At 42.5% G+C, this 72,089-nt stretch overlaps 1 protein-coding gene across 1 annotated transcript; it reads right to left on the bottom strand.

Annotated features, from left to right (window-relative positions):
- Window positions 1-40,044: 40,044 nt before the first annotated feature.
- On the bottom strand, window positions 40,045-55,796 carry LOC139648053 (Krueppel-like factor 7; the record flags this gene model as incomplete). Its single annotated transcript, XM_071524102.1, has 3 exons — window positions 40,045-40,126; window positions 47,544-47,667; window positions 55,145-55,796. Coding segments are annotated over 3 exons (828 nt in total), but the record flags the coding sequence as incomplete, so codon positions are not given.
- Between the last annotated feature and the right edge of the window lie 16,293 nt (window positions 55,797-72,089).

Raw genomic sequence — 72,089 nt, 5'->3', positions numbered from 1 at the left:
GTTTCTCATTTCCCCCGAGCGGAGCAGGTACACAAGACTGAGTACATGCAGGGGAGGAGTGGGAGGCGGGCGGAGGCGAGGGACAGAGCCCCCACCAGGGCTATTTTTATGAAGCACATAATAAAGATATGGAGATGAAGCATCCATACGGTATCAGAGGACCTTCTGCTCTCCAGTCTGGCCCACCAGCCTCTTTGCTCCTCGCGCTTCTTCTCTGCGGCTCCCTCGCTTCCTTGGAGGATAGAGAGAACAGGCTGAGATGAATGAGAGTAATAACCCCGCTGTCAGGAGAGAGAGGGAGAGAGAGAGAGAGAGAGAGAGAGAGAAAGAGAGAGGGAGCAGTGGACGGGGCGGGGTGGGGGGGGGTTCATGATGGTGTAAACAGCAGAGCGAAAGCTTGCAGGTCTGCGGTTCTATTTTTACTAAAGCACAGGGAGAGGGAAGGGGAAGGAGGAGGAGAAAGAGGGATGGAGGGAGGGAAGAGGAAGTGGCATGGAAATGCAAGTGCTACATTATGCATGGCCCCACTGGAGGAGCGTGGACAGCGGCTGGGACGCCTGTCACAAGCTAGACACACACACACACACACACGCATAAACACACACACACACACACAACTGACACTGTAATAACTGTTGGATAACGTAATAACTTGTCAAAATGTAATACAATGTCTTTCTAAATGAGTTCAGTTGCCAAGTTTTGTAATCACATCTTCAGATTTTGTTATAATTCAAAAAAGTTTTACCTTTTATAATGTAATAATTGCTGGTTATTGTAATAATGTATTTTATTATCAGGGAAAATTAGGTTTTATCACATCTTTGACCCATTTTTGTGGGGAACTGTATTACATTTTGACAAGTTATTACATTATCTTTTGCCACAATGCATGCACACAGTCACACGCATACTATATACACATATAGAAGTACTCATGCATGTAATTATAAGCATAAGGGTAGTGTCTCTCTCAAATATAAACATACAAACCTACCATCCTTTTCCAAATCTGCCAGACAAAAAGCATTTTTTTCTGTTATAGGACCTAAAGGGACGACTTGTTCACCAGGATCTTATCCTGTTTAATTCAATTACACTCAAACCATCCAGAATCCCGACATGAATCAGAGTGACCATACTCGACGTGTGTGTGTGTCTACATGAGCATATTGCTCTGGAATCTCTATTCAATATTTGTGAAGGAAAATAAATGAAAGTCTTCCTTCCTCCCTCTTCCAGGGAGCAGACTGTGGTTGCTGATGCCTCGGAAAAAAAATCATTCCTGGCAGATAAACCATGTTGTCCCACATCCTTCATTCCACCGCCATGCTAGTGATCTCACCACTGTCCATTTCAATGTCCTATTCAGTGGCTGCTCACTTGGAAACATGGACAGGCATCACTAGCCAGCCACCGTCTTCAGGCAAACAGCCCAGGCAGCAGTGGAGGAGCCCTTGACTCGGTGGCACCAAACTCCGTCATGCCATGAGGCAGCTGTCCATTAGATCAGTCAGCCAGTCAGCCAGATCTTCCCCCACTATTGTTCCCTGCTAATTTATATCGATGCCAGTGTGGTAATTTGATTATGCACTATGGTTATAACTGACCCAGAAGTGAATATTTGAGAGGTTGTGAGGGCCTCAGTACAGAGCTGTGTGGTACTGTCAATCCCTGGCAGAGTATTAGAGAACCACTAATGGGTTGGTGCCAATCTGGCCTTCGGTGCTGTTTGTAAAATCGAGTCAAATTTATTTATAAGCTACTACTTCTCATAAAATACAGCCCCTCCAGGAATTTGCCGTTTTGCGATCTTAATAATTAATGCAAATTTAACCAATCCGGGCAATATTTGCATGAACTTGCAATTTTGCAAATTTCTGCAATTTTTGTGCATGAAAGAAGTTCAAGAAGTTTCAAGAAGCTGAGTGCACTTTTTTTTTAATTTAACCTGCTTTATTATAGTGTCCATTAATCCTAATCATAATTAATTTAATAGTCTTTGGTCTGTCTCAGAGTTCACCTCAAACAAAAATGAGTACTTTTTAAATGAAATTATACTTATTTTATGAATACTACATTCCAAGTATAGTATTTTCCTTTGTTGTAACTTTAAAGGATGAGTATTAATAAGTATTTCCAGTACAGTGACATGCATTATGTTTATTACAACAACAAGTGATTATATATGACACTTTCTTAATGGGAGGTAGGTATACAAATTTCACTTAGGTACCATTTTAAAACAGTTACTCAGAAAGTGTTTTACAGACCAACTAATATACATGATAAAATAAACAGGATGATAAATAGGGGAACCAGGAATGGAGGTGAACTATATACTTAAAAACTGTTTTTCTCTCCTGTTGTGTGTGTGTGCGTGTGTGTGTGTGTGTATATACATACATGTGTATGTGTCTGTACCACACCTACATTTCAATATTTGTTTCTGACCGTGAACTGCTTCCCCTCGGGTCGTATATACCTCCCGTATCTCACATCATGTTTATGGATTTATTCATGTGCGCATTTGATGCTCCGATAGCTCGCCGTGTGTTTGTACCATTGTCCTGTATGAGTGTGTGTTTGTCTGAACGCGTGTGTGTGTTTATGGACGCCATATTATTTACATGGATGAGTGACCTTGACAGGGTGGTGTCACTCATGTCACGCTCAGCAAAGCCCTGTGAGGATTGTTTTTCTGTACTATTTACCTTTCTACCCTCCACCCATTCTTTCTCCAAACAGACAGGAATATCACATCTTACATGCTGAAGCCTTGTTCTAGTCCTTTATTCACTCTGATCTAAGCATGTGCCTCTCATTTTCTCTCCTTGCCTTTTCTCTGTTGCTCTCCTAAAAATGAATATTCAATCAATATTTGATACATATAAGATCCAATACATCATTGTTGTCATGTGAAAACCTTGTACCTCTAATTTTAGCGATGTTTTAATTACATGCATGATCTTCTCTTTCAAAACCCACTGGATCAACTCACAAATGCATGGTGGTCAATATGAAAACAAGCCTGTTTTCACCCAACAGCAACAATATACTACAAACAGCATATTTGCGGCAATGTACTGAGTTGGTTTGCTGGATGTATTCCCTGTAAACATCTAATGGAAGCTGAAACCCTACACGGTTTACCTTTGTGGTAAAAATAGGTTGTGCCTAGCATGCGTGATGCAAAGGTATTAAATATACATTAGGGTGCCATGACAACGAATAAAATACAGTACAGACTCAGCGTGACAGCCTACAGAAACAGACAGACTGTAAATAACCGATGTGGCCATACAGTCTGCTGGGCTGTGTCATTTTCCATCCTTATGATTATGAGGAGTATGGATTTGGCTGAGCTGTGTCTTCAATGTAAAGCGACAATGTACATTCAATACCTAAGTGTAAAAAGATGGGAAAAGTGAGAGATTTTGGAGGATTTTTGGGAGATTGTCCTATGTGATGACAACATAGGATTCCATTGGCTCCGGTGCTCCATGCTAACACTTTAGCTACACTACGTTGAGTGATCATAGGCCACTACCATTACCCAAAATAATAAGACAGACCTTTAAGTAATAATAAAAAAAGTTGGTAGTGTTTTTTATTATATGACCTGTAAATTCATAACTAAAAAAAAAGGAAAGAAAAATATCATTAACTGAATATAGCTGATGTAGCCAGGTTTATTTTTGGACCTATTTCAGGTGAGCAATCATGTATTCATCCACAGCGCAGTGACTTTTAGCTGTAAACAGTCTCCCATCTCCCACCATGTTCACTTTCTGTAGAAACAGGGAAAGTAGTCCCTGGTAGTGACACAAAGTATGTTATTTTATATCCTATTTTACCAATCTCCTACACAAAACTGCCAGGGTTAGGGTTAGCTACTTAACTTGGCTGCCTATCATTTAAAGTTGCTTACCATTTAGTTTTAGAGCTGCTACAAGTTCTCATTTTCTCACTTTTGACATAATGCTAGTCGCCTCCTATCACTCAAAACATAGTCTGCTGAAGTGTTAGCATGGAGCACCAGAGCCAGTGATCTACCAGGGACACGTGGATGATTTTAGTGTCCGTGTTCTCATCACTTAACAGGGAAGAGGACGACGGGACTCACTAAGTCCCAGGTACCTATCTCACGCCATTTAGGCAGGACTTGTTGCTGAGTGGGTGTGCTCAACCAGAACAGAATGTTCAGTGAAAGGTCAGTGAGCATTCACATCCATGTCATCGACTCAACACAAGTGCTTTACTAGCGCTAATGGGACCCACAACTTCAATACTGTTTTACAAAGTTCAGTGCTTTGATCAACTGTTTTGTTGATTTACACTCAGCCAAAGCCTATAATGGCAACTGACTTGTTCCCTGACTAACATAAGTGAATTTATTAGACATATTGTCGTACAATACTAAGTGTGTGTGCTCTCACAGTGTATAACTTACCCAAATATGCTAGATCCAATGTATCACTCCTCTGTATAACTCATGAGAATGAAATGCCTGTACTTTGTGCTTGGTATTCTAACCTCATACTTTTTCTCATATTGAATTGCATATCAGATCCTAATATCTGTCTTAATTTCATTCCTAATTAAGAATGAAATACCTGCACTCTGCACTTAGTATTCCAAGTTTATACCTTCATCACATGTCTAATTAAGTCCTCCAAGAAGTTGACCCTGCTGGAAATGTATTGTTTTGGAAATTGTTTTTCAGATTTATTTTAGAAACTTCATCAAGCTGCATACACAACTGATAAGGTATCTGGATGGGGAGTGGAAATGAGGTGGAAAAAAAACTCACAAAAACATATAAGGTTTTAAAATGCATTTACAGATGGTGCCGACTAGTGCCTAACAGGGTAAAGTTCACAACAGAAAATTGAAATCAAGCAAAGGCAATTGCATTGAAATATGTTTTCAGGTGAAAGTAAAGGATGGTTTCCAACAGTTAGGAGCCCTAACCATGAAAGCCCTGTCACCCTTGGTGTTGTGGGTGTCACAGTTGGGACTGATACAAGAACCTTGCCTGATGATCTCAGGACACATCTGTATCTTGGGAGAGAGAATCTCAGAAATTTAGGCAGCTGCCGGCCAAAATCTCAAATCAATTATGAACTCAATGGGATGCAGGTGAAGGGAGGCTAAGATGGGTTTGATATGGTCTCGTCTTAGTTACAATTAAAAGCCTGCTAGCAACATTCTGAACTGACTGCAGGTGTGAGAAAGCCTAATGGCTTGGAGAGCATAGGAGTTACAGTCGCCAATGCATGAAGAAATGCAAGCATCAGGTCAGAGACAGATTGAAACACCTGGGAATTTGGATCTTATGTGCAATTAGAAATGCGATGAAGGTATGAACTCAGAATACCGAGCGCAGAGTGCAGGTATTTCATTCTTCTGTACAGTTATGCATGCAGAGGAGCGATGGACTGAAGCACCTGGGAAATTAAGACAGGTATTTGGATCAAATCTGCAATTCAATAACAGAAAATGTATGAAGTTAGAATACCAAGCACAAAGAACAGGCATTTCATCCTTACAGGTTATACAGAGGAGTGATGCATTGAAGCACAGACATTAGGACAGTAATGTGATGTAATGAGGATGGGACTTACTGGGATTTAGTGAGTCCCACGGGACAATCTCCCCAAAATGTGGTGTATTCCTTTCAACTAAATGCATCCTGAACATGAGAGTGCTGCATAAATGTGACAGTCAGGCCTTCACTGCTAACAGCAGCCAGATGGGTAGATGATAGAGAGACAAACAGGCAGCCCATCAGTCAGCCAGCAAGCCATCCAGTCAGATATGACCTACACAACAGTCCCTGTACATGATGACTAGCTGTAATTAAAGGACCATACCAGTGTTTTTGCATGTGTTAGCCCATTTACCACAAATTCATGTATACTTTACATTAGATATACATACTTTTTTCTATTTTTGAATGCATTTTTCCTACCTTCCAGGTAGCCATTTATATTTTTCAGATTTATCGATGGCACATGAATACAACATTCCTCTCTGTCGCACTCAGAAACCCACACAACTGAATGTACATCTCCGCCGGAAAATAGTCCCTGAAGAAAAGATTGTTTTAGGAACAAAATTCAAACATCCATGACTTCTTTTTTTTTGCATATAGTACAGAGACAGTACAGTAACGTACAAAACAAAACAAAACAACATCCATGACTTCTAAACCTGAGCACGAATGTTAGCCAGAGCAACAGAGAATTTTAAGATAGGTTTATCGCCTGAATGTTTGAAAAAAAAAAATACATACAAAAATAATACCCTCCACGCTTAGAGCAGATCATATAACACAAATGCATTAGAAAGATAATACAGTGTCATTGGCTGACTTCCCTATGGTGAAATAAATATTTTGCACAATGCAGTGGATGATGATAGTATGGAAGCTTTCCTTTTGTGAGGAGCGATAAAAGCCCAACAATGGTAGCATGGTAGAACCTGCTGAAGTGCTGTGGCAACTGGCTTTGTTTACATGAGGATTTTTACACTCTAAAATATTGATTTCATACAAAGCCTGACAGTATGTGACACATATGCATACGTTTTATGGGTATATTGAGGCTATCAAAGTTGTAACTTAATGTATTATTAACTTATAGTTTAAGATACAATGATTTAATGTTCCAGAGAGCGTATTTTTTTTAATCTACCACTCAAACTCAAATATGTGTGAATAGACCTAAAACTGAAATGGTCAAATAAATTTCAGATTGTATATCAAAGATACAATTTCTATAACAATTTTCATTATGACTGATTTAGGTCCATTTGTACTTTTCATGGTTTACTTGTATAGAATTGTATCAATTATATGGCTTATTTTGAAGATACCTATAAAAAGGACAGTTTGCCCTCAAATGAGAATTGAATTACAAATATTAATGTGACATGTTTATTTTATGAACTATTACATTTAACTTCATCATATTGACGGATGAGTTGCTGTTGGATGGGGGATTTAAGCAGCATGCCAGACTACCATCACCTGTAACACATGTAATCTCACATCACACAGATTAACTGATGTCTAATCCTCACCTTCTCCATTTCCATTCAGACACTGAGTCATACAGTATGATCCCATTTAATGCTAGCGTTAATCCCTGTCAACCACAGTTAACCACAATTGTGAATAGATAGACCGATTAGCATGAGTAGAAGCCGCAGCGTAGCGATGACTCTTTGTTTCTCTCTCTACTCAGATAATTCACTTTTATAGACAGTGGGGATGCGAGAAGTGTCAGGAATGACAACAGGGGGAACAGCAGTGGAGATACAGGAGGAGAGTTTGGTCTGAGGAAGTAGACAAACAGCTTCCTGAAGGAGAATCTTTATTCTGTGAAAATCCAAAACCAGCAGCATCTGCAGCAGCGATCTGGACATGCTTTGTGGGATACACAGAAACATGCTACTCTGTTTGCAAATGTGTCTGGAAGTTGGATACACTGTAATGGAGTAGTAGTGCTGCAGTGTACAGGCTACTGCTCATGGTAATCATTCTGTTAAGGAGTGTGGTTTCCCTGTAAGCACCTAGAGCTGCTTTTAAGAGGTAGATTTGATGAATCCTCTACTCCTGCCTCCAGTCCATTATATGATGATCTGGATAGTTTGTGATGTTTTCCTCAGCACTATTATATTCCTGGACCATCTAAACATAGGAGTGGACATACGTTTTCAATCCTATCATGGTCAGTTCAGCAGATACATAGCAAAAGCGGAGGACAGAAAAATGTCCGTCACGGCCAATCGGTGCCATTTTTGCAATGGCTCCAATTCTGAAATTGTTCTGAAATGTATACCAATTTTGGTGCTTTTATGCAAATATGAACAATTCACATTCTTCTCACCTGGGCTGGTGCATTAAACCTCCGGCTAGCTGCGGTGTCGGCCAGCAGCCTCTCCACTCCAACTCCCAGTATGCTTTCCACCCCTGTCCAGTCACCCATTCACCTCCACGCAGCACAGCTCACCTCTATTCGACCCTGGGACCCGGGCCTGCAGACCAGCACTCCATAGGAGAGACAGAGGGATTGGGAGGGGAGAGAGAGAGAGATAAATGGAGAGAAGTGTCTAATCTATCTGCAGTGGCTGGGCTGGCAGACAGGATGCTGCCATAACATCCTTAATCTGACTGGCAAGGCCTGATGCTGATCTGACAGCTCCTGCTGATCTGCTGTGGAGAGGAGGCCATAGATAGGAGGCTGTACACACATACATACACACACACACACACACACACACACATACACACACACACACACACACACACACACTTGTACTCACAGGCAGTCACACATGTAATGCACACACAGGGTGGGAATTACAGGGAGTCCAGGGGCAGCTGAGCTCCCCCGAAAGCAATAAAAGTGTAAATTCTAGGGGGGAAGGGTCATAAAAAATATACTAAACCACCATTCTCTTATTTATTTCCAATATAATTTGTACTGAGTGATTACTGTAATATTGCAACAAGATAAAATTGAACTGCAAAAAGGAACACAGTGGGTCAATCTCTTTCCCTAGAAAGTGAGCTGGATCAGATGTCTGGTCTGATACGTGTGTGTGTTCATCTGTCTAACTGCTTACATACACAGCTGAGCAACGTTTAGAGCGAGCCCAGTTGACTGTCACACTTCAGTTTATCACTAAAGCAATGGTGTGTGTGTGTGTGTGTGTGTGTGTTCGTGTGTGTGCGTGTGTGTGTGTGTGTGTGTGTGTGTGTGTGTGTGTGAGTGGGTGTGCATGTGTGTGCACCCTTGCCATGTAGTAGAGGTGATATTCTTTGATGTAGACGTGCAGCACTGTTTGTGTGTGTGTGTGTGTGTGTATTTAATTGGCATGTAGTGAGTATTATTCTCAGTATGTGTCTCAATGGTGTTGTGATTGACCCCTGATGTATCGCATATACATATTGTTTATTGTATATATTATATAGTATTGTATATTGTGTATTGTGTATTGTGTATAGTATCATATTATTGTATTGTAGTATTGTATATAGTAAATTTACAAATAATGACCCCACTATTCCTTTTCTTTATAATTCAAACCCTGGGCACACACACACACACACACACACACACACACACACACACACACAGACAGACACACACACAGACACACACACACACACACTAACTGGGTCACCACAGGGTCCAATTCTGACTCCTCTTTCCCTGCGTCATCATTCCTGTCTCAGGGACTCAGCTTTTGTGTCTCATTCTTTGGTCTTGCTGTTATTCTTCCCTCTCTGTTGGTTTCAGTGCGTCATTAAAAGGATGACGATTCTCTAACTGTTTTCTCCAAGTCACATTAGACAACAGTTTGCTGAAGCCAAAATTTGTCTATAAATCAAGTGGCCAAAACCGCTGCGTCAAATTAATTTGGTAATACTATATCTCTAGTGCATTATAAGGGCAGTTATAAGGCATTTTAACACACTCATAATGGCACTATGCTTATAAGAACACATAACGCCTAGTGATGCATTATATCAGCATTAAAATTTACATTATAAAACTTATGAGCAGCTTATGAATGTTTATGACATATCATATTAACTAATAAATATTTATAACATAATTGAACTAATAATTTTGAGTGCCGATAAATTGCAAATTTACAGTACCTGCTAGTACATAAAAATATTTTTTTTTTTACTTTTTATTGTATCTGACTGTTGACACCAACCTAGCAATGACATGAAAAATGTTTTTTTGTGGAAAAAAAAGGTAAAATCAGCAGCTTGATAGCCATGAACTTGTTCTGTAAACATATCAGATTTGATTTCTGAATATATTACATTTGATCAAAAATAATACCTGAGTTGTCCCGCTTCTCAAGACTCAGTGTGTGTCCATGTTAATGCGTGTGGTGTGGTGGTGTGGGAGTGGGAGATCGCTGGGTGCTAGAGCTCCATGTGAACAGACAGCGGTGTTGTGTGTGACAGTCCCAGGTGACTTCCCATGGCGCCTTGCAACACGCCATGGGAATAGTCTTCCTGGCATGGTGTGTGGAAGAGGGAGGGGCAAGAGGTGACACCACACTTGAAGTGGTGCTCACAAGGCACCACAAGGCATCATAAGCAACTGTATACTTAATGACATGAAAATAACTAAATGTAGTTTTGTCCTGTTTGTCTGATGATTATATTGCACGAAAACATTATAGATGCTTCTAATGGGATTATAATCTACTATCACAATGTGCTCCGACTAAAGTGTTACCAGGCTTTTACAGGGGAGGGGCTTCATTAAAAGGACTGTTTAGTGTGTTTGTCTCATACACACATAACACACAACACACACAGTGTTGCATAAAGACACACACACAAATACACAAACCTCAGTGATGCATAATCAGTACTGACAATCCCATGGCCCTCTGCCCCTCACTTTGTGCTGTATGCGTGTGTGTGTGTGTGTGTGTGTGTGTGTGTGTCAGTGTGACTGGAATAGCAGGTGACTTGTTTTGGTGCTGAGCCCCATATGCGGTATGTAGAGGGGAATACTTATGTGTGTGTGTGTGTGCGTGTGTTTCTCTGTGTGTGTTTGTCTAGCTAATCATGTGTGGCTGAGTGCACTCAACAACAACACCCCATCACCAGACAGACAGGCCGGCCGGCAGGGACCCCTGTCCACCATCTGTGTGTGCGTGTGTGTGTGTCTTTCACACACATACACACACACACACACACACACACACACACACACACATGCTGGTGGCAGCGATGGCCTGGTCTCCACCTGTCCCCTTGTCATTACCCAGGAGGTGATGGAGGAAAACAGAGAGCGAGGGATGAGAGGAGGAGGAGGAGGTGGAGGAGCAAGAGGAAGAGGGGGAAAAGGTGCAGGGGGAGAAAATAGGAGGGGAGAAAGACTAAGAGAGAGAGAGAGAGAGAGAGAGAGGGAGGGAGAGAGAGAGAGGGGGGGGGGGAGCAGGTAAGGGTTAGGGTTGGAGACAGAGTTGGAGGTAAAGAGCACAGAATGAGAGAGAGACATTGACAGACAGCAGAGGAGAGAGAGAGGGAGAGAGAGGGAGGGGGGGGGTGATGATGTGATAGACAGATGCAGAAAGACAGATGAAGGATAGGTAGATTGAGATGAGGAAGAGGATGGAGACAGCAAAGGAGGAGGGATAAAGGGAGGGAAAACCAGAGAAGAAGAAAGAGAGGTGAGTGGAAAGTTGAGTGAAGTAGTTGGGACAAAAAATATATGATATATTTTATATCATCAGCCCAAGTACTACGGCACTAAAACTAGGCACTTACCAGGTAAATAAATAAGAATAATAAATTACCAAGTAATTACAATTGTAGCTAAGTAGGTAAATACTTACCTACAACTGGATTTCTTAAAAAAATACATGGTATTACTTCAGTTCAAGTAACTACATTGTAGTTGCCACTGGTTTAAGACGGTAACAGGTCAAGTTTAATAGCATAATTCCTAGGGAAGTAGACTACACCTACTTTCCTATAAATTAGCTTATCTAAGTAATAGTAAAAGTAACAGTAATTGTTAATCTTGATCTACAAATTTTTTTTCCTTTTCCCATTACATTAACACAACATTGTACTGTGTATATTCTGCAACAGTACTAAGAAAAATGTTCCAATGTGATCAGTCAGTAAACTGAAACTGGACTGTAAAACTGTTTGTTTCCCTGGTGTTACTGGGTTCTTACCATATCCTTTAGGTTGGTACTTTTGCAGAACATACATGCTACTAATCATAAAGGATATGGTAAGAACCTGGCAATACCATGGAAACAGACTATGCTTTCATTTACGTTCAAGGATCAGCTTACTATTTTGCTTTGCTCCATTACCAGCAAATTGGTTTTGCTTCATATCTGCTGAACTAACCATGATAAGATTATAAAAAATATGGCTACACCTGTGTTTTGATGACCAAGGACTACAGAAGTACTATGGAAAACAACATAACGAGAAATACCAGAGAAATACTATGAAATTGCAATTTTAAAAGAATATATGACAATCAGCCACATGGGGAAATGTCAATGGAGGACGGAAAAATGGAAATTCTGAAAAGGTTCATGGCATCAAAATGTACATGTCTACCAATTTTTGGTGCTTTTACACAAACCAAAATAATTTGGCCTATGTCTGACCTATTTGGCCTGGACTATGAAGAATTGAGATTTACATAATCACTTAGAATTGAAGTGAGCCAACCTTGACTCCTGTGCAGCAGACAGTCGCCCAGCACTGCTGTCCTATGCTGTGTGTTTGTCTTGAGTTTGTGTTGGTGCTGCAGCTTGGTGATGGCAGGAGTCATGCAGGGTTAAACCTACTTTACAAAGTCCTGGCAAGCTCAGATGTGCACGCACACACACACACACACACACACACACACACACACACACACACACACACACAATCACAAATCCCCAGCACCCTCCCGTCCCTCCGGCTCAGCCCAATTCAGATGTCATGTGTGTATTCTCCCTGGATCAAAGGGAGGTCACGTTAATTAGCCAATTTCACACTCCTCTGCCAGCATATACACAACACACACACACACACACACACACACACACACACACACACACACACCGTTGTCCCTCTCTGCTCCTCTGTCACACAGACATGTTAATCACTGACGCCTTCTACAGCAGTGGGAGCCAATCAGTGCTTATGGATAGTTGATGGTGATCCTGGGTCACAGTGAAGACAAGTCCTGCGCTGAAGGAAGGAGGCCAGAGAAATCGACCTGCTGCTCTGCTGTGATTGTGTGACTTTAGAATCTGAAAGCCAAAGTCTCCGTAACACATGGACAGAGTGTAACCATGACGACTGCAGCTGAGAACTTTGCTCTTATGATATTATGATTTCAGCTTGACCACCATGCATTTTCATCCAATGCAAAATGCATCCAACCCATAGAGGAGCATGTAATCCTTCAGTTGAAGTTAAAACATAAAAATCACTCAAATTGGAGTTATGAGGTTTTCCGACAATAATAAAACATCATATTTTTTCATATTTTTGCAATATTGTTCAGATCGTAAATAATCTGCATTAATTTCTAAGACCTGCTGTCTCTGTTTGCACATGTGCATATGAAAGGCTCTGGAGACTTTGGCCATCTGTGTGTCTATGTGCGTTTCTTGTGTCTCTGCATGATCAACACCTGGTAACCCCCCCCTCCCACACACACGCACACACACACACACACACACACACACACACACCAGATGCAGGGCCAGGGCAAGAAGCCACACTTTCAACTCTTTCGCTGGAGAAGCCTCCTGGACAGTGCAGACAGTATTATGAACAAGTGAGCATGCATGAACACACACACACACACACACACACACACACACACACACACACACACACACACACACACCAAGGAGACAAACACTTGTCTGCATGCACACTAGGGTCCGATCATTCTGTTTTTTAAGGCCTTCTGCCCAAATAATTTCATTCTAAAAAATTACATTATCACATCCAGGGTGTTTGAAACTTGACATTGAGTAAATCAGTAAAACAGCAACACCAAAACCACTGGTCATTGACACCCTGGCTTACATAACAATATCCTGAAGCTTCTAGGTACACACACACACACACACACACACACACACACACACACACACACACACACACACACACACACACACACACACATACACACACACAGGCTTCCACACGCCCCAGCTGTCTGGAAACAACACAGACAAACTTCTTGAGGGATTTGGCTGCAGCCTGGATTTAGCCTTATGTAATACATGATGATATTAATACCAGGCCCTCATCTATCAGACAAGGTGTGAAGCGAGGTCGTGACGCGTGTGCATTGTTCTCCACCGGCTCTTCCAGTAAGCACTGTCAGAAAATAAGGTGAGCCAGCCTCATAATATCCACGTGCCTTGAGGTGACATTTGACAACACACAGGCTTGATCCAAAACAATTCCAAAAAGTTGTTTTTCTTACAATATCTTCCTTCTCTTTCTTCCCCATGATCAGTTGTTCAGTCCTTCCCACAAATCTGAAAGGCTTACGTAATTAGATGCACAGTGAGTTTATTTTGCCAGGAACAAGCGATACACACAGACTTTGACTTGGTGAAGTTGCAGACACACTGACAGTGATATATTTACACATATTAACTAACACACATAAAACAAAGACATACAGGTCTTCATTAATAGCAGGAATAGGCAGTGACAGACAGTCAGTAGGTTATATAAAATAAATCTTTATTATATGATTACATTAAATGATATATATGATTTTTATTGCCACTCAGCATGGAATTTGTTGATTTAATTGACTAACACCTTTATCTTTAATGCACATGCATTTTTACATACACATATACAGTAATAGGTTTGTGGCAGCTAGTGCTAAACTGATATATGGGGCAGATAGTGACAATTCATTGAACAAAAATCAGATATCAACCAGTCACTGTCGTCCACCTCTAATATGATGGATATGATGCAGTTTGATTGATTACATATTTATTGTAGAATTGATCAATACTACTCCAGCTGATTATGATAAACCTGGGTTAACCTGAATTGATTCTTAGATCTCGTCTTATATCACAGTGCTGTTGGTCTGGAATGTTGGAGCTTATCAAACCAGATCCCAGGACTGGCTCGTTCTTCAAATTCCTAAGATTAATTCAGACATAGGAAAGATAGAGTTTAGATTTTGTGCCCTTCATACTTGGAATGAACTGCAAAGCATTTTAGAAGATTGATTTAATTGTAAATGTCATGAATTTTGAATGCAAATGTTTTGACTAATATTTTCATTTCATTTTTATTTCCTTATTTATTTATTTGTTCTCACAACATTTCTTTGATTTTTGTGTTCTACCTTTTGTTACCTTGGCACCATTGCAAATGTGTCCCCAGGGATTAAATAAAGGTTTGAAATGAATGAATAATTGTAATGGGAAATTTTGATTGAATTCCACACAAGCATGCATGAACATGTTTCATTTCATTCTGTATTTAAATGGAGAGTTTTAGTGTGCCATGATCTAAATGCTGTTTCAGAGGCTTTTCCACCCTGACAAGGATACAATCCTGGGATGAAACACTGAATACTTTTGGGATGAAAATGGTCAAATTGAAAGATATTGAATCCAAAAATATTGGAATCAGACTCAATAATCCATACTGGCAGCACACTGTCAGGTGTCAGTGGAGCTGCTGCCTTGCTAAAAGGCACTACAGTATATAAATACACAGTAATGTCTTGATATGATGCAGCGGCTGCAGATCAATGAAGGGAAGCGAGACCACGGCATGTAAAATAATCCTCCCTGAGAAAGAATGCAACCCAGACCTCCTCTCTCTCTCTATCTCTCCCTCTCCTACCCATCCTCCCTTTCTTTTCTACGCCTCCTCCGTCTGTCCCTCTCCCTTTCCTGGTATTCAGGGTCATAACTGTTACACTCTCCATTCCTACATCATTCCTCACCTCTTGTATCTTTCCTTTCCCTACCTCCCACTCACACTGTGTCATTTTTGTTCTCCCCCTCCCTCCCTCCCTCCATCCTTTTGATCAGTCCTACAGAAAGTAAGACAATACTCACAGTAATTTCACCTTTCTGCCACCCTCCTCCCCCTTTGCCCTTTGCTTCCCCTGCTTTGTATTGAATCAGGCAGATATGATTAGCTCCCCAGGCTTAGTGTAGGTCTTAAGAGGTCCTTGTCTCTCCGATTAATACATTCCTCAAACAGCTGCACTAATATTGACATCTCTGGCAAGGGAATGAATGGAGTTTTCCTCTGAAATAAATCAATACATATCTGATATAAGCCTGGGCCCTGATAAGGTGTGTAACGCAGCCTGCAGCATATACGCTTTTCATTAGGATTAGACTGATGATATTGACCTTTTATTAAAAATGGGATATCAGCCAGTCAGAGTCATCCACCTCCAATGTGATGGATATGATGCAGTTTGATTGATTACATATTTATCGTAGAATTGATTGTCTATGGGAAGCCCTTGACCTGAATTGATTCTAACGCAACGTTTAGATCATCTTCCACACAATGTTTATTCTTATTATCCCGAGTTTCAATGGAGGGTTTTAGTGTCCCGTGATGCTGTTTCAGAGGCTTTTCCAACCTGCCAAGAATGAAATAATGGGGGAGAATAATAACTATCAGCCGCTTCAATCTAAAAATATTGGTGTTGGTATGGGACACGAGTCTAACCCCTCCTTCTCATAACATCTAAAGATTAAGCCCCGCTACTGAATTCCAGGCATGCTCCCTCATTGATCCTATCTGCCCCGCTCCGCGCCGCGCTCTGCTCACTCATGTTTGTGTGTTAAATTGACTATAAATTGATGGCACTGGTCTGTAACACGAGGTTCAGAGGTCGAACCTCCGGGTTCCCTAAACAGCCTCGAGCCGCCGTCGCTCCCTTTGACCCGCCGACCTTGAGGAGAGAGAGAGAGAGAGGGAAGAGAGAGAGAGAGAGAGAGAGAGAGAGAGGAGAACAAAGGAGATTGTGAAGAGACTGGGAAGAAAGAAAAAAAGATCTGCTGTGGGACATGAGATCACACACACGCACACGCACACGCACACACACACACACACACATACACACACACACACACACACACACACACACACACACACTTTAAGACTATGACTTCATTTTCATAACTAATAGTGATTATTTTAATGTGATTCTTCCATTCTGGCCCTGCATTATCAAACCATGAGATCATCCTTGACTTGTGCACTCGTTAACTGATTTTAAAATTGATGAAACATATAGGATCGATCAATATACACAGCTTCATAACCAATCCATATTCCTTTTAAACCATGGTAGGTACTGGCAGAGCAGGGCAGGGAATCAGGACTCAGGACAAGGTTATAGAGCTCCAGGAGTATCAGACTGGTAATTACTGAGGCAATTAGATCACACACACACACACACACACACACACACACACACACACACACACACATACACACATACACACATATACACACACACACACACAAACACATTCACACACACCGCTGACATCTCCAGGCAACTGGAGCCACAGCAGCTAGCAGCTAATTGGATCATTGTCTGCGAAGGAGAGAGGAGGAACGAGGGATGAGGAAAGAAAAAGAGAGGGAAGAGAAGACAAGTGGGTGAGACTAATGAGAGGCCAGCAGCAGCTCAGAAGACTGGACAAGGTGAAATTCACCAGGGATAATTGTTTTAGATTCATCTGTGTGCTGCCGTTCCATCCTACTGTTTATATCATTTATACTTCATATTTCTGTTCAGAATTCGATGAACACACTTAAGTGAAATGAGAATATGGACTGAACACTGATGTCCCACTAAATAATGTAGGATCTTAAACATCATTCAACTGGGTTTAACCTCAGAGCATCTTTAAAATAAGTTGAGTATGGTTTACCAGAACAATAGTATTTCCTAAGCAAATACCCAAATACATTAGAGAACCAAAATATTTGATTCAAGTAGAAGTACTGTTGCTTTACTGAAATGTAGTAGAATTACTAATGTAAAAATCTATTCCAGTGAGAACTGAACAGAAACATTTTTACATTGCACTCCCTCAATGCATAGGTTTGGTGACATTTAACAAAACTTATGTGATTGGTTTGGATAAAAATACATGTTTCTCTTTTCATTTAGTGAGTGGGTGTTGGTGTGGGTGTGAGTCAGTGTGGCACATGCTCAGTGCCTGCAATATTTCACAGCAGCCAAGGTGAATTCAAATGTCAACTATATTTACATTGGGAACAGAGACTATTACAATATGCATGAAAAACGTGGACATTTATGAAATCACTGTATGTTATTTTTTCTGCATTGATGAATACAATCAAATAACCTGAGTGGCTAATACACAGCCTAATAAGCACAAAACTAAGTCTCTAAAACTGAATAAGCTAATAGTAATAGCCTGCGGTTCCTACATGCTGATCAGTGTGTTGCAGTGGGAAATCAACTGCAGCCCAAAAGTGAGTTTAATTCAACAGATTAACAAAATGCATCATCTGTATCTTACAATACTATGAAACATAAACCTTCTTTTTAAACATGAAATCAAAACATTTGTAGCTTGTTGAGATACAGTAACTGCTTTATTATATGCCAACCTGGGCACAAGCAATTTTAACAAACAGCCTCACGAGCCATAAAGTTTTGGAGGCTCTTTTGTTGAACACTTATGAATTTCTTTTTGCTGGTAAAATGTGAAGCTGCTCAGCAAACTCGGTTTCACTGCGGTTTCCTCATTTCAGCCACTTCAGGCTGCTGTTACCATGAGAGAGATTTCTCATCTTTCTCACTTTCACACTTGGACTCGGTTTCATGGCTCTACGAAATTAATAAGTCAAATAATAATAAGTCAATCTGTTTCTAACTGTATACAGCCTACACACACACAGAGTGTTGTGAGACCAGGGGCAATAAAGGGACTGAACCCCTACTTCCAACGTCTATGCATGCGGCTGTGGAAATTTTCAATTTTACAAGGAAAAATGACAGAGGTCTGGACCTCGATGTCCTCATGTGTGACTACAGCCATGATAACAAGGAACAAGAGAGGAAGGAAGGATGGGAAGAAGAAAGAAGAGGAAAAGAAATATGAAAAAAAAAAATGTGGGAAACACTGACACCCAGCTCTGTACTAAACCAGTCTATACAATTTCCTGAATGGGTGACAGACGGTTTTTTTGGTGCTGACAGGCGAACAAAATTGTTGCGCTTTATTGTTGCGCTGCTGAGTGGAAAAGGCAAGTTCAGCGTGTGTGTGCATGTGTGCGTATGTCTGTGTGTGTGTGTGTGTGTGTGTGTGTGCGTGTCTATTGTATGGAAGGTTTAGTCAGAGGAGGAATGACTCATATAGAGACTCTAGTGAGACAATGAGGGCAGCTAGTGGATATCGCTCTGTGTGTGTGTGTGTGCGTGTGTGTGTGTGTGTGTGTGTGTGTGTGTGTGTGTGTGTGTGTGTGTGTGTATGTACATGTGTGGGTATAGTGTGTGCCAGTGTTGATTGAGGGAATGTCACAGAGCAATGAGAGGGAACCAGGCCAACTGCCACGAGAGCGCTGGCGGTCAATTTGGACGGACTGTCACAGCAGCTCTCCTCTCACACACACACACACACACACACACACACATACACACACACACACACACACTGGCTGTCCCCTCATTCCCCTATTGCTCTCCAAGTGCTCTCAGCAAACTGCGTGGATGAGAGCGAGAGAGTGTGCATGCGTGTGAGTGTGTGTTCACTGGCCTATATTTGACATCGGTAGCCTCGTAGCCAGACTGTAATGACGCCCCGCTGGCCTCCATGTTGAATAGAAACACTGACACTTTGTGAGCTCTGTGGATGGGAAGCAGCAATAAGCAGCGACAGGACCAAAGCTTCTGCTGTCACCGCTGGACACAGCAAGGACAAGCTGACAGCAGAGACACAGCAACTTAACATGGAGGGGAGATATAGGAAAATCAGGGCTTTTTTAAAGTAATAATCAGCTACATTTTCATACAAATAAGTGTCTGTTTTGCTTTACTTTCTATTGTCGATTTATTAAATACAACATATATCCAGTTCATGAAAGCTTTTACATTTGCTGTTCTAAACAATAAAAAATAAATAGAAGAAGAACTGGGTAGTTAGCATGAGCAGTGATAGCCACCATGGCTCAACAGACATAGAAAAGAGCGCCACCTACAGAAACTCAAACTGCATCAACAGAAAATCCAAGGAGAAAGACGTCACAGTGCTGGACACACTGTTTGATTGACAGGTGATCTCTGAGAAGTGCAGTGCAGAAACACCACAGCAATGAGCGCTAAGCAACAAAGATGGAGACAAAATAAAAAAAAATAAAAAAAGAGGATCTCACAGATTAGCGGTTTAACTTTTGCAAACAAAAGAAGAGTGCCTTTGCTTCTGTTTTTTCAAGTATTCTTTTACCCTTGACTTCACTGAGCACCATTTTCTCCAACAGACTTTAATGGTTTGGTGAAGCATAAAGCAAGGACACACTCTGGTATCCCCAGCCAACCTGCATACTACAAAGTGACTGGGCTGAGAACAGACACCGCTGTCTAATGCACTGTAGACACTGCTGCACCGGTAGCCCAGATGCTAGAGAGGCATTCTTGTGGCTGAAAGGTTGCCGGTTCGAATCCCTGCGAGTAGGGAAAGTGAAGGTGTAACACTCTTGCTTCCCTCAACAACTATCACTGAGGTTCCCTTTGAGCAAGGCTTAGGACTTTAAGCTTTGATTCAGAGGTGGCACATGTAAGTCATGCGCCTACATCCTTCGGCCAAGGCAAATGCTATGGCCGACACATTCCCTTTAAGAGAGGCACTTACCTTTAATTTTGAGAAACTGCAAATTCTACAGGCCTGAAGAGAAACATGGCGTAGATCAAAAAGGCCTAAAGGTTGTGCCATATTTCTAATTGTATGACGGCCCTTTATTAATTTCTCCAGAGCAGACATCGTGTGGTAGAAAAGAAAATATGTTGCAAGTCAGAGATGCCGGAGATGTCAGGAACACTCAGTTGACTTTTCCCTGGATAAATAGAGTTGTAAATCTACTTCTTTTTCAGCAGACCTCTGGAGTGCATTTTTGTCAATGGGCAAGGTCTTTCATGCTCCATCCCAACAGCACTGCTACTGAAAAGGGTGACGGGAAAAAGAAGAGCACATTATAGTATTGCTTCATTATTATTCATGTTGGAATAAATACAGTGAAAAAAATGCGGTCATGAAGCGCACATGTGGATGTGTTGTCGTCTTTTGTTGGTGTGCTCTTTTGTTCCAATTCTATCAGGGCAGATCCTTGAACAATGACCTGAGACCTTGACTCAGAGGAAGCAGGTTGTGTGTGTGTGTGTGTGAGTGTGTGTGTGTGTGTGTGTGTGAGTGTGTGTGTGTGTGTGTGTGCGTGTGTGTGTTAGTTCAAGCCTTCCTCTTCCTTTTCCTCATCCTCAGTGGGCTACTACAGGATGCACCAGGTGCGGAAAACACAAAAGGAAGCTCAAACACACACACACACACACACACACACACACACACACACACACACACACGCACAGCATGTGTGTACAGTATGGCAGCATATACACAAGGGTAGATTCTGAATGAATTCTCTGGCAGGCGTTTTTTCCTCCGGATGCTTCTCTCTCTCTCTCTCTCTCTCTCTCTCTCTCTCTCTCTCTCTGTCTTGCTCTTCTGTCTCTTTTTCTTCCACTCACTTTCTTCAGAGATGGTTTATTATTTATTATGAAATATTTTTGATTGTGTTTTTTTTTCTGTCTGCATTAAATGTGCTGCTGCTACAAGGGCCAGCTTATAAAATACATTACTGAACTCAAGAGAACTTACCTGGACAAATAACGGTCTCACACACACACACACACACACCCACACACACACGCACATATCTGATAAGAGGAAAGGAAAACATTAGATGACAGACAAGACAGTGGGCCATGGGAGAGCTGTCTCTCCTCCAGGAGGTTGGAGGGTTTGTGGGTGGAGGAGGACAAAGGCTTATTGTTCTGCACTAAACACTCAGGGAAGGAGCTTTTGTTGAGCCATCTTCCTGCAAGGTGAAATCGGCCCCTCGGCAGCCCTGTCCTGGGTTTACTCCTTTTATACCGGCCTTGTTTCATGTTTTATGATTACACACTTAAGGCAGGGAAACAAAGGGCCCGAGACTTGCAGCTCTGTGTAAATTGCACGGGACAGGGGGAACGCATGGTGCTCTTTCAAGTCGCTTATCAAAGGGAAGAGCAGCATTAGAAACCTGCATTTGAGGAGAGTTGATAGACTTTGCTGGCTTCTTGAATGACCTGATGAAGTGAAGTTAGGCAGGTCTACTGATTGAGATCAGCATGTTTGAGAAGCCATGGTCTTTTCCACCTGTCCATGTCTTTCTGCTGAAGCTTTGCCTTTAAATACCATGCACATTTAATTCAGTTTTGTTTAGGATTGAACTGGCAACTTGCCCTTGAGACATTAATTAATAAAAACATAATAAAATATGTTTTACAAAATCTATTCCACAAGCTGTTCCACATTTCTGTCTATAGGCAATGTTTTTTTTTAATGCCAAATGTTAATTCTAATCAAGTTTCTTAATAACAACTGCTCAACTTAGCTGTAAGCCAATCTCCATTTGCATTGCTTGTTGGTCAACTAAACCCACCACAAAATGAATCTGCAGATTATGGTGTAAACACTTGTTAGGGCCATGTCTGCTTCACATACCCATTGAATGTTAATGGAATCTTTTGTTTTCTTACTCAGGCAACTGCATTTTATTTTTCCACTTATACTGAATTCAGTAATCCAATTTCCATTTGAATTTTCATATACTGGTGTGCACATTGTCTGACAAATTGATGGAAAGGCCATTTCATTTTCAGAGATCACTTTATGGTTAACAATAATTAAATGTTAATTCTAATTTGAAAATTGAAATGCAATAAAACAACTGCAACTCATTTATCAATTTATGTATACAGTAATTATGTCATAATTAAATTATAATTCAATAAACCCATATGCAGTTGAATATTCATGTACTATGCACATTCTCTGACAAATTGAATGGAAATGAAAATTTATGGTTAACAATATCCACATGCTGATTTGAATTTGAAAAGAGAAAGCATTGTGCCCACTCGTAATTACATTTCTACATCCTCACGCCTTTTCTCTAACAAAATGAAATGGCAGTGGCAAATGTTTTTGCATTATCATTATCATGGTCTACTGACCTGTCAGTCATTCTCTGTAAGGCGGGACCACAGGCAGGACTGAGACTGGTTTTATGCACCAGAACTACAACAACAACCAGCCTGCTGAGAAGATGCCAGGTCTGTTGTCCAGCTTCTCCATGAAGCTCACAGCAGCCCAGCAGCTGCCACTGTCAAAGTTTTAGGAAGTTTTAGGAAGGATTTATAGAGTTCCTGCTGGTGAATAAAACTAGCCGGTCCCACCTGAGGTGCTGCCTTGTGAGAATTAATGGGATTTCATTTTCCATTTTGGATTCACATTTGAATAAAGTTAACTTCCATAATATAGAACTACAGGGGGTCTGGAACGTCCGGAGTCACAGGGAAATCACTCACTCCTCCACAGAATGGGCTCAGCATGAGCAGCATATACTACAGTACTGCTGCTGTACTACTACAGTACTACTACCGTACTGCTGTCTTACAAACCGAATTTGTATCCAATAAAGCAAATACTACAGTACTATTACATCAGTACTATAGTAATCCTGCACTACTACTACATTACTATGACAGTGAATGAAGTCAATGAAGCATATCTGGATCTACATTTACTGTGTATCCACTGGTAATATGCAGCTGCAGATGCTGTTGGTTTTAAATTTCCACAAAATAAACCTTTTCCTTCAGGAAGATGCAGAGAGCAGAATGAAGTGGATTCAAGTCAGTGGATCTGGGAGTCCAGTCCTCCACCTAAACACAGCTTAGAAAAAGTCTGAAAAGTCTGGAACATCATATCATTTGTCTGTGAAAGAATGAATGATTTCCCCATATGATTCCAGACTTTTCAGAAAAACAAGATAAAAGAATAAAGAGCATGATTGCACGAGCCCTTAAGAAGCTATATTCTAAATCAGGGTAAATGTATCTGTGTAAACCCTTATGATCCTGTGCAGCAATCCCAGAGGGAAACAAGGTACGAGAGAGAGAACACACACGATATTATCCAGAAGAAAGCACAGAGGAGAAGAGGGTGGGGGGGGTATATTCTAGTAAACATTGTCTGAGTTGATGTGCAGTGAGATGGAAGAGGAGAAAAATTGAGGCTGCCGTCTGAGATAATGTCTCTCTCGTTCTCTCTCTGGATCTGTGCTCGCGCTGAATTATTTAAAACATTACAGTACAGCCTGGTGACTGATAAAGACGAACCAAATGGCAGAAGCATTGACCGAGACAGAGGGAGACGGAGGTGGAAATGCCGCCGCTGGCTAGTTGAGTCCCGGCGATAAGCGGCAGATACGCCGCCCGTCGTCGGCAATATCACAAAAGAGGCCAATTTCCTAGATTACTGTTCGCGATTATGCTGTAATGTTACTTGATTACATCTCAATTCTAAGCCGTCATTTGGCTAGGCAGACACTGGAGCTTATTTGATCTGTGTGTGTGTGTGTGTGTGTGTGTTCCTGCTTTGGGACTTGGCATTACTTGTTCCTTAAGAGGATTGCGATAACGCTACATGTGTGGGTTGAACAAGCGGCACAGCCAACAGTTTGTGTGAATGTGTGAAACAAATACCTCCGCCGCCTCTCCTGCTCTTTAACTTTAAAAGCAGGCAGCGTTTTATTTCTGAAATTCAGCCCGGGGTCATTTTGTCTCATTGGCTCTGAGGGGGAAAAAAAAAAGGCCGTTCCTTTTGAGGTATTATGAAACTGCTTAGAGTGTATATGGGTTTTTGAGTGGAATGTATGGATGGAAGGAAATAAAATGATCTAAATTAGTCCTTTAAGGTTGAGAAATAGATTTTAGCAGATGTTACTGCTGAAGCTTGATGTACCATTTGTTCGTGTTTACCAACAGAAAAATGTAGAACTTGCAAGGACAAGGCTGAGGTCATTCTAAATGGAGATAAAGGATATAGAAATAATAATTGCATTCATTTTTTACAAGTGTGTTTTAGGACTCCATATGGTACAACAGAATGTTTTGGTTCTTTTTCTAAGGAACCTCCATTTTTGTTCTTTGCTTTTTGTGTTAGCACATAGCAAACATGTCCCAAACATGTATGAAGTCAGACTGTCATTGTCTAATCAGGGTGCATAGAAGGCAATAAACCTGTCAAAATTTGCAGGGTGGAGGGGTGATGGATTATTTCCATAAGGAATAGACTCATTGTTTTTTTCAAGTGACAAGGAAGCAGCATTTTGATGGTGCTGTGCTTCCATAATTTGACATTTTTCTGGTTGAAACAGGATGTTGGGGCGGGACATAATGCGGGGAGGGACCATTCAAAAGTGGGCAGGTTGGTACCAGAACCAACATGGAAAGGGAAAGGCAGTGAAGCCCCATTGCATGCTGGGTGTAGTGAGTTGGTGAGGGAATCCACTGTGAAGTATTTTGGGCATAATTTTAAGCTGTCACAAATTCCAGATTCTTCAAAATGAATAAATCCTGCAACCCTACATGGTGTCTCACCACCATACCCTACTGTCACTTCGAACGTTGTGAAGTTTCAGGTTTCATATATAGATTAGCTTTATTAATCCCCACAGGGAAATTAGGTTAGCCACCCACACAACAAACAGTGACCTAAAAATATAAAATACAAACAATTAACAACCGCACATAGCGATCCTGAGAACATGAGTATCTGCCAGACAACAACAGAAGAAGTGAAGGACGCGTCACTGAGAATTAAAAAACCTGATGGCAGCAGGCACAAAAGACTTCCTGAGACGATCAGTGGAACATCGCGGCATAATGAGGCACTTCTAAGACTATTCAAGGTTCCACACAGAGAGTGACCAACATACTGCAGCATTGTCTGTACCTTCCTCATGGTTCTCTCTTTTACCATGACCTCTAAGAATCAGGGGTCAGGCCAATAACTGCTGGTGATGGGAGGGGTGGAAGGGGATTGTTCAAAAATCTGTGATGGTGTTATTGGTTGGAATGTTTCTGTACGCCTACTGGTACACAATGAAATAACCACTAAAAATAAAAAAATTTTCAGGGATGTAATAGTAATGGGATTTTGATATAAAATACAAGAAAGTAAACATTTTATGATGTTATGATATGGAAAATTAGGTAAAAAGGTGATTTAAAAAAAAAATTTCATTCACTTCAAGAAACCCTTCCAAATTTTGACAGTGTTTGCTGAAGACACTCGGTTGTCACTAATGACAAATATGACTTTGTCCAGTGTGTGTATATTCACATTATAAGATCATTCATCTGCAGTACATGTACAGCATATAGAAGGACATGGAACACAAGAGAAGAAACCCAGCTGGGGTGATGAAACATTTCAGGGAAGAATGGGACAGGAAACATACGCAGGACAGGAAGAGGGGTCAGGATGTGCGTGTGTGTGTGTGTGTGTGTGTGTGTGTGTGTGTGTGTGTGTGTGTGAGCAGTTGAAGACGGGGGTAAAAGGTAAGGGAGAGAGACTGACAGAGAGAAAGAGAGATTAGCGGAGATAGTGGGCTAATGTGTGTTTGACCTCCTGAGTAGCTGCAACCAGGAGATAAGCTAAAGACTCTATTGTCTCTGGACCTCCACGCACTCTCACTGTAATTGGCTCATCTATCTGGTCATGTAAAAAGCGGATTTACACAGCCCACTCCTCCCTGCCCCAGTGACCCCCTGGGAGTTCTGACCTTTGAACTCTGACCCCTACAGAGTAAGCAACTCAGTATGCTCAAAGATCTCTAATCCTTCAGTGAGAAAGAGCTGGCGTCTCAGAGAAAGTTCTTGTGCTTTTGAAATAATTGAAGCATGCTTGATTTAAAATGGTAATCCCTGATATCTTGCTTTTTAAATTGTGTCTCCGTCTTTGTTGCTAAGCGCTCATCGCTGTGGTGTTTCTGCACTGCACTTCCCAGAGATCACCTGTCAATCAAACAGTGTGTCCAGTACTCTGATGTCTTTTTCCTTGGATTTTGTGTTGATGCAGTTGCTGTAGGTCACCATGTCTCCATTATGGATTGTCAATGGATGCTGAAGTTCCAACACTGGATATTTGTTCCCAAAGATAAAAATACTCTGCAGTGGGTGGAACAATTAGAGAAAAGGCTCTCACTCTGTCCTGTAAGCTTTATCTCCAACTCATCAAAAAACACTTGGATTTACTAGTAATTTGATTTTGAGAAACAGAGTGGTACCACCTTCTCAACCTACCTGACAATTGACTGAGCATGCAGAAAGGGAGACTAAAGCAGTTATGACAAATTAGGTAAAGCATCGCAAGGTGAAAAAAAAATAAACACTCCACAGTAAAAATCCATAGCAAGCTTTTCCTAACTAAATTAAAATCATTGCACTGGAAACCCACCTTGAAAATGTATCAATCTGTGCAGCTGCAACATTATGGCAGAAGTCCATATACCACCTGTAACAACACGTTATGTAATAACACCGCGTTATGTAATAACACGACAAAATGTAATAAATTTTCACTTCATTATGTAACACCCGCATTTTGTAATAATCTGCCGCATTTTGTAATACACAGCCTGAACGCAATATGTAATAAATTTCCCAGCATTTTGTAAAAAATTATTACATATTGCGGTGTGTGTGTGTGTGTCCTGACATTTGTGTGTACCAGTACTTAGATGTTTGTGTCAGTATAACACTCAGTGTCGTGCAGTTTCTATGTCTCTATGAACCCTCAAGTACAGTTTCTATTAAAATACAGTGACACTTAATGTAGTTTTGACCAATGAAAGATACTACTAATCTACTGAACTAATAGCATCTTTTTAAAATGAATTTTGAGTCAGTATGATTCATGCTAGAATGCATAAAATAAACACTGTTGTTATAATATTATATTATAACATATACCATATTTTGTAATAACCACCACAATATGTAATAATTTATTACAAAATGCGGGGAAATTTATTACATATTGCGTTCAGGCTGTGTATTACAAAATGCGGCAGATTATTACAAAATGCGGGTGTTATTACATAATGAAGTGAAAATGTATTACATTTTGTCGAGTTATTACATAATGCGTTGTTACACTGCAATATACAATTACAATTACAATTTCACATTTGGCAGACGCTTTTATCCAAAGCGACTTACACATGAGATTTTCATACAACACAAGCAAGGTTCTAGTTAGGAGAGAACAACGAGAGTAAGTGCTATAAAGCTAAGTTCTGGTCCAACAGGACATAGGTGCTACGAGGCAGTGCTATGAGGAAATGCATAGAGTGCATAGAGTGCATAGAGTGCATAGAGGAACATTTTTAATTTTTAAATTTTTTTTTGGTTTGGTTACCCAGGCCATTAGGTGAGAAGGTATTCGCTAAAGAGCTGGGTCTTTAGCCTTTTCTTAAGGATTGAGAGGGACTCTGCAGATTGAATGGAGATTGGTAACTCGTTCCACCATCGGGGAACCACAGAAGAGAAGAGTCTGGCTAGAGACTTAGGGCCTTGTTGTGGTGGCAGCACCAAGCGCCGCTCCTTGGCAGAGCGTAGTGAGCAGGAGGGAGCGTAGACCTGAATGAAGGAGTTCAGGTAGGTCGGAGCGTTTTGGTTATTGTTTTGTAGGTGAGCATCAAGGACTTGAACTTGATGCGGGCAGCAACTGGGAGCCAGTGGAGGGATATGAATAGCAGAGTGACGTGTGCTCTTTTGGGCCGGTTGAAGACCAGACACGCCGCCGTGTTCTGGATCATCTGCAGAGGTTTGAGCGTACATGCCTGGAGCCCTGCCAGTAAGGAGTTGCAGTAGTCAAGGCGTGTTATTACAAGAGCCTGTACCAGGAGTTGTGCTGCATGCTCAGACAGATAGGCCAGGTAGACAGGACACTAACAGTCTTGTGTGCTCCTATAGGATCAGACTTATCTTTGAATTCTGAATAATTCAGATGGACACGAAGAGTCTTATCTGTGATCCTACTGTGATGAATAAAATCAACCCTCGGTTCCCACTGTATTGCTGTTGGAGAGGCATTTGTCAAAGTGTCCAGCTAAACATCTACTTCAATTTGTTCAGTGGGGTCTCCTTCCTTTGGTTTCCTGGCATTCTGGGGTTTGTTCAGCTAACTTGTTCCAGGCTGCCAAACTCAATATAGCTACTGCCAAGGCTTTGGAGGTGAGAACACCGATTAGTTGTGACTTTGTCGTCCAGAGTTTCAGACACTTAGTAACTTCATGATAGAGTCAGTATTGATAGCTCTTGCTTACTTGCCTCTGCCAAGTTTTGTATCTGTTTCTATACTCTTACCAAAAAGGGTTCTATATGGTGTCAGAAAACGGTTCTTTAGGTTTGTACCACAGCAGAAACCTGACTGGTGCTGTAAAGAACCCTTTTAGAAAGGTTCTCTATAGCAACAGGTTCAAATGGTTCTACATAGAACAGCCTTTCTGGCGCTATAAAGAACCATTTAATAATATTATATATAGAAATTCTCTACTCCCAGCAGTATTATTTATTCTGATTTTCCAGTTTTTATATTTTAACAAATCAGGCATTTTTTAACTACCTGAACCAAAGAACCCCCGAAGAACCCTTTTTTTTATGTGTATGACAGCTCACATTTATTGATGGCTGATGTGATAGATAGTGCCAGATTTAACAATGGTAATTACAGTCCATTAAGCTGCACAGTAGGTGTATGTGTGTATCTATTTGTGTGTGTGTGTGTGTGTGTGTGTTTGTGTATGTGTAAGTTGTTATATGTTATATGTGTCTGCACCACCGTCACCAAAACAAATTCCTGTACATTTATTGTACTCTGCAAATAAAGATGTGATTGTTGATTGTATGTGCATGAATGTGTATCTAGTCCAGATGGTGTTTACTACATAATCTGCTGCAGTGGGATCAATACCCAACATCCTGCCATTCTTTGGAGGAAGTTTTGGCCTGTGTGTGTGTGCCTGAGTGCCTCCTCTGCCTGACCATATTACAGCACAAACAACCAAGTAAGCACTCAGATACTGTATATTAATTTCTCCACCCATCTGACAATTTGTCCAGTATTCAGCAATGTATCACATGTATGTTCAAATACTGATGTGTTAAAAAACTGAATGCAAGTTCCTTTTCTATACTTTATGGGATATACAGTAGGTTGGGGGTGTAACTTGCCATAAATGTATTCCCATCCATGTTCTCTTGTTTCTAACAGCTGGTGGTCAGTAAATGGAATAATGAAGTTACTGAAAATGGCTCACAAGTTGGTGTTGGTGCACTCACTGAAACCAAACAAGCCTTGAGAGCCTTATTTTGTCAAAACGCACATTTCCCTCCATTTCCTATGACCACAGAGCCACTTCCTGTGTCAGGCCACAAATAACCCCCCCCCCCCACTCTAGTAAATGTTACTCCATGCAGATTCCTTCTCATTGTGACTCTAATTTTGGAAGCAAGGAAGCTGCAAAGCTTCGCCGCTGGAATAATATTTAGAGAGACAAGCAGCTAGTGGGTTAGCAAAATATGACTACTGTCTCATGGGATCTGTTCACTCTTAAAACAGGATGGCTCTGTGTGTGCGCGTGTGTGTGTGTGTGTTTGTGTGTGTGTGTGTGTGAGAGAGAGAGAGAGAGAGAGAGAGATCAATGTTAGATCAATGTATCTGGTAGAGTGCGTCAGAGTCCTCAGCTGGTGTTTCTACAGTGCAGTTAGAAACACCTGGAGGCCGACTGCAGCATGCTTATACAGCCGAAATTGATAGCTGAGTCCCCACTAAAGAAACATAAAAATGACTAAACATTTTCCATGGCTGATGATGAATCGGCTTTGTAGGCGTAAACCATACGAACACCTCTCGCGCCATTAATTCTTATTCTCCCTAAGTGTTAGGAATTGTGTGCAGACCTCATATATTCTGCAGTCCTCCCATAGGGGAATTCCTTTAGCTTCAGAGCAGACTGTTCGCTTTCTGGTTCTGCTGGTTGTGTCTGTGGGAGGAGCTCTGGGAATGTTTCTAGCACCAACACAAGGGAAAACAGCAGCAACAACAACCGCTAGCTAACTTGGCCTTCCTGCCGCATGTTAACAGTGTTCCACTTTTTCAAACTGCCCCACCTTTTTTACATTAAAGTCAATGGGGAGCATCTGCTTCAGAATTAAGTACTGCACCTGGCTCCTTTTTAGGAAGAGTGGAGTGCTTTGCAAAGTTGAGAGAAGTTCAACTTTTTGGAGTAGTCTACATGGCCGACCAATCACAATGAAGAAGAGGTGGGATTTCACGCTTCATAGACATCTGATTGGCTCATCTGTCTCCATGGCCAAAGTCAGCGCAAACAGTCTTTCATTGGTCAAACAAAGTGCACAGAAACAAACCAGTGCACACTACATACGTGAAACCCAAACTGGTGCTGCATGCTACATACATGCATGTATTTATTATTGGTGTATGGAACCAATGTCTATTTTCCCATGGAAACAAAATGCTGGACATCATCTCTGGATGATTAGAGCGTCTGTTGTTATGGGAACAAAGTGCACATTGCACAAATTGTGGTTGGAGCAGCACTATTCCTACAGGAAAAGCAACAGTGTTAACTTGGCCATAGCAACACAGACCTGTGTAGCTTCCTTAGAACATTATCATCCTCCTGTCATGATGTTTTTTTTAAATCAGCCACCACCTGGCAAGGGTTAGGCCAACATTATGTTTCAATCAAATGACTAATCTTAGCGCTATTATTGCACTGTTAAAGCCAGAGGGAAGTGAGGACAGATGTTGCTAATAATCTGCTGGTCAATATCATGGCGTGGCAATTCCTTTGTTGCTGTTTTTCCCCCATATATTACAAGGCAGCATAATATTGGGCAGTGGGTGGACAGTGGGGTGCGAGGGTCAGTCAGATTAGCTGACATGGCCCTTCTGGGAGATAAGCATAGAATATGCTAAGGGGCAATTCACCACATTTCTGTTTATTTCTGCTGTTAAGGAAAGCTGATGGTTGCTGTTTCCATAAAACACTTACTAACACAACACACTTATGCTGCTGAATAAGACTAGAAACAGCTCAATCCTCTTCCTTCTTTACCTCTAACAAGAACTGAATAAGCTTGCAAAAGTTGGAAATGTCCCAACTAATCAGCATTGTGAATTCCCATTTTCCAGCCAACACAGCGCAATACTGAGAAGCTCTTTCGCTGGACGATAATAATCCTCTGTGTCGGCGAAGTTCTGCTGCAATGTCTTCATCCAGTGCCCCGTGTCATATGTGCTCTGTAAGCAAAGGAAATACAGGCATATCTGGAAACAGAAAAGTAATGTAATGACTTTCTTTACAGGAAAGCGAGGCGGGCAGTTAAGGGTTTAAATCAGAGGTATAAATATCTCGTCTTTATGCCTACGCTCGCAGAGAAAGACAATCACAGTTTGGTCAGTTGGTCCATTTCAATTAGTTAATCAGCAATTACTGAGTGAGTGGACAAATTTTTCTCTCTCACACAGTGCAGATATGCTGTATATGGCCTCCTTTTCTTCCGCTTAATTGCTCCCTAATTAGCCATTAGTTATTTGATTACCTCTTTTAATCTGGGTGTCATGGGCATGGGTTGGTATGTATGACAGCTCAGTCATTGACAAGTTAGTAATGGCACTAATTAAAGACGTTGCAGCAGCCCTGCAGAAGCCATTTGGAGGCAGGGGAGAGCTATAGATATTCATGAGATTGTTTTAATTTGTAATAAAGACCTAAATTGCCACCAATGTTGAGAGTATAAACCCTTTTGTTGTAGTTATGTGATGGTGGTTCTCGTCGCGGCTGCACTCTCGCCAGCGGCTGAACCATATTTCTCCATCTGCCTTAACTGGCCATTATCCAGAAATAATGTGCTACCATGCGGCACAATGGAAGTCATTTAAGGGCCCATACAGGGGCTGTATCAGTCATTTTCAGGAAGGTTATAATGTGAGTTCTCAGAAAGCCTTGTCCAAAGTGTGTGAAGGATCCTGAAAGGGTTCAATGAGGCAGGACCCTGCAGTCCTGCGTCTCAGTCTCCAGAGCCTCTTGGTCATTGGCCATTAATTTTCTGACAAAACAAAATGCAAGACAGCAGCGACCAGATTCTACCATTTATTACACATATTACATTCTTAAATAAAAATGCTCCACTTAACAGTTCTTGCATAGATATCTTACAATACCAATTTAAAAAAGAATTATGAAACAGACCAGTAACAAAAATAAATTTTTCTTCTTCCTTAATAAAGAACATTACCATACTAACATCATATAATACAAATAATAATATTTTAAACACTTTGTACAGCAAAAAATAGGAAGTAAAAGAACGAGAGAACCCAAAACAGAGAAACTCAACAGAAGTGACTGTGACAATGACAGGAGAGGAAGGTGGGTGAGTGAGGGAGAAATGTGGAGTGAAGGTATGTTAGGAGGGACAATATGAAAGGTATCAGCATTACAGAGCCCCTGTAGAATGGATGACAGAGATGTTGCGATAGTGAAACGGTATCTCCTTACTTCTCCTTGTCTTCTACCTATTGTATTCCATCCAAGAACATGTAGTGCTGCGATCCCTTAAAAGTTAAGGTTTGAATGCACCTAGTACACACAAATGAAGGTGCAAACTACAGCTTTGATTAAAGGACTACACTGACTTTTTGGCAGTGTGGCTCATTGGTCACCTCACCCAATATGTGTTTTAACCCAACAGGATTGACACCAAAATCATCTGTGTGTCTCTGGTAGATAGCTCTGTACGCTTTAGCATACAGTGTGTTAAGTAATCGTAGGCGAAGTAGCATTATGCTAAAAGTGAGAAAATGAGAACTTGTAGCAGCTCTAAGACTGGATTGTTAGTTACTTTTAATGACACACGTCTAAACCTGCCAGGCTTGTTTACGGGATTGGTAAAATAGACATAAAACTTGAGAAAGAGAATGCACTTTCAATCGCAGAAGATCTCTTTTCCCACGAGACTTCAGAGAGACAGCTGAAGTTTTTGCACTATCGATTCATAACTGACTTCACTAATGAAGAAGATCGAGACCAAAAAACAATACCAATTTAAGATTACTAAAACTCTGGATAATGCTAATTGCTTACATACTGTATGCTAAAGTGTTAGCATGCGAACTGGACAGAGCTTTCTACCAGAGACCATAGACCATAGACATGATTTTGGTGCCAATCCTCCCATCAAATATTGGGTAAGGAGACCAATGGACCGAACTGCCAAAAGGTCAGTGTAGTAATTTATAATCTTTTAGGATCACTACTGCAGAGGCTGGAGTAGACTATAGGCATTGGGATTAACGGACCAGGTGAACTGGTAGGAATAGGAAAGCACCTGCAGGGATGGGTCAAGTGAAAAAAGCTCTACTGACCAAGGACATTTAGCTGGTTGGGTGGAATGCTTGACTCAGATCCATATTCACTGAGGATAGTTATTACAGTCACACCGCATGGTGCTGCCTGGTCAGGACTTCTGATCATTAATGAATGTAGTACAAAAGTACCGCCTGGAACTCCCAATTCCCAATATCTCTGATCTGCATAGCTCTTGAGAAAAAATCCCAGTAGTTGGTTATCTAAAGACTAAGAGCATGTTTGGCCCAAAAGAGCTCTATGGGTCGGGGTTTGGGTGGAGGGGGTACAGTGGGGTGAGGTGTAAGATACAGACACAGGGAGAGGGGGTAGAGATTTGTGAATCTCTTATATACTGACACATCAAGCATGGACACACACAGTAGATATAGACAGTCACTCCAGGATGCCGTTGATACCAGGAAAGTTCAACCAAATCACAACATGACTGAATGTTATTTTGTGAAGTACGATATATTCCCCCAAAATAAAGTTGAGTCAAAGGCATTTCATTGGAGGTTTAATCAAGTTGATATGCCAGACTGATCTGACGACCTAAATGCCTTGGTTCTTGGTGCCAAAGTGCATCCTGGAAGTGTAACAAAATGTTTAGTGGATATTTGAGTGCTCCGACAGACTATGCAAGCAGTGCGCACACATGGAGAGTGCAATAGCTAAGTACGTTCATGTAGTGAAATGTTTGAGAGAACTAAAGCAGATCTAGAAACATTGAAATGTCTGAGATTCTTGAAGAGACACTGGCAGAAGACAGTGCTGCTGCTTTTCCACAAAACTGTTCCCATTTAATTCCACAGAGAGTTGTCTGTATGCAAGATCTCACTGAAGTAGCCAAGCTATTTACAAAGCTGCCAGAAGTGACAATCCTTCTTCAGGGTGATATGGTGGAAACCTGAGGAAACTGAAGCCTGGTCCTCCCATATACTACCTCCAAACAACTGCCACTGGTCCAAGACAATGTCTTAGAAAGTCCCAAAGGCGGGGCAGACATCATCATTTGGGTTTGTGAGTCTCAGGAGGATCTATTGTTCTGAACTCTAACCATCTGATGTATGGGAATGCTGAAGTTGTTTGGACTTGGTGTTATAGTGTAAAGGTTTTGAGTGGGTAGTCTTACACTCTTCTTGGGTTTCCATAGTCAACAGTTTAACTAACATTTCAAAAAGACTCCGGTCCACCTCTGACTTTGAAATATGAGACTTCACAGAACTACTTGCAATGTGCTAAGAAGCTAACTTAAACTAAAGCTACTTCAGTCTTTGTAAGCTGCTAGCCCCCACTATACTGGGCACCCTAAAAGACCATGAGACCATTATTTTACAACCGTGAACAACCATGGGTTAGGCTGCAGTTGACAGTAGACGAGAGACTGCAATGTTATGAAGTGTTAAGATTGGGTTGGGGCAAGTAACATAATTAAGATTTAATGGGGCGATCAGGTATAAAACAATTCCTTTCCTACCTTCCATCCATCACTCCTTTTCTGCTTCTCTGCCTCTCTGGTTCTTCCTCTATATCTCTAATATTCACAGCAGTTAACTTGCAAATCTGCAAATCTTTGGGCAAAATGTATAAGTGTGCATTCAGCATTCCTGCAGTTGATTGTGCATGGACAACTGCTGCGGAGAGAGAGAGATGGGGTGAGGACGGAGGGATGGAGGGAAATAAGAATGGCACTTTCAGTGTGCGGGAAGTGGAATAGGATGGGGTTGGGGGGCACAGACTGCATTAAAAAGCTTTAGGGACTTTTCAGATTAATGGTAATTTTTTTTTATCTGTAATCCGTGAAATAAAATGGAAGGGCTAATTTCATTATTTGGATATTCATGGGAGTAAATTATTTTTTATCCTTTCATCAAAATATCTCTTTTAAGTTCAGTTTCTTTCATAAATAAATATATATGTATCCATCTCTCTCCTGGCGTTTCTTTATGCTAATGGGATCTTCTGTTTGTTCTATAACAGATTCGCCCACTGGGTGAGGGCCATTGGAACCAGTCCGGCTCCAAGTCCCTGTTGTTTTTTCTCCAGACCACTCGGTTTCCCTGCGACCCATAGCTATCTCATTAGCGGAGCGGCACCTGTAGAGTCTGGAGCTCCAAAGAGGACCCTGGAGTGCTAATGCTAATCAGAGCTGTGGGACACCAGCTAGCTGGCCTGGTAGAGCCTGAGAGACTACAGGGGACCCAGAGCAACGCCATGACAGCAAACCTACTTTTGAGAGAGAAGAATGCCATGGGAGTGAAATGTGAATTTCCATTTTAAGTGAGTCTGAGATCTGTCAGACGTTGTCGAAGGGGATTCCAATGGAAGGGGAGAGAAACTATGGGTTATATTTGAATGTGTGCTAGCCAGTACATTTTTACACTCTAAAAAAAAGGATATGTCATTTTCAGCACATGTATATGTCTAGTTTGGGACAAGACACAAGTATAACTTCTCAATACAACCTAGAGACAACAAGACATACTCACTCTGTTATGCTGTTATTAACATATGTTCTGTTGAAAAGTATCACATATGTATGTTGTCCCAAACCCGACATACATACGTTCTTTTTTAGAGTGTACTGCAGTGAATCTAGACTAGTCTGACATGACTTCCTATTAAATAGAGAATGCTGTGGCTTCATTCATTTTGTACATTCCAACTGGAGTCTATGAAGTGCGTGGCACATGAGTTTGCGTCTCTTTAATTTGACCTAAGTCATTGAGCTCCATGACTGCCCCAAATGAATGGAGTGTTGTAGATGTAAAGGAAGAGTCAAAACCAAACCAAAAGAAAACATTGTAAGCCATTGCTTCAATTAAAAACTCATTCTAACAGCAAATGGATCAACCGACATACAGTACTTTCTCCCATACGGTTTCACACATGGTCAGCAGTTGAAAAACAGTTATTACCACTTTGCTGAATCACTGCTTCCCTCACAATGTGCCTTCTGGGGACACACACACGTACACACACACCCCATCAAAAACCTCACAAAAGTGCTACAATCCCCATCCTCTATGATTGTACGTACTGTATAGGAGGGCTCGTTCTACATCCCCTTGCATTTCTCAACATTTTGGCATGACTTTGAGCATCATCCAAGCAGAAGAAAAATAACCATCGTTATAGCTTTTGCAAAAACAAATGGGAACCGACAAAGAAATAAACCAAATCAAAAGTGAAACACTGGATTTGTCTTAATCTTGGGTTGTTTTACATTGCATTTAGCAGAGAGAGAGTTTGTGTTTGTTGAAAGAAAGCTGCCGCTGGATACATAAGCCTCATATGGAGGCGGTCTCCCACCGATCTTTCCTGACCAAGGAGACCCTGCCCGTGGCTAAAGGGCAGTTCCACGCTGGAGGTTTTTGGTATTGATTGTTCTGAGCTGCACCATAAACCCCCCCGAAGGGGAATGCTTTGCGTTCACCTAATGAAGGCTGGCATGGCTGACTGGCATGTCGACTGAACATGCCGGAACACGCTGGAATCTAAAAAGCCCCTGCCAGCTTCAGGAACCCTGTACCCTCTGTTCTCACCCAGTCTCGCCAATCACAAGCAGTGAGCGTAAGCCTGTTTGTGAGCGCTAAGGGGGATATAGATGGTGGTGGGTGGATGGAGAGGCGGTGGTGGTAGTAGCAGTGGTAGAGGTGGTGGTATTGGTAATGCCCTGATTGCAAGGCAAGGTTTTTTTTTCCTGCAGTTGATTGTAACCATCCAGCAAGGGAAACAGGCCTCATGGATATGTGGGTGATTGTTTGAACTGAGAACGAGCTCATTTCTCACTTCAAAGGATTTTGTTAGTTCGTTACCTCCAGCTGAGAGCTAAGATAGTCTTCTACTAAACAACAGTTGCTAAATTCCTACTGTGAAAAAAGATTTGGGAGCAGAACATATAATTCCAGAAAGTGTGTGTGTATGTGTGTATTTGTGTGTGTACATGGTGTGTGTGTGTGTGTGCAAGCGTGTATGTGTATGTATGTGTGTGTGTGTGTGTGTGTGTGTAAAGCCTGTCATGCAGTGTTTTGTTTTCCAACTCTGTGCATTAGTTTGATAATTATTTTCCTAAATCTTTTTAGTCTTATCTCAAAAGAGGAACCATGAGCAAAGAAACTGCTGTGTGTGTGTGCGTGTGTGTGTGTGTGTATGTGTATGTGTGTGAGTGTGTGTGCGCTGCATGTTTATGGTGTATGTGTGCCTGTTCTGTATGCAATGTGTAGAGCGAGACAGATTTGTTTTTGTGTATTATTTTTTGAGTCTTTTTATGAGAGTTTTTTTTCCTTTGTATTCTTTTTTTTCAGCGTTTTTTGTCTGTAGAATAAAAAGCACAGATAACATTGAAAAAAGTCAGTGCAGACAATGGATACGAAACAGGCAAGTTTGACCAGGCTGAAGTGACCGTGTCCATTCTGCACCGCCACACACAGGTCGGCTGGTGTGTTTAGTCCCAGGTGAACAGCCGACCGACTCTTTCGTCTCCCTCCCCTCCCTGCAGCCCCACCAGGAAGGCGAGACCCCAGAGTCCGTGATAGCGCTCCAGGATGACTTCCAGAATCAACACAAAGCCAAAAAAACAACAGGTTTCCAGTTTCTAGAGAGCCTCTCCGCCTGCTTGGCTGGCTTCGGTAGTATGGAGGCCATGGAGGGTCATGCCAAGGTTTTGTTTTTCAGCTGGATTGGATCGCAAGGGGCAGAAAGAGCAGAATGAATAACAGAAGGCCTTTCTCTCCGCTTTCATGCCAGGCCAAAAATACAAATCCCTTTTGTCAGAGTTTTGTACGATTCCTATTTTTTTTTCCATCCATCAGTTGCCTACAGATTGCAACGGCAGAGCGAAAGCCTGTGCACATGGGGATTGATAGACCAACAATGCTTTCCTTCCCATCCCACACATTCTGTCTCACTGTCAAGTCAAAAGCATCATGGATTTTTCGTTTTGTTCCGATCACCGTTCAGTGAGTTTTAAGACATTTTCCTCCAAGAGAGAAAGAACAAACAAAGCGTCATTCTTCATAATAACAACAATAATAGGAATTATCGTCTTTTTCTTTAAAATAGAAAACAAAGGCAAGAAAGTGTCGCTGCGCATTTCTGTCAGATAGCCTGTGGAGGTGGCAGGCATCTTAGTGAAGGTGAGAGATACAAGCACCCACTGGAGGAGAGCTTGAGAGCTGCGGCACCGCCCGCTGACTGAGGTCCCAAGGATGCACCCAAACACCCACCGTCCGAGCCCTGGGTCCCAACCTCAGCCAAGTCGTTTCTTGCAGTCTCTCTCCTGCAGATTTGGCATTGTTGTTTTCTTCACATAGATTACTGAAGCTGACTTTTAACTGCGGCAGATGATGGTTTCTTATGTTCCATGTAGGACAGAGAACAACGAAAAGAAACAGTCGAGTATTGGATTTCAAAAGCCGGTCACCATTTCTGTAAAGCACTAAAATATTACACATCAGGATAGTTGAAGTTGAGCGGGTCTTTCCGACCGAAGTCAGTTGTACGGTAAAAACACACTGAATACAGAGAAAGAAAGGAAAAAACGGCTGTGTAATAACTGTTTGAACAGGTTAAGTGTATTGGTTTGGCAGTGTCCAAAGCCCCGGAGCCGCGTGGGAACGGCCCGGGCCTCACCAGGATGATCAAAGAGAGTGTGTGTAGAGTGTCCGCTATTGCAAGTGTGTGATTTTAAAGAAAAACAACGTCTAGCTCCTCCTCGTCTCTCACTCCGTCCCCCCTCTCTCCGACCGGACGTCTGGCCAATCGGTGTTCTCGGACAGACGCCGTTGCCCTCCGGGGCGTCGGGGGGCGGGGCAGGGCGGGGCAGGGCGTTTTTGGGATGGGGGCCTGGTGGTGGTAGCTCCCCATCCGTCTCTCCTCCTATCTCTCCTCCTCCTCCTCCTCCTCCTCCTCCTCTTCCTCCTCTCCCTCTCTCCTCTTTTTTTTTCTCCTTAGATGTGCCTCTTCATGTGCAGGGCCAGGTGGTCGGACCTGGAGAAACACCTAGAGAGACAGACGGAGACGGAGAAACGATGTCAGAAATATTCAGCTGATATGCATAAGCACAAAAATGACAGGAGGCAAACGAGAAGAAGGAAATGTTGAGACGAGATGAGATTAAACTTTAATGTTCCTTGTGGGGGAATTGGGTCATTGCAGCAGTAAAAAGGATATAGTAGGATATAGTAGAATAGTAAAAGGATACAGCAGGGAAACAATAGAATATAAATAAGAACATAGAAAATTGGGGTTACATGAACGTATGCAACTGATAATTTCCACACATTTCCACAACTGAATGTCTGAATGGGAAGTATGGGAAAAAGTATAGATAACAGTATTAATACTACTACTACTACTACTACTACTACTACTACTACTACTACTACTACTAATGATAATAATAATAACTTTATTTATATAGCACCTTTCAAAAACAAAGTTACAAAGTGCTTTACAATAAAAACAGATAATAAAAGTAGATAAGATCCAAAATAAGATATAAACAAGATAAAATTATTTTAAAAGTTACAACAAATACCATCAGTTAAGAAAAAGCCATAAGATAAAAGTGAGTCTTAAGAAGAGATTTAAAAGAGGATACTGAGTTTGCCTGCCCAGATACAGGCAGGAGCCTGAACATTCAAGGCTTTAAAATCAAGCAGTAAAATCTTAAAATCAATTCTAAAACTCACAGGTAACCAGTGAAGGGCAGCAAGGATTGGTGTAATGTGGTCGCTTCTCTTATTACGTGTTAAAAGCCTGGCAGCAGCGTTTTGTATCAACTGCAGTCTTTGGATCTTTCGCCTGCTGATACCAGAATAAAGTGCATTGCAATAGTCAAGTCTGGAGGAGATAAAAGCATGGATGACCTTTTCTAAGTCTGCAGAGGAAAGGAAAGGCCTGATCTTGGTGCTTGGAGCTGTCTCAGTTGGGCAAAGCAGGACTGCACCACTTTGGTCACCTGAGCATCAAAATAAAACTCTGAGTCAAAAATAACACCTAGGTTGTGGGCCTCTTCGAACATTATTAGATAAGGCACCCAGACTAGAGGAGAGATTGTTAACGCTGTTAGTGCTGGGGCCAGAGGAGGTAATTATAATCAATTCTGATTTGGAGTCATTCAACTGCAGGACATCCAATTTTTTATTTCAGCAAGGCAGGACATAATACAAGAAACATCGGTGGTACCAGGCTTTAACGGGACATACAATTGGGTGTCATCCGCGTAGCAATGGAAATCGATGTCATGTCTACGCATGATTTGCCCCAGGGGTAGCATGTATATAATGAATAAGAGGGGACCCAAAATAGAACCCTGGGGGACCCCACAAAAGAGAGGAGCACAAGAGCAGGAGGCATCTCCAAGCATTACAGAGAAGGACCTGTTCGACAGATAGGAGATGAACCAATCCAGAGCCACATCACTAATGCCAACATAGTTCTTCAGACGGCTGATTAAGACATTATGGTCCACTGTGTCAAAGGCTGAGCTGAGGTCAAGGAGAATTAAAATGGAGTACAGGCCTGTGTCGGCTGCAAGCAGTAAGTCATTGGTGACCTTGACCAAAGCAGTCTCAGTGCTGTGTAGGGAGCGGAACCCAGATTGAAATTTTTCAAAAATTTGATTGTTGTTCATAAAAGAAATCAGTTGAGTGGAGACATGTTTTTCTAAAATCCTTGATAAAAATGGCAGCTTGGAGATGGGTCTAAAATTACTTAAAACAGAGGGATCTAGAGAGGGCTTCTTTAAAGGGGGGTAAACAGTGGCATGTTTAAAATAGGAGGGGAAAATACCAGTTGACAGAGAGCAGTTAATAATGGCTAAAATATCTGGACCAACCGTCTGAAATACAGCCTTTAAAAACCAAGTGGGAATGCAGTCTGAAGGGCAGGTGGATGATTTTGAAAGTGCAACAGTGCATTCCAGGGTAGACAGGGAGATTACACTGACGTGGGTTAATGTTGAAGGTGGGCAGGAGTCAACATCAACCTCTCTGAATTCAGTGTTAAAGTGCTGCTGAATCTCCACTATTTTGTTACAAAAGTAAGAAATTCTTCACATCTCTCAACATGATCAGCAACAGCAGCATGTGTGAGGCAGGGAGAATGAATACAATCAGAATGAATGAGAGAACGAGAGGGCTCAAAGCTCAATAACACACACACACACACACACACACACACACACACACACACACAGTGATGCAAAGGACTGCTGGGATTTTCAACGATTCCTCCCTTTCAAATGTATAATGAATTTCACTAATCTCGCTTCATTATGTCACACCAGTGAAACCCGGAGTTAGGAACGAGGACGGGCCAATTCAGGCTCAGCGATCTCCTCTTCTGATTTTCTTTTTTTTTTTCTAACTATTAGAGACAGCACACACTTCCAACGCTGCTATAAATCACGGCCGGACCACCGCGGCTCTGCGAACGATCGCCACGCTGCAGGTGAAATACTACTGTGGAACGCGACACCCTCATTAGATATGCGCCGTCTCGAGACGTGGCTGCGCATGCAAACGGGCCGCCGGTAGTTTCTGCTGCCAATCCGTTTAACTCACCGGTGGCTGCGACCGGTATGAGAGCGAGACATAAAAACCAGGCGCTGGCGACCTATGATATACGATTTGCAATGCCACAAGTACTTTAATTTTATTACGCCACTGTAAGGATTATTACATTGAAGCTGAACACGCGCAATAAATTGAATCGCAAATGATATGGATAAAGCAGAAGCAAAACAAAATGTGGGCGAGTATAAAATGAGAAATTAAAAATTCAATTTGCCAGAGGCTTTATTCATTATTAATTGGTCAGGGCTACTGTGTGTGTGTGTGTTTGTGTGTGTGTGTGTGTGAATCCGACTGAGGTTTCTCTCTCCCAAACAAGCCTTGGTGTAGACAGGCTGCTGCTCTAACCAGATAGAGGTAGAGAGCGAGAGAGAGAATAAAAGACTCAAAAGGCCAGAAATTTGATTCTTTGATTCGTTCTCCTTGTTTCGGCCCTCCAATCCTGCTGGAACCCCACATTCAGAGAGAAAGAAGGAAATCTAGAGGCGGTGTGAATTGCATGCAAAGTCAAGGGAAGGAGGCAAACAAGGGAGGCGCACGCAACTTCGCTCTAGGCGGTGTGAATTGAGGTGAAGAGGAGTCACTCCAGTTGAAAAATTTCAACTCGAGCCAGAAATGAACGCACTAAAGCAAAAGCGAATTAGTAAATTTCTCCCCACTCCCAGTATTTACAATAGGGAAAAAATGTCCATTGGGGTATTGTGGAATTGTGTGACGTTTATCTGACCAAAACGCTCATAAAGCCAGATTCCACAAATATGTTGGTTGGTGGCTGAGCCTGGGGCAAAATAAAGATGATAGAATACAAATCCAATGCTGAAGCAGAGTTTCAACTAAGCTACATTGTCCCATGAAGGAAAATATCAACCAAACCACTGATCATAATGACTGGTCTGTCACCCTCCTGCTCTCTGTCAGGTGGTGTCATCAAACCTGCCCACATGTCATCAATTTCACTGCTGATTTTCGCAGTCTGATGACACTAAAGAAAGGAACATACAGTGAAACTCTCCTCTTACCTCCTTTCTGGTCTTCCCCCTTAGCTGCCCATGTGCTACCTGCCTTGACCAATCTGTGTGTGTGTGTGTGTGTGTGTGTGTGTGTGTGGCTGGACAGATGGCCATGCGAGTCACTGTGTCACTGTTGGGGGGCTGCCAGACCAGCTGGTACAACCCTGACACCCCCCCCCCCCGCTCCATCCTAAACCTCTCCACCCTTGTCTCTCCTCCTTAACCCCCCCTCCCCCCTCCTCTCCCTGCTCCTCCCCCCTTCTTTTCTCCTTCTCATCTCTCCTCCTCCTTCCAGCTCCATGACCATCAAGGGGTCCCTGCTTGATTAGGCAGGATTAATGACAGACTGGTGTGTGTGTGTGTGTGTGTGTGTGTTTGTGCGCATGTGTGTGTGTGTTTCCCCTAGAGAGAATGCGTCACATTGAACACTGTATCTAATGTTAACCTCTCCATGGCTGCCACTCTTTCCATTCTGATGGTAATAGTGGTGTGCGTGTGTGTGTGTGTGTGTGTGTGTGTGTGTGTCCTTGCCAAGCTTTCCCTAATGCCGCTTTTCCACCGCATGGTACCGGCTCAATTCGACTCGACTCTACTCGCCTTTTTTGGTTTTCCATTGGGCAAGTACCAGGTACTTTTTTTGGTAGCACCTCCGTCGAGGTTCCAATTGGCACATTGAGGGGGTACTATCTGCAGTGGAAAACCAAGTGGTACTACCAAAAGTGAGTCGAGTCCAGTCCAGTCCAGTCCAGTCCAGTCGAGGCGAGTTGAGCCGGTACCATGCGGTGGAAAAGCAGCTTAAGGTGACTACTCCACCTAGACACAGTGGCTCCACTCGCCACTGGTGTGTGTGTGTGCTACTGTAAGTGTGAGTGTGTATCCTGGCTACATATGTGTTTGCTAGCACACACTGTGTTACACTGATATATGGGGCCGATATTGGCCTTTTATTAAAACCCACATATCTTCCAGTCAGTGTCGTCCACCTCTGATATGATGGAGCTTTCTCCCTGACCACAGCTAGTGAAGATGATTTTATTGTTATTTTTATATCAGATGTCTGACCAGAGAAATCACTCCAGTGCAGTGTGTTTAGGATTTGACTCAACAGCTTCAGTCTGTAAAACCTGCAGTGAAACCTGCCTCACTCTGCCTTAAAGGATAAGGCATGATTTTGTTATTTTCATAGGATTTGTTGACGGTAAGCAATGCATTAAAAAACACCAGCCTTATCCTTTAAGGAGCTGCTAACCCACCTAAAAGAATTTAATTGGTATGGCTTTCATAAAAGAGTTTTAGTGTCACATGATGAGGGAATGAGGAGAAAATGCTGGGAGTAACACTGAGATCATCCAAGTGAAATTGGCCAGAAATAGGCCAAATCGTTCAGATTTGTGTGAAATCACCAAACTTGATGTAGATGTACAGTTCAATGATTTTAAGAGAACTGAACGTTGTCATTTTCCTGTATGCCTGATTGCCATAGACAGTAAAAGGGCAATGTTCTTGGTTCTCTTAAAACTGCAATTTTATTGTATTTTTTGAATCACTGAATTGGCCATTACATGATGATCTGGACAGTTTTTTGATGTTTTCCCTCAACGCCATTGTACCCCTTGATCATCAAATCATACTGTAGCAGTAGACATATCTTTTTCAGTGGTATCATGTTCAGTTCTGCAGATATACATGAAAACCCATTGGCTAACAATGGACACACAATCACACTACTATGTGAGCGCCTGCCTGTAGCAGGGTTGGGTCAGCCTTGCTTATGGTAGAGACAGATGCTTAATGCAGTTGCATCCATATTTCTCTGCTGTATGGAGTGTTAGCATGCGGCCAGGAGTGGCCTGCAATCTGTTCGGCAGCCAGACGGGCGCGATGGGCCTTTTGTCAGTCTAAATGAGTCAGCTCCAGTTGGGACTCAGACAGTAATATGCTGAGAGAATAGGCCTCCATGTGATACTGTTGAGTGCTTTTGGATGGTGATGAGGGATTTCCTGCTGCATCTGACTGTTTCTCTGTTGATCTGTTTGTTTTTCATCCGTCTCTCTTTGTTTCTCTCGCTCGCTTTCTCTCAGTCTGTATATGATTATTACACAGTGTAGAGTTCGGTTAAAGCAGCCAATAGCCGATATTTCGGGCTGATAGTCAGTGTCTTTATATTTGGTCATTTTCATGGCAAAATATGATGTGTTTCTCCCAGAATGTTATTCTTGTCAGGGTGGAAAAGCCTCTGAAACAGCATTTAGACCATCATGGGACAATGAAACTCTTTGAAACCCTGGATGATAATAACAATAACATATTCATGCATATGTGTGTGGAATATGATGAAAATGTCACATTAAGATCCATTCACATTAAGCTTCCCATAGACAACCAGTGTAGTATTGATCAATTCTACAATAAATATGTAATCAAACAGCATCATACCCATCATATCAGCGGTGTATGACACTGACTGGACCGTGATCCGATTTTGAATAAAAGGACAATATCAACACCATAATGCAGTAATTGTGTACTGTATGTGTGTGAGCATGTATTCAACATGCATGTGTAAGTGTGAGTGTATGTATAATCCTAACAGCAGTATGTGTTATGGTACTAATCATGGGTGTTAAATTTACACACTCTAATATACTGTGATGGGACAAATTGCATACATATGTGTGTGTGACTGTGTAGGCGACTCAGTGTGTTTTTTTGTGGATATATACAAGTCAGTGACTCTGCATCTGCATGTGTCTTTGTGTAATTCCGTATGCATGTGTGTGTTGTGTCTACTTGTGTGTGTGTGTGTGTGTGTGTGTGTGCCAGAACACGGCTAATATGGTCCCAGCTCTCCGTGAGGATTAGAAGCTTCCAACAGGGTTCTGGAGGGCTTTATGTCTAAAACCCAAACTAGAGGGAACCCACAACAGCCAATTACACTGTCCCTAGGGTCTGTGTGCGTGTATGTGTGTGTGTATGTTCATCAGAAAGGTAGTGTGGGCACACACACACACACACACACACACACACACACACACACATACAGAGAGAGAGTGTGTTAAAGTGGAGCTGGCATCTGGTGCCAGTCAATTAGCTGTGACCAGTCTGCCAATAGCCAGCCTCCATTTGGTAAGAACTGCCAGCATAGAGGCATGAGTAAGCACACACACACACACACACACACACACAGCATCCAGTGCATAGAAAAACAATGATAAGCGTATAAATTATATTTGGAGGAGACTGAAGGCAAATTGGACCATTGAAAGAAGAGGAGGGAGGTGTGGATCTCAAACTGGTCCCAGTCATTTCGGGGGGGCAGAACTGGTTCCATCTGGACAAAACCCAGTGTGTGTCTTGGCACCAGGGTGGAGAATGTGCTTGACTGTTGTGTGTGTGTGTGTGTGTGTGTATGTGTGTGTGATGGACACTGGGCACATTTGCATGAGTGTGGCACTCTCAGTCTCTCTCTCCCTCTCTCCCTCTCTCCCTCTCTCCCTCTCTCCCTCTCTCTCCCTCTCTCTCTCTCTCTCTCACACACACCTCCACCACAAAGGGATGTCTTTGTGTCCCATCAGTACACTGAGGAGTCTGATGAGTGTCACACTGTCTCTGGTCCCTAATGTATAGTGTGTGTGTGTGTGTGTGTGTGTGTGTGTGTGTGTGTGTGTGTGTGTATGCGTGTGTTGGGTGGCTTTAAAAAGATTCCATTTCCTTATGTTATGTAATCTTACTTTCAGAAAGCCTACTCTTAAGCAGATCCTTTCACATCGATCTCCATCACACAACTTCTCCACCAGTCTTTGTTGTGTGTGTGTGTGTGTGTGTGTTTACCTGTCGCAGTGGTTACACTTGAATGGCTTGGCCCCGGTGTGTTTGCGGTAGTGTCGCGTCAACTCGTCACTCCGGGCAAAACGCCATTCACAGCCCTCCCATGAACACTTATACGGCTTCTCACCTGAGAGAGAGAGAGAGAGAGAGAGAGTGCAAGTTGACATTTTATTATAATTTCTATATCTTATTTCCCATGTCTAAGCTACAGCTGCTCACTAATATACAGGTACCCTCCCGCCCCCTCTCTCCTTCTCCAAAGACACACACACACACACACACACACACACACACACACACACCCTAGGGGCCAGGCAGGCCTATTTTAACACAACAGCCATTTCAATGAGCCAATCCAGTCAATTAGCTCTAAATGAAGTCTTTCAGCGCTACAGCATGTTAATTCATAATCCTAAATTTACCCTGAAAATGAAACGGGGTTCTTTTTTTCCCTTCCAAAGCCCCCACCCCTCCTCCCCCCACCCATCATCCCCCCACCCTGAGGTGGGATCTGAAATGTAAATGAAGTTTCATCCCCAGTTTACCAGATGGGAGAAGAGATGTTCTATTGTTCCCAGCCTGTAGTTATCCCTCCATGATAAAAAGCCTTCCGGCTGTGTGTGTGTGTGTGTGTGTGTGTGTGTGTGTGTGCGTGTGTGTATGTGTGCGTGTGTGTGTGTGTGTATGTGTGTGTGGGAGGGAAAGTGTGTTTGTTTGGGCCCCAAGGTATCCCCTTTGGTTCTGGGGGTGGGGTGGGGAGCAGATTGTCTTCAGATGGGATGGGATGGGATGATGTGTGTGTGTGTGTGTGTGTGTGTAGGTGTGCCTGTGCGAGCGTATAAGTGATTGTGTGTCTGTGTGTGTGTGTGTGTGTGTGGGCCCCAAGGTATCCCCTTTGGGTTTGGGGATGGACCAAACTGTCTTCACTGGAGATGGGACGGTGTGTGTGTGTGTGTAAACTCGGGGGTGGTAACTATAATTGGGGTCTTAATGACTCTTAATGGGGAGTAATACAGCAGTTTACAGTTAGCCAGATGTCCCAGTCCCCCCCATCATAGCACCCACCAATCTTCTTAAGCAGACACACACACACACACACACACACAAATATCCTAGCCAGAGCAAAGTGTTAATAAAGAGTAAAGTGAAATCTAAGCGTTTCAATCACTTTTGAGACAGAACTGTAGAGCCTGAATTGCAGAATATGGCAGAAAACTGTGTTTGTGTGTGTTTTGACTTTGTGATGCTCAAACCAAAAGGCCTTTAACTTAAATTAACCATAACATGCTCACTTCAATTCCCCTTCCGAACACACAGGCACAGTTTCCTTATTTGATTTTCTTGTACAAACTACATTTTTACCCTGAACTCCCCAACCATACTGCGGAGCGTAATTTGAAGCCGCTTCTCAACCACAAACACTAACAGGATGACTAAATGTAAGATGGGTTTTTTTTTTCCCCCTGTGCTGTAATTGCCTTGAACCCAATCGTCATGCGAGAATAACCCAACCGGCGGAAAGTAAATAGTGATTCAAAATAGTATCTGAGAGGTGCAGAGCGGTGCTGAGAGGCAAGGTGATGCAACGACAAGTAAAGGATGATGTGGTAGCGGAGGACGAGGTGTAGAGCTCAGAGGGGAGGTGGGAAGTAGAGGGATGTGATGAAACGAGGTGTCCCCCCCTCTCTTCCCCCCCCCCCATTCAAAAAAGAAAGACGTCCGACTGCGAATCATCTCTGATGTCCTTTTCTTTCAATCCTACCCCCCGCCCCCTTCCCCCCCCCCCCCCCCCCCTCCCCGATTCCCTCTCTCTTTGATCCAACTCTTCTTTGATCCATAGACACAATGTGATTGCAGGATGACGCAGTGTTTTCAGACTAAATGAATTCCCGGTCACAAGCTGTGCTCCCCTGGATTTGCATATTCAAATTCTCCAGTCAAATATCACCCAGTTGGTTGTTGATTTCCCCAGCGGAGCTCGGGGGTTCGTTGGCCGACTGCTGTCTCACCAACGGGCGTTTTGGGTGACAGGACTTCCTCTATGGCTTCTTCTGCTGTGTTTACTGGTCACTATATATGAATTAAATATGAACTTAATGCATCCCAGACACTCAAATGATGAAGTAGAACAGTGCAATGTTCTATATTTATGTGTTCTATGTTTTATGTAGATTTTTAACTTCATTTTGAACTGTAATTCATTTAAAAAATCTCAAACACAGTAGTAGTTTAATTTAAAAGCGATTTATTGGCATCCATTTACTAGACACATATATATCATGCAATTACTTATTTGTAATTCTATGTTCTATCTATAAATATGAACGTTCTGTTATACTTACTACTTATATAAGTTTGTGCGATTTGGTCAGCACATGGAAGCTGCAGCCTATTTCCATTTTAGGAGTTCAATTACTGTTGTTGAAAAAGTTACAGGCTAATCCTAATGCCGACAATCAGTTCCCTGATGGCATCATCAGGTCTGAAAGGGGTTGGAGCCACATGTGTTCATCAGTAGATTAGCTCACCCTGCTGTGAGGTGACACAGGAGCAGGATCTGAGAGGTCTGCAGGCTCTGGGGAGCTCGTTGCTGTTTCTTGCGACTCTGGATGGTTTTGAGTGGAGCTGGTGGAGGCAGATCTGGATGGCTGGGGACCGGGTCTGCTAGTTAGCTGCATGCTTTCCTGGGCATCTAAAAGCATTTTCAAACCTGTAGTTTGTTTGCTTTGGTCTGAATCAAGGCACGAGTTGTTACTTTGAGTCCTTAACCCATAATTCACAGTGTGATTAACCCATAATGCACACTGTCCTCTCAACAAGGCCTCAGTCTGACTGATTTGGTCCATTGGTGTGATTGTTGTGTTCTCATATGCTCAACAAACAAAACTAAGGGGAAAACCACTCCAGGGTTTGAAAATAATTGCTCTGAATGAACTAGGCGTGAAAATGGCCCTAGCTTCTTTTCTTCACCTTATTCAGAAGATGCTTTTGTGGACATTTAGCTCATCACTGCAGCCAAGTCACCTGTCCATCACTGATTCTCTGATGCCTAATCTTCCAACATAATGAATGAGTGGCATTAAAACTGTGTTACACTGATACGCACAACAGATTACTGTTAGTTCTGTCTATCTATAAAGAAAGAGAAATAGAGAAAGAGAAATGTCTCAGCACTAGAGAGTATCTGTGCATCCTCCCACACACTCCACCAGTTCCTCCTCACTCCAGGCTGGATCCAGTACCACTAGTTTATGATCATACAATAGCAAACCTCTTGCAAAAAGATTGGCAGCTGATTCTATTGGCCTGTTGGAGAAACAGTGCACTCTCAACCTGCATGTATGCGTGTATGTGTGTGTGTGTGTGTGTGTGTGTGTGTGTGTGTGTGTGTGTGTGTGTGTGATATGGGGTACAAGTGGGGGCCGCAGGTGCCAGACAAGCGGCCGTTTCACACCCATCTTTCTGTAATTGGCCAGAGTACCCCATCTTCCTACAATAGGACCCCCCTTAAAGACAGGCACACATGCACAGACACACACACACGCGCACACACGCACACACACACACACACACACATGCAGGCACTCTTGACAGAATGAAGCAAGGCCAGCTTGGGCCTGACGCCACAGCAACCATGACGCCAGCCAATTATAGCACGGCAAGGCAAGGATGCGTGATAAAGTCACCTAGCAACTGAGAGAGAAGGGAGAGAGAGAGAGAGAGAGAGAGAGAGAGAGGAGAGAGAGAGAGAGAGATTAACAGCCATGGACAATCCACCAGCCACCAACCAATTATGGAAGAGTGTGATGCAGTTGCCTGGCAACCCAAACTGAACGAGCAAGCGGAAGATAGAGAGAGAAAGAAAGAAAGAAAGAGAGAGAGAGCAGGTTGGAGGTTGGATTCAGTGGGTGGGGGTATGGGGGTATAGGGGTATTGAGTTATAGGGGTCCAGAGGTATAGGGATAAAGGGGGAATGGGGTATAGAGTTATAGGGGCATAGGGTTATAGGGGTATAGCAGTGTAGGGATATAGGGGTATAAAGGTACATGGGCATATAAGTATGGGATATAGGGGTATAGAGTTATACGGGTATTAGGGTATAGAGGTATTAGAGCACTGGGGTTTAGAAGTATAGCAGTATAGAGGCACAGGGATATTGGGTTATGGATATAGGGGTGTAGGGGTACAGAAGTATAGGGGCATTGGGTTATAGAGGTATTAGGGTATAAAGGTAGAGGGGTATAGGGGTATAGAATTATAGAGATATAGGGGGTATAGGCACATAATGGTATAGGGGTATAGAAGTATAGGGGCAGGGGAGTACAGGGGTATACAGATATAGGAGTGTTGGCTTATAGGCACATAATGGTAGGGGAATATAGAGGTATAGAGGTATTAGGGTATAAAGGTAGAGGGGTCTAGGGGTATAGAGGTTTAGGGGTATAGAGGTTTATATAGGGGTATGGTCTATCTGATCTCTGTCTGATATTGTTCCTTAGCACCCCGCCCCCCACCCACTCGCCTCTACCTCCCCTCCACATCACCAGTGCCTTGGCTGCAGTTAATTACATTTCCTCATTCAGTCAACTGTAGGGAGAGAGACAGAGACACTGAGAGACACTGAGAGAGAGAGGGGAGCTGTTAAGAATCTCTGGGGCTGCTGCTGGAGTTCGCTCAGCTCGGTGCATGGAGGAAACAATTATAAGCCATCTATAATTTCTGTTTCAGAGTTTCATCCACATCCAAGCCAGCGAGAGAGAAAAAATACCCAGAGAGCAAGAAGCCTTGGCTGGGGCTCAGAATAGCTCTGCCATCTAAGTGCTTTGGAGATTAACACTTATAATTGAAATATTGTCTATGTAGTTTTTACAACATATCCCTAATTGAAACATTGTCGCTTTCAAATAGGGACATAACACAAATACTTTACATGCTATTGTAAAGAGAGTTTTTATAGAGCAATTTTGTTTGGATTTCAAGATATGAAGATATTTAAAAACATTATGTGGAACTGCAGCATGTGTGTGTATTCCTCACAAATCTCACTAAAATGATGGAATTCTCTTGGAATGAGTTTGTGTGTATTGGCTTATGGTGTGTACTGTGTTAGTGTGGTGCAGTAAGTGATGCTGTGCAGGACTTTGCTTTCTGTAGCTGCTCCTCCCTCCAGTCTCTGCTTACTTAATCCCTCTACATGTATGTTCAATGATTTATGGTCATAATAACCCAAAAAGAGGATTAAGCTAATTACACTGCTGTACTGTGCTTGTAATGAACACATCGGGTGGGAATACTCCACCCCCACATATGTGCATGCGCACACACACACGCACACACACAGAGTGGAGAAGCTGCAGTGTCTTCATGTTGTCTTTTATATTTATTTATTTTTTCAGTTGTGGGGTGAATCTGCCCTACATCAGCTAATTGGTGGTTAGTATTACTGGGCTGCAGAATCAACAACAGATTAGAGATGCTGCAGCTAACGTTAACGCTACCAGGCTGTACCTGCAGGACACTAGCTGCTCCATTCTGGATTAGCTATGATAACGCTACAGCTAATGGTTAACAGTGGGATCCCCTGGCTATGCTAGCCCTGAAATGTAATGCTGTAGTATATAAAGTTAAAGCCACATGATGGTAGCCTGGGTCATATAAGCCTGTAACACGCTGGATTAATGATGCCAAGGTTACCACTATTACTACAGTGTAGGTCCTGCAGGCTATGTAATCCTGGTAAACACCCAGAAAACTGCTATGGCTATAGCTAACATTGGATGATGGCAACTGGAGGCCAAGCACTGCTCCAGATACTGTATGTGATGCTGTGGCTAAAGCAAAAGTTGAATAATGCTACCTTGAGGCCATAAAAGTCTATAGGCTTAATGCTATAGATAAGTGATGCTAGGACTAACAGCAATGCCACTAGCCCTCCCAGGTTCAGCCTCAGTTTCCTAGGCTGAAAGACATCTAATTCAGGAGGAATTTCATCAACTTAAAAAACAGCTGAATATACAGCTGTTTTTTAATATAAGATTAATGTACAAATCTCTTGTAGATTAGTTCCTGTCACCTTAAAAGCAATGATGTAGCATTAAGCGATCATCATCAGGCAATCACCAATATGAACAAAAATCAATTATATTTTCAGAAAAGCATTAATATATGCTTTTTTTTCCTTTAAAAGACCCTATCCTCATATACATCAGTTTGAGACTTCTTACTATAATGTATACAATCAGTTTACATCATGAAGCCTAAAAAGGTGATAAACTCTATTCTACAAATAAGAAGTTGGGCAAACTGAGTTCAGGTGGGTTACACTACATCCCTGCTTAAAACTCAAGCAAATAATGCATGATCATTCTCTGTGTCGGTCAAATCTGGCCTTGCTGTGTCTGCTTCTTCAGTCATAAGCCTGGCTCTACATGCTAATGTTAAGAAAGGCTGATGGTTAACAGCTCCCGGCTATGTTAGCCTGGTGTGTGTTCTGTCTGAGGTTCACTGAAAGGGCAGCTGTAGTTAGCAGCTAAAGCTGCATGTCAGACCCAGTTGGACACGGCTGAATTCGCAAAGTCATTTACTGCCAGTCTATCAATCATCAGGCAATTACTGGAGGCAGAGCCTGTTGGCACTGTGCTGGGATAAAGACTCATGAGGAACGAGGAAATCTGCAGTACCATCTGAGAAGCGGAAGAACAGAGGTTTCACTTTGCACCTACTTATGAATAGCACAAACCAGAAAAAGAAAAAGTGAGAAAAAGTGCGAGCCACCCCCTTCAAAACACAACATGTCTTATGGCTGCGTTGCATTCTGGTCTATTGAGGCTGCTGTCGGTGGAGAAATTGGTACCTCTTCCTCTTCTCCAATCAAGAAAGATTGATTCTGAGGGGCTGACACCAACACCTGGCATTTACCAGTAATGTTTTAGATAGCTGAACATTTTTCTGCTATTAAACGTCATTGTAGCTATGCTGGAAATATCTCAACATACGTCATGTTGTCTACGTTTGGCTGCTTATCCACGGGAATAAGAATAATCCAAGTGTTCTGAAACGATTGAAAATACCTACTGTATATCTACACCAGTACTTAGTGCAAGTCTCAAACCGTTGTTTTCGAAAGCGTTCATGCTTCCGCGCACCCACATGTTGCATGTTCATGCTCTATGTGAACATGCGACTTTTCCCCATTTCCATGTTTACAGTCCTACACAGAGGTCTACGTCACAATGTTGTTAAAGTTGTAAAACTAACAGATAACCAGTGTGGATAAGCATAAATATAGGTTATATGATTATGTGAGGGAAAGAAACTCACAGAAAATGGAGAAAGGCAACTGTACATGTTTTCTTTTCATCTGAAAATAGCCTTAACCCTAAATAGCGGTGAAAAGTATCTTTTGGGTTATCTAGTCTTGCTCACCAAAGCGTCAGGTTTTCAGCACTGCATTGAAGTTACTGTATCTGTGCAATGATGTGTATCGTTTGAAAACTCCAGTCTAATGACTTCTGTTATTTAGCGTCTTAATAAAGACTAAGTGATAAATCCTTGTACTTGTAATGAGGGTAATTAAATCTGTGTGTGTGTGTGTGTGGTCTTACCTGTGTGGGTCCTCTGATGTGCCTTCAGATGGGAGCTCTTGGTGTAAACCTTCCTGCAGCCGTTAAACTGGCAGCGGTGGACTCTCTTCTTGTTCTCTGGTACGTCTCCTCCGAGGCTTCCTCCTCCTCCCTGCTCACTGTCACTGAGGGCTCCTCCTCGGCCCGGCGGGGAGGGCAAGGCTCGCGCCGCCACCAGCTTAGCCGCCCCTAACCCCACCTTCTTTGCCACCAGTTTAAGCGTGAGCGTGCCGTCCGCCGTCGCCGTGAGCGTTTGCGTGGGTTTGACGAGGTGGCGGCCCAGCTCCGGTGATGACGGCGGCGTTAGGGACGTGACGGCGGCGCTAAGCTGCACGGCGCTGACGCCTCCCGGGCCTTGGTCCTTGGTCGTGAGGGTTCCGGTGCCGGCTTCTGCCTGGCTCTTGTTAGGGTGAGGGGCCTGGAGGATCTTGGCCTGGACCTTGGGGAGGGAGACCAGTAGCGGAGGTGGGCTGGGCTGGTCGGGGAGGCTGGGGAGGAGGGGATCCATCAGGTCCTCGTCGCTGTCGCCACCCTGCATGAAGGCCGGCGTTAGGAGGCAGTCCAGCTCCTCGTCAAACAGCTCCGAGAGTCGCTTGGGCTCCGTCTGTAGGTAGCGCTCCAACTCTAGGCATGTCTAGAAGAGAAGGGAACACATAGACCCAGAGTCAAAAACAATATACTTTATACCTGTTAGTTCAGCTTGCTGGAGGTGTTAACCCATCACAAATCCAGTCACACCAACTTCATATTGACCATTCACTGCCAGGGTTAACTGGGCTTAACACAAGTCAAGTAATCCATCATGAAGCCGCACAAAAGATAAGATCCATCTCTATATGTTATACACATAATGCCAGGAACAGTCAACACTCATCTCTTCATTCTTCTCCCATTGACTTTGAAAGTCAAATGTTCCTTGTACAGGGGGTGTGAAAGTTCAGGAATCATAGGGATAACAGTAACACCATATATTTTTCCTTGTCACACACACTAGTTGTCATTATGGCTGGGGGGCGTCAGATGCCAGGGCTTCTGCTCTCTGAATGGAGGTGTGGGTTTGAATCCCACATCTTTCAACCAGTTTTGATACCGTTTCAGTTAGCAGTTTTCCTCAAATTCCAGACTTTTCCACCCTACACATTGTGCTGTTTATCAGTCTACTACTGTTGACTTTAAATACCCTCTGTAGGCATTATATTTCTTTGCAGCTGTTGACCATGTCACCTGGCACACAGCAGTCCTGAGAGAGGAGGGATTTAGTCTGTGATTGATTGCTGCTGCCTCGCCAAGCTCTCCAGAGCCCTGAACTGTGGAAGCCGCCCTGTTTCCCTCTGCTCACCCAAATCAACCAGCCATGGAATTTATATTACCAGATAGAGGGAGGATGGAGAGAAAGATGCAGTGAGAGGGAAGTAAAGATAAGTAAAGAAAGAAAGGAGAATGATAGAGGGAAGGACGATAGGGAGAGAGAAACAGAAAAAGAGAAACACAGGAAAAATATGCGAGCATTTCTGTAATCGTTTTTTAACCTAAATCCAGGGAAAGGTGATAGAGCTCCATGCTCTTTTCCAGCAACAGCCTGCTTCACATTCATACAGTTGCACACATTCACACTGGGAGCTGCCCAGTACAGCCACAGTCATGGCCAGTAATGCCTAGGGCACCTTGACAGTGTTTGTTGAGTGTTACTTATTCAATTTACCCTTGCACATTTTCCAATTCGGTCTGGGGATTTGAACCGGTGACCCTCCGGTCACTAGCCCACTTCTCTGACCTCTAGGTTACTGCTACCCCCCCTTAGGTTATTTTGTCTTGCACCATCCCTGCTGCCTCTCACTTGAACCCTCACCCTGCGAAGAACCGCAATATACAGACTCATACAGCGACCCAACTGTGAGACTAACAGACATCTGCGTTTAGTATAGCTTATTTTTGCGGAGAGAGAGCGCGAGGTGAAGGAAAGAAAGTGTGAGAGGCATCAGGCCAGCCCACGGCTCTGTAAGTATCCACTCAGCACTTTCTTTTCTAAACGCTGCTAGCTAGCTCCGGCATTGTCCTGCAGCATGCCATCATCACCCTATCTAATAGGGAAATTAAATGCCACTGTTTGGCTAAAGCCCTGTGGCAGCTGGAGGTGATTCTAATCCCAACCTTCTGGCTCTTTCAATCCTTGTCATCAGAGCAAATTACAGCCGCCAGAAGTGGGCTGTCTTAACTTCAGCTGGTTGACCCCATCCATCCATCCAGGCCAGCGCTGGTGCCTCACTCCGTTTACCCTCTACAACAAAACGGAGAACCGATGCATTTAGTCAGGGCATCTGTTGTGCAGTGATAAGCTGAACTTCCCTCTCCCTCTTTTTCTCCCCTTCTCCTTTGCTTTTAAAGAATGTATTTTTTTCTCCTAAGGATGCACATTTGCATATGAACATAAATCAAAGTGATTTCTTCAGGGGGGCTACGACTGTTTCATAAGAAAACTTGAAAATGATAAGCATTTATGTGCAGAGGCAGTGTAGCATGAGATGACGCCCAATAACAATGTCCTTTGTAATGCTGATGCTCGTGCTATAAGGCAAACCCTTTGGTTAGTCTTTTGTCCAGCATGTTGTTATGATTTGTTAGCGTTTGTATGCCTTTCAGTAATTGCTGTGTGTAATGCAATATCTAGTCAAGCGTGCAAAAAGGGGCTATTGTATGTCTCTGTCTAAATTAGATCAGTCATTGCTAATACATTTGGAAACCAATATGGGAGATAACCAAACAACCATGAGGTTATCTGGAATGGGCCTTTAACAGCCCAGTCCTTTATTCCAACAGACAGCCCAACCACATGGGTTAGATGGATTGGGTGAGTATAATGTACATTAAGTAACAGCAGTAGCATGCCAGTGCTATTAGAGAAATAATGTGAAATATAATGGGTTTGAAGGGCATTGCACCATTGTCTGCTTACAATATAGGGTAAAACACTTTTATTTAGCAATTAAGAATCAGATTTTGCTATGGAAGTGCAATGTACATTCACCACCTGCCGTAGTAACAGACATGGATACTAGTTCTATGAGACAAATACAGTCTGAAATGCTGTATGCTGAATTTTGAAGGCATTATACCATTGTTTGATTACACTTGAGAACAAAGTGTGGTGTGAAGCAGTGAAGTAGCAATCAAAAACCAGGAAAAAAATCCTAAAAATAGAAAGGCCTGTGCTTCTTGGTGGGGGTTTGACTGGAGTTCAGGGCTGTGGGAAGCGGGTGGGAGGGATAGAGGGCAGAGAGACCCTGCGGCTGTGGAGGAGGAGGGAGTTGGAATCAAACTCGCGGCCAGGAACGAATGGCACCGCCTGTGACATTACATGTATGACCTTTTCTACTTCTTTTTCTCCTACACCATGAATATCAGGTAACAATGACATGCAGGGCCTGCAGAGTGTCTTTGTGTGTGTGTGTGTATGTGTGTGTGTGTGTGTGTGTGTGTGTGTGTGTGTGTGTGTAGGTGTGTGTGTCTGTGTGTGTGTGTGCATGTGTGTGTGTGCATGTGTGTGCGTGCCCGCTGGCTAACGGCTCAGACTGATAGCATGTGGAGGGCTAACCTCCTGTCCCCCTGCTCAGTCCCACACCATACGGAGAAAGGTCATATCAAACAACACACACACACACACATACACACGCACATGCACACGCACGCACACACACACATGTACACACACACACGCGCGCACACACATGTACACATACACCTATTATGCAGCTCAAAGGGGGATGCAATCACCATAGCTATATCTGGCACTATGTAGAAAGTCAGGCATCAATAAAGCCCGTTAGAATACACACTTAAAAAAAGGTTCTTCAAGGGTTCTTTGGTTCACTTAATGGTTCTATATGGAACTGTAATGACTCAATAAACCCTCTGATTTGTTCAAATATAAAATAACATGAAAAATCAGCTACTGGTTTAGAGAATATCTTATCTTTTTAAATGTTTCTTTATCACCAGAAAGGTCCTATGTAGAACCATTTGAGCCTGGTGCTATAGAGAACCTAAAATGATTCTTTACAGCACCGTTACTGTTGTAGTACAAACCTAAAGAACCATTTTCTAGAACGATACAGAACCCTGTTTGTTACGAGTGTAGAAACAGATACAAAACTTGATAAAGGAGACAAAAGCCAGGAATTTCATATTAGGAGTACCGACCTGAAACACACACACACACACACACACACACACACACACACACACACACACACACACACACGACAAACAGATGGCAGTGTGTGAGGTTTATTCTATATTTATCCCACCATACTGGAACTACAGCCTCCCAAGACCACATCTACAGAGCTGAAGGGGAAAAGGAAGAACACAACAACTCCATTTTCTCCTCCTCCCCCTCCTCCACCATCCCCTGTTCCCACAATGAACCCTGCTCTCCTTGATGCTCAAGATTGCTGAGTAGTGTGTGTGTGTGTGTGTGTGTGTGCTGAGTGTGCCTTAGAAGTGCTTGACTGTTACTCTCTCTTTCTCCCTCTTATGTGTTTTGAGTGTTTGATTTAATATCTCACCTAATATCAGCTAGCAATGACGTGCGGGGCCTGCTGGAGTGTGTGTGCGTGTTTGCGTGTGTGTGTGTGTGTGTGTGTGTGTGTGTGTGTGTTCTCAGGCTGCTGAGGTCCATCAATAATGGATGCAGAGAGCAGAGGGGTTTGGTGGGGAGTGCTAAGAGCTTTTGACAGACAAAGGACCAGCGAGGACGGAGCTCGGCAAACAGATATTAGTGGAACCAGCAGGAGATGCACTGGCTCTGTTCACATGCACACAGTAATGCAGCTATTGCCAATATTCCATTTTAGACAATGTTATTAAGCTGTTTACATGATTCTGTAAAGTGACACCTCCCTTAATAATCTGGTTTACTTGTGTCATGTAGTTAATGTCTTTAAAATCACACTTAAAGAAATGTGATGAAGGGGTTTACATGTTGTGACTGGTCTCTATTAATGCCAGTAAAATCTCTGTACTCCACATATGTTACTGTGATACTCCCACTAAGAACATAATGGCACGAACATAATCAGAGTATGGTGTTTACATGGCCCCTGCCTTTCCCGCTTTATTATCTTAATCACATTACAGTCCCATTTTTTGCATTCATGTAAATGCGGTCACTGAACACAATGGAGACCTGATCTGCCAAGAGCAGGAATCCGTTTCCCTCGCAGCGCAATGCAGACGGAGTCTAAAGCTAACTTGCGAGGATATCATCTCCATGAGCCTAATCCTTCTCTTTTTCTTTTTTTTTCTTTTTATATCTCTCTCTCTCTTTCTGTGTGTGTGTGTGTATTAGACAGTGTTTATTTTCCCTTCCCATTATACAGCTTTTGGCTTCAAATTATGTTTTTTTCTTCTCTTTCTCATACAAATAGGTCCCAATTAAAGTGCTTTGGCTTTCATAACATGCTGTTTGAAGCTCTACCTCTTGATGGTTAAAACGGATCCCTATCTCTCTCGCTCTCTCCCTCTCTCCCTCTCTCTCTCTCTCGCTCTCTCTCCACACAGCAGGCTCTGATGGCTAATTAGCCACTCAAAAGAACCAGCAAAAAGAGACTCTTTATTCAGCTAATTTGAGTGTGTACATGGCGGATGTGTGTGTTTGTAAGAGTGAGAAGAGCATAATGACTTTTAACTGATGTGTGTGAATAGAAATTATGTGCCCGTGAGCGTGTGTACGATATCAAAATGAGCGCCGGTGGCAGTGAGTTGCCGCCTCCATGGCGGTGAGAGCATGATTATTACAGAGCGAATGTGTGTTTGGTGCTGTACGTGCTAACCCAACATGCAACAGCGCTCCTCTCTCTCACAGCCAGAGCCCAGGCCCGCTTATGGACGGCTGCCATTTTGGAGACGCCGGTCCCCCCCCCCCCACACTATACAGAGCTGCCCTCGGTACCAGAGTCAAAAGCAGCTATGAGCCAGAATGGAGTCTGCTGGTATAATGACCCATCTCGCCTTCCCTCTGGTTCCCATAACAATAAAGCCCTGAGCATTGCATAGCTCTGATGTGGCTATAATGGCTGCTGCATTGCGTACATCAGTGTTTTCACATTTATTTATTTATTCATTTTTTTCGAATTCACGTGTTAGTTCCTCAGGTAGATCCAAAAGTCTTAAATTTGAGGACTTAAAAAGCATTAAATGTCTTAAATACAGAGGATATAGGTTTTATTTTTTCACCATGCAGATTCGTACATAGCAGGGTTAGTACAATGTGCGCCCTCTCTGCTGTACTAAAAGCTATTGCAGTTCATGTCCTTTAACATTTAATTCCCTGCTTTTTCTTATTCTGTCCATTTATAGTCTCTGAACTTTCATTTGCTATGTTCAATTGGAAATTGGCTGGTTTTTGTCAGCTTTGTTTCTTGATTTTGGTTTTTAAATTGGTCTTAAACTCAATTCCAGGTAGCACTGAAATGTTTAATTTGACTTTCTGAAACCTGCAGGTTCCCTTCTCCTCCCCCACCCTGGTTAAAGGTGTATAAATCAGTTAGATTAGCTGCTGTAGTGTTTGTTTGGCTTTGATAGTTTTTTTCTCAATCAATTTTTTCATTCCAACCAAACGCTTCAGCATCTCATTCCACTGATTAACAGTGAAAACAACAGCTAGAAAAACAAAAGAGTGATGCAGAGGAGAGCGATGTGGTCTCTGTCTGGCTGTGAGCAGCAGACTGTCTGAGCCGATCACATCCAGACTGCAGGCAGCACAGTCTCCGCTCTGCTCTGATGCATCACTATCTTCATCTGCAATAGGACTGAACAGTGACTATCACTGGCTTTACATGCGGGGAGAATTCCCTCAACGAACCTGGTTTTGGGTCGATGCATGTAAACTCCATAACTAGAATAATCCAGGTAAGCCTTTACCCTGATAATGAGAAACCAGGTTAAGATGCCTGGTTAACTCGAGAAACAAGCAATCACAACCTCTGAATGTGCAATGTGACAGAGAAGCAGCAAAGAAACCTTACACAGAGCATCTTTAGAACAATGAGGAAAATAATGCATGTCAGAGAGAAATATTTTAAACCACATGACCACAAACAGGTTTGCCTTCGGGTTGCATCTGCACCCCAAAGTAATAAAGTAATCATTATTTATTACTTGAATTTGTTAATAAAGACCACAATAAGAGTAGGCAGTAAGAGTGAAAACAAGACTGCTGCTGTGAGAAATGCTTCAAAAATGCAATAAAACATTTTTGTTTTCTGAAACCGAGACAAATACTCATGATTAATAATTGTGAACATAGTATTTAACAAAATAATCAGCATTTTTTCCATAATCTTGCAGCTCTAATTAGAAGTAAGCGAGGAGGAGGGAGGGAGGGAGAGAGGAGGCATATCCTGTTAACTGGTTTATTCATGCCGACAGGGAGACTCAATCACAGGCTATCAAAGGTTCATGTAAACAGCTTAACCTGAATGAGACTGTAACCAGAGTGTGGACAATAGACTCTGGCATGGAGACACAGTCACTGTCTGCCTGCTAGGAAATCACTTACACACAGAGGCATGCATACAAACTCAAACAAATAAACACGACTTGCAGCAGACACACACACACACACACACACACAGACACAATCAGTCCCAAGCCCTTCCATCAAAACCTCGGGATTGCTGACATTTACAAAGAAGCCAATAAACCACAATGCTGCGGATAGTGTGGACGCGGTGGGTGTGTGAGTACCTGTGTGTTGCGGGGGGGCACGTGTACGCACCTGCTCTGCCTTAATTGAAAAAGCAGAGCGGTAACAGACGGTGAAGTGTGGCCTGTTGGGGTCTGGTTTCAAAAGAGCGGAGGAGGCACTCGATAAAGGAGGTTAATGGAGAAGAGACCTGGTGGGAAAGTCAGCCAACAACACTGGAATCCTGGAGACTTTGATCTGTTAGATCAATACACGGGCCGATATATGGGATATGTGCCAGTCAGTGTCGTCTGATATGATGGATATGATGCATTTTGTGTGATTACATATATATTGTAAAATTGATCAACACTACACTTAACTGTTTGTCTATGGGAAGCTTAACCTGAATTGATTATAATGAGACATTTTGATTGGAGTGGAAGAGCATGAAAAGAGAGACCGAGAGAAATGAAAGGGTAAGGAAGTTAGAGAAATATGCATGAATATGTGTTGTTATTATTACTATTATTGTTATTAGGGGTTTCAATGGAGAGTTTAAGTGTCCCATGATGGTCTAAATGCTGTTTCAGAGGCTTTTCCACTCTGACAAGAATAAAAATCTGGGGGAAACACTGAATACCTGTCATTTATTGGAATCTTTTGCCATGAAAGTCAAATTTATAAGATATATTATAAGATATTGAATATTGGTACAAATTACCAGCTATCAGCAGCTTCAGTCCCAAAATATCAGTATGGGCCTTCAAAATCACATGTCGGTCAAACCCTGGTCTAAAATAAGCCCACTACTGGAAGGAGAGCGAGAGACAGACCAGACAGTCCAGAGTTAGAGCTTAGCCAATTACCAAGGAGTGAGAGAACAAGAAAAAAAACCAAACAAAGATAACAAGAAAAGACAAGAAGGACAAGAGAGAGAGAGAGAATTAGACAGCCAGTGAGCAAGAGAATAGAGAAGAGGAGAGGATGAGAGATAGACGATAAGGATGGCCACTGAGGGAGAGACCATGGACAGAGAGAGAGAGAGAGAGAGAGAGAGAGAGAGAGAGAGAGAGAGAGAGAGAGAGAGAGAGAGAGAGAGCTTCATTGTGTCAGGGCTTCAAAACCTGAACAAAAGATACCTGCCTCTCAAATGTTCTATAATCAATGGGAAAAGCTTAAGCAAAACTTAATTAGTGGTTAATTCATGTTTTATTTCAACGTTTCACACGTTCTCTCTCCTTTCCACATGGTGTGAATGAGGCAAACCTTATTCTATCTTTAGTATAAGGACACAGAACTCAGAGGAGTGCACCTGCCATTTTAACGTGTAGAATTATAGTGTTATAGCCATGTTTTGTTAATATTAAGTCAAATGTTAATGACTATGGTATTTATCAACCAGAATCTGAAATGAGGAGATGTTGAATATGCCTTACGGTATGCAAATGTAACTTAAACCTGAGCTGTTAAGCCACTCACTACAATATATGTTAAAAAAACAGACACTTTGAGAAAAGCAGACAGAGGTAAACATCACTGCATGCAAAGCCTGCTCATTGCTTCCAATACAAACAGCAGTGAAAAGTTCAACATGGCATCCAGAAAGGGCAAGAAAATGAGGCGTTAGGGGGCGATCACACCGAGAAGCGTCGCCACCAAAACCATTGTTTTCCTGTGGTGCGCGCTCTTCTTTTGCAACGCGTGTCACGTTTTTCTGGTGGTTTTTCGGCGTGCATAAAAGTTACAATATTTTCAACTTTTCAGCGCAAGGCGTGGAGTCGCACCACTCGTCAGTGTCACACTTGGGCTAGGCAGCCAAACAAATCAAGCAGAAGGCGGGCTTTCCTTCCTCTTTTGATGCCGTTTGATGTGGTGGGAACGGTGGGACAGAGGAAAACACAGATGAAAAGCTGATATTAGCGGTCTTTAACCCGGTCGCTCCACAGGTGCACCAAGCTGTTTTGCCCGACACGGTCTGCCTAGGCGTTTTAGAAGCAGATGCGCCTGTAGCGACGCTTCTCGGTGTGATCGCTCCCTTAGACCTGAGAGGAAACTCTGTGCCTCAGTGTGCAGGATCTAACTCTCCTGGTGGACTTTAACTTCTGCCTTCACCTCATTAGCTCCAAGAAGGTGAGTATATCTAGGTTTACAGTAGGTGGGTTCATAGCAAGAGCCTCCTCAAATGCTTCCATGTCACTTTCACAGACAAAAATAAAATTACAAGCTCATTGGCAATCGAAAAATCACCTGCAAATGAGTTGAAACCAGACGTGCTTCTCCGGACGGGACGAGACTGATCAGACCACCGATTGATGTGCTGAGCATCAGCAAGCAATTGGGGCTGAAATGAATACATGCGGTCGAGGGTGGAAATCACTGACATAGTTGTTCCGGACAGGATAAAAATGAACAAATAGCTCAAGTAATAGTTATAATTACCCTAACAACCCTGGAGAAACTAATCTTTTCCACAGTTGTGGTCAGATGTACAAGGCATGGCACTGAAACATGAACGCATCCTGCTTCCTAACAGACAGCTGTGCTTTGACTGATGCCGGTGCTTTGTAGAAATGATTCACTGGGTTTCTGAATGGCCTGAGGATCATGAAATCAAATCAGCTCATAAAAGAAACATTAGAAAAACACAGGGAAAAAAACAAGGTTCTGTCATGGCAAGGGAGCAAAAATAAGAAAATGAGTAAAAGTTAAAAATGTAGCCTAATTAAAATAAAATATAAAAGAAAAAAGCTAAATTAATAAAAAGACAACATGTTTTATTCTGATGGAAAAAGAGAGCCTCTTTTTCATACGAAATGTGAAATCACAAAATACAAAATGTATCAGTTTTGAATCAAAAAGAGAAAGAGAGAAAGGCTGAAATGGCTTGAGGCACTAAGCTTTTAATGCTTATGTTGTGGCTCACCGTGGTTGGCAATAGCCCCCTGCCCTCGCACGCACACACACACACACACACACACACACACCCACCCACACACACACACACACACACACTGCATCACCTCCGACCCCCCAGCCTCAGCCAATGAAATTTTAATCAACAGCCTCTGATGGAGGGGAGCACTCAGACACTCCTGCTGTGTAATTGCTCTCTCTCTCTCTCTCTCTCTCTCTCTCTCTTCCTCTCTCTCTCTTTCTTTCTCTCTCTCTCTCTCTCTCTCTCCTTCCCATCTCTACAGCTGTGTCGACTCCCTGGCCTCCTTTCTACTCCTCTCTCTCTCCTCTCTATTCTCCATCTTTTCATGCCTTTGAGTTTCCCCCCTGCCCCCCTCCAACTCCGTCTACAAAACACCTCCTCCCTCCTCCTCTCTTCTCCTTTCTCATCCTTCATCATGTACATTTCACCTCCTTCCTCATTCACAAAGTACAGATCTCCTCCTGTTTCTCCTCCTCCTCCTCTTCCTCCTCCTCTCTTTCACTTCCTCGGACAAATTCTCTTACAGCAGAGCAATTAGCCAAAACACACTCAAACTCATCCTCACTCACACACACACATGCACACACACACCACACCATTTCCACTGACCAGGCTATTAAATACAAGGACATAAAATTAATGAATGACTTAATCACACAGGCATGCACGCGCACGCGCACACACACACACACAGCTCTTGCAGGAGACAAGGCAGGTATGGCCTTTTAATTTGTAGAATAATTTAATCCTGTTTAACCAGGCCTCTGGCTACTCTGTTAGTGTGTGTGTGTGTGTGTGTGTGTGTGTGTGTGTGTGTGAGAGAGAGAAAGAGAGAGAGACAGACCAAGCCATTTCATTAATTGGCTGAGAGGGAGGGACTGAAATCTGTGGCAGAAACATGGGACATCTATCCCTCTCTCTCTCTTGCACTTTCTGTTGATGAAGCAATTCTCTCTCTCCACCTCTCTCTCTCTCTTTCTTTCTCTCTCTCTGCAGGTCATTTGTCATGTCGGACGGCCTGTCCTCCGCCATGCGGCATTTGTCCAGGCTGGAAAAATGATGGGCTAGCTGTCCACACATCACAGCTACACAGTAGACACACACACACACACACACACACACACACACACCGCGAGAACATCATGATCATGAGGTACTGCAGATTATATATGACTCTTTCTTAATGGTAGGTAGTTTAATGCCACTTTAGTAAAAAAAAAGTTCTGTGACTGATTTTTGCCAATTCCTGCAATTTTACTGCAAAAATCATTGAAAGCTTTGCAAACTGAAACGCTATTATTGAGAAAACCCACTGCAAAATCAAACATTTTTGGTCACAATAATCACAAAAAAATTTGGCTAGATTATATGCCTATATATATTTTGGTAAATTATTATTTTCATCTGTGACTATAATAACTGAACTTATCTTATTATTGTTATTATAGTAATGATATACTTTTCAATTTTTTTCATTTTTTTCTATTTGCCATTCATTTTTTTTTTTTTGCCTCATTAAGTTTTATTGCCATGTCTCCATGTCTTTTCATACTTGCATTCATACATTTACACTAACATGTTCTTGTGTTGGAATTGTCGGTTGCGTTGTGTTTAATTCCCCTATTCACTCCATTCATATTTATATTCCATTATCTTTGCTGTGTCCTATCACTATTTTGCTGCTGTAACGACTCAATTCCCCACAGGGATCATTAAAGCTTCATCTTATCGTATTTTGGGAATAAAATGCTAAAATAAAACCGGAGCTGGAGATGCTCTTCCATGGTTCCCTTCTGATGTAGAAACGGTTTTTATCAGCCAAATTGGATTTGAGATACTCCATCAGTTAGTGGCCCTGAGTGGCTTTCTCTCTAGTACTTTGTTCAGTTCCATTCACTCCGGCGCTGGAGAGCCACTGACTGCGGTGAATTTTAAACATGACTGAATGTACCACTTGACTTTAGGAAAGCCATTGACTCCAAACGCATGTATTTAAACTGAACGTCCAGAGCGAGAGGTAAATAGACTCTCTTGTCAAGTGGGTTGATAAAAGCTTCATAGGGGCCTGGTTGAGAAAACCTGCCGTGTTCTGACAGAGGACGAATAGCAAGAACAATGATGATGTGATGAACTACCACTGTATCAATAATGGTTACTACTGATTCATCAATTGACACCAATACAGGTAGAGAGGGGGTTATATATAATACCAGAACATTAGGCTTGTACTGCAGCAGAACCCTTTATGTTGCTGTAAAGAGCCATTTAAGAATACATCAAATGCTCCAAATCAGCAGTACTGAAGGTAATTAAGAAGGTTCTTTAAGTCATCATGGTTCCATAAAGAACCACTGCCCTAACTAACAAACCCTTGCAGAACCCTTTCTTTCAACCGTTTTCTCTGAGTGTAAATGCATGGTGAGCAGGAGAGGAGTGCAACTGTATTCTGTATTACCTGCCTCATTTGGTGCAAACTAAAAATATCCTCCACTCACTCTGCCTGCTGCAACAACTCTCTGAGGGAAACTACAGTAACGCAACAGCGAGGGGATGTGTATATGTGTGTGTGTGTGTGTGTGTGTGTGAGAGGGAGAGAAGGGGGGAGAGAGAGAGAGAGAGAGAGAGAGAGAGAGAGAGAGAGAGAGTGTGTTTGTGTGTCTTGTGTGTTTGAGTACATTTTGAGTACATTTTAGGAATACTTCTTTGAGTATTTTGAACAAGTAGAGTCCCCTGTTTGATACAGAATAGGCTTCAGCAGATATGGGTGTTTGAAGGCTGATACTGATATTGATATTTTTGGATTGAAGCTGCTGATAGCCAAAGGTTTGTTTGAGTTTTCTTCTTGTCGGGATGGAAAAGCCTCTGAAACAGCCTTTACACCTTCATGGGACACCAAAACTCTCCATTGAAAGCCAGACTAATGAATTCCTTGTAGGTGGGTTAGCAGCTCCTGAAGGCAGAGTGAGGCAGGTGTCACTGCAGGTTTTACAGACTGAAGCTGTTGAATAAAATCCTCCACATCACACTGTTCTCTGGTCAGACATCTGATATAAAAATAACAATAAAACCATCTTCACTAGCTGTGATCAGGGAGGAACTCATTTATGATATATATGTGTATGATGCAGGGGTTGCAGCTGTGCATTATTGCATGTGTCCGAAGCCACAGTCAGAGTAAAATATCTTGTGCTATGGAAAGGCTTGCTGCAGGGCATGGAGACTCCAGAGAAATAAGACCAAGCCACAGATCCCACTGGACACGGACCTATTAGGCAACTGGCCTCGCAGCTGCATGCAATATACTGCAGGAAGAGAGGAGAGGAGAGGAGAGGAGAGGAGAGGAGAGGAGAGGAGAGGTTTACTCAGACTAAGAGGCCTTGACTCTCGCACCTTCTTCCCGTCATATAACTTCATTGACCTGCTAAGCTAAGACCTTGACTTGGATTCTCAGGTAGGGGTTGGTGAGGACACACAGCTGTATTATATAACAGGTTGGCTGACAGTTGGGCATCGCTTGTGATGTAACGATCAAGACTGTCTGGCTTGTCTGGCGAACAAACAGCCAGTCTGACTTTCTGTCTTTCTACAGGTTTGCTGAATGCAAAAATAGTCTGTACAAAGTCGAGTTAGATGGATGTATGGGTTTGCTGATATATGGGGCTGATATTAAAAATCAGATATCAACCAGTCAGTGTCGTCCACCTCTGATATGATGGATATGATGCAGTTTGTTGTGATTACATATTTATTGTAGAATTGATCAATACTACTCTGGTTGTCAATGGGAACATTTAATTTGATCAGATTCCACACAAGTATGCATGAATATGTTTTATTCTTCTTATTCTTCTGGGTTTCAATGGAGAGTTCTAGTATCTGATGATGATGTCTGAATGCTGTTTCAAAAGCTTTTCCAGTGTGAAGAGAAAACAAATGTGGAGGAAACAATGAACATAGCTTCAGTCCAAAAACATTGGTATTAGTATCAGTCTTCAAAAACCCAAATCAGTGTCGTGTGTGTGTGTGTGTGCATTAGTGTGTGTGAATCAGTGACTGAGTGAGAGCGAGAGAAAGACAGAGAGTGTGTAAAGTGAGGGTTGTGATGAGAGTGACACTGTTCTCACCTACAGATCATGAGAATGAATGCTGTCTGTACACTGGATGATGTCATCATTATAAGGGAACATTATGTTTATATGCTGATCATAATCACACAACCACATGTAGTGTAGTTTAGGACAAGGTTGACAAGAGTAGGAGTAACCCTATCTAAAGCTAGTAAGCCCATATCACACTCTCTCACACACACACACGCACACACACACACACACACACACTACCCTCCCCTATTTAGCCTCTCTACCCTCTCTCCCATCCTAATTGACCATGAAAGTACCCTATAAATCGAGTTACTGCATTGTGCCTGTCTAGTCATATAAAAGTGCTTTAATGGTTACGCTAGGAGCTCTGTGGGGAATATTAGGCAGAACTCTCCACATTCATTAGCCCATTAGCCTGCTTCAATATTGACACTGTCTCATTTGTCCCCTCCCCTGTCTGTCAGGGCCAAGACATACTGGGATAAAGTTTGAAATTCTGCCCTCTGGCTTCACATTGGTCCTGATTAATTGGTAATGTTGCATTACGAGGCTGTCACCGGTTGTTAACATACGGCACCTTTCAGTGTGGGCGTTCACTCAATTTTGCAGTCTTTTCCTGTGTCATTTTCCCATTTCTTTCATAAAGATGAGTTAAGTATCTAAGCCATAATTAGAAAACCCAAGACCTATCTGTCCACCATGCAGATTTCATGGAAATCAGTTCAGAAGTTTCTTGAGATGTGGCAAAAACATAATCCCCTCGGCAGAAATAACAATGACAACTTAATGTGATACAAAGGCAAAATGATCTGCCTCCAACACTGACATCCACAGCTTTACTTCTGTGACAACGAAAGGAACACTTTATCACTTCAATCGTGCATAATCAACAGGACCAATATATGCGTGTACAACTTCAACTCTTTCCTTCTCCATCTCTCTGTGTGTGAATGAAACACAGGAAGTACCAGTCCAGGTTTCCACCAGAAGCAATTTGGAGGTGGGGTTCACCTGTGAAATGTGGCTGTATTAGACACAACACCACCAGAATGACTTGACTCACTATGCACAGTGTGCACATCAGCAAAAACTAGGCGAACCTCCACAAATACTGAACAATTCTCCAACTTGTAAAGCTGCAGCCTCTGTAACAGTTTATGCTTGTTTATTGTTTGTCTTCCAAGAAGTCCCAGATGTCAGACTTTTCCACCAGCACATGAACACAGCATTATAGTTACTGCTAAAAAACGAAAATAATCTAATAGCAGAAATCCCAGATCCAGATCATGACCAAAACCAAACCTTAGGCTGATCTGTCCACCAAATTTCAACCAAATCCGTCTGTAACATTTTTTGATATCTTGCTAACAAACAGACAAACAAGTGTGGAAACTTCTGTAATTACTAGACTGCAACCCATTTAAAATCACAGAAAATGAATGTAAATACTTCTGGACCAGCTCATCTCTACTAATAGAGGGAAAGTTAAAAAATGAAGCCCAGAACTTTAACTTCATTAAAGTGGCATTACTGAATAAATCAGGAGTTTGGCTGAATTTAATCCTATTTAGGAATAAGAAGTTAGAGCTGGAGCTAGAGTCAGATAAAGCTGCCGTCGCCTGAGTCAGTGTACCATTGTATATGCCTGTTAATAAGCAGATAACTATCTTCATAATTCATTCCCTTGGAGGTGGGGATTATTACAGAGAATATGTGCGTCAAATCACCAAAGGCCAAGAGAGTAATACAAAGGAACAAGGCTAGTTGAGTCCTATACAGATAATTAAAAAGCTTCAATCCCGGTTTAGTGAGCCTCAGAACTGAAGCAGCTCCATTAAAGTGTTTGTTAAAGCTACAGAAGCCTGGAGACGAGAACTTTACATGTAATTACATATAATAATTCATATGCACTCTCTTTCAAGCATTGTAGCTTATCAAAAATCACTAATACACACACACACACACACACACACACACACACCCAGTACCCATCTCTCTCTATAGAAAGATGCTGCACTAAACCCAATGAACCCACTGAAGGGGAACATTATGCTAGTTAATGCTGAGATATGAGACTGCATTCCTGCCAACAGGCCAGAGAACAGATAGCTCACACACACACACACACACACACACGCACACCCAGCTCTTAGATCTCTCATCCAAATCCGCGGGGGGTTGCTGGCTTGAATTAGGTGTATGAAA

The sequence above is a fragment of the Centroberyx affinis genome, unplaced genomic scaffold, assembly GCF_046629955.1.
Source record: "Centroberyx affinis isolate AG114_WGS23_722 - 3 ecotype Tasmania unplaced genomic scaffold, CSIRO-AGI_Caff_v1 ptg001148l_1, whole genome shotgun sequence".
NCBI classification, from domain to species: Eukaryota; Metazoa; Chordata; class Actinopteri; order Beryciformes; family Berycidae; genus Centroberyx; species Centroberyx affinis.
The sequence above is the reverse complement of the archived record's forward strand: the minus strand, read 5'-3'. Positions and strand labels throughout refer to the sequence as shown.